This window comes from Marmota monax, unplaced genomic scaffold, assembly GCF_021218885.2.
Source record: "Marmota monax isolate L192 unplaced genomic scaffold, Marmota_monax_Labrador192_F-V1.1 WCK01_AAM20220418_F8-fsc00012, whole genome shotgun sequence".
NCBI classification, from domain to species: Eukaryota; Metazoa; Chordata; class Mammalia; order Rodentia; family Sciuridae; genus Marmota; species Marmota monax.
The window spans coordinates 29,484,671-29,556,759 of NW_026695227.1; the positions used below are offsets into that span (position 1 = coordinate 29,484,671).

General features: G+C 39.0%; 3 protein-coding genes across 3 annotated transcripts in view; 1 reads left to right on the plus strand and 2 right to left on the minus strand.

The window, feature by feature from the left end:
- Positions 1-14,048: 14,048 nt before the first annotated feature.
- On the plus strand, positions 14,049-14,944 carry LOC124087349 (testis-specific H1 histone). The gene has a single exon (XM_046436214.2). The coding sequence runs from the start codon at positions 14,082-14,084 to the stop codon at positions 14,874-14,876; it is 795 nt and encodes a 264-aa protein (XP_046292170.1). The 5' UTR covers positions 14,049-14,081; the 3' UTR covers positions 14,877-14,944.
- A 9,141-nt stretch (positions 14,945-24,085) lies between these two features.
- Positions 24,086-32,191, minus strand: Znf641 (zinc finger protein 641). Its single transcript, XM_046436213.2, has 6 exons — positions 32,069-32,191; positions 29,209-29,417; positions 28,589-28,680; positions 27,337-27,466; positions 26,587-26,700; positions 24,086-25,752 (listed from the first exon to the last, which is right to left on the minus strand). The coding sequence occupies exons 2-6, from the start codon at positions 29,390-29,392 to the stop codon at positions 24,998-25,000; spliced, it is 1,275 nt and encodes a 424-aa protein (XP_046292169.1). The 5' UTR covers positions 29,393-29,417; positions 32,069-32,191; the 3' UTR covers positions 24,086-24,997.
- A 39,128-nt stretch (positions 32,192-71,319) lies between these two features.
- Positions 71,320-72,089, minus strand: part of LOC124087446 (olfactory receptor 8S1-like) — a 930-nt gene continuing 160 nt past the window's right edge. The window contains exon 1 of the mRNA XM_046436344.1: positions 71,320-72,089. This exon is cut by the window's right edge and continues 160 nt beyond it. Within this exon, the coding sequence (XP_046292300.1) occupies positions 71,320-72,089 (770 nt within the window).

The window sequence follows — 72,089 nt, forward strand, 5'->3', positions numbered from 1 at the left end:
TCTAAAGATACCAGGAAACACTCCTGTAGGCAGGGTTACAGTCTGTTGCTTTTTGCAACAAGAATCTACTGGAGCTAAACTATAATTGGCAAAACAGCAACAGGTCCTCACGTTAACTGGGAAAGGGGATGTTTGGTCATTTTTGTCATTTGTCCAGTGTTCCTCTCTATGCTCAGACATAATTTCAGAGTGTTTATTATGTAGTTTTGCAATAATTCCAAACATTAGCTTCTCATATGATGTTTTTGTTTTAGAGCATATTCCACTATCCCTTTGAGATTATGACATATTATCATATTTCATATGCGGGAATTTGGAATGGATTCTCCTTTCCCTTAGGAACATTACATCAAAGCTTTTCAGAGTCCCAATAGGTAAGTTTCTGTCTTCAACTACTGTACTTCAAAATATGTATAAATTCAAGTTTGATTGCCACTTTGAGAACTTAGGTTGCAACAGGCTACACTCCTCTGCTGCTTCTCTGAAGACCCAATATAGGCTGGGAAAGTCTGCAATCTGTCAGCAGCATTGCAGAAAGCCAGGAGCTCAGGCTGCAACAGGTTGATACCATATTAGTCTTGAAGCTTTGAAATCTCACCTGCCAACACCAGCCCCCACACTCTACCACCAGGGGACCTCATGTTATGTCATGGATCTTGGCCATACTGGTCAAATAGCTTCTCCCAAGAATGACTTGTATAAAAATATGCCTCAAACTTTAATTAAACTTTACTTTCACAGAGGCCTGATTCCATACTTACTGAGCAATTTGGCTTCAATAATTTTTGGAACTCCCTTGCTCTATGGCTAATGTACTTTGTCACCTGAGTGTATTCCTAGTGAGATTTGGTCACATCATTCTCCTTCTCTTTGTGCATTGCCACTCTCTGCATGGCAATAAGCCACAGAAGTTATGAAGTTATATTTTGGTCATCTCCTTATTTCTACCACACAACATGTTCATATTTTTGTCTTACTTCATCACAGTCACAGAATAACCTTGTCTGATGTTGGTGATTTGTGAAATGGTTTATATAAAGTAGGACACAATTTGACTTAGGTACTAGTTATAAGCTAGTTACCCTCTGAGCTAGTTTCACCTGTCATTTTTCTTTCTCATCAAATATATAAAGAACAACAAACAACCCAGTGAAAAATTAGGGAAGGGTAGCAACAACAATTGACAAAAAGGAAAGAAATGAATAGTTGTGTGTTAGTCCATTTATCATAATTACAATGAAATATCTAAAGCAAGGTAACTTTATAAAGAAAGGTTTAGTTAGCTCACATTTCTGGAGGTTCATGTAAATGGTAACCCCTTCTACTCAGAAATTAAAACAATAAAATTTGATTTACTAGTATTTTGTTGAGGGTTTCTGCATCTTTGTGGGATGTTGGCCTGTAGTTTTCCTATTAGGTACATATATATTTACAATTGTAATATCCCATTTGCAAATAGATTCTTTTAACATGACCTTTTTGTCTCTTTTTACAGCTTTTGAATTACAATCTGTTTGTCTGACATAAATATAACTACCTGTTTTTTTGTGGTTCCCTTTTGGGTGGACTCTTTTTTCGTCCTTTCTCTTTTATCCTATGCGTGTCCTTAAAGTTGAGATGAGTCTCTTGTAGGCAGCACATAGTTGGGTCTTCATAAAATCAATTCTATGGTTTTATGTCTTTTAACTGGAGAATTTAATCCATTTATATTCAAAGTAATTAATGATAAGTATTGACTTACTATTGCCATTTTGGTAACAATTGTTTTCTGGAAAATTGTAGATTTTTTTTTGTTTGTTTCTCTCTTCTCTTGCATCTTTCTTTGTGGCTTCTGTGGTGGTTTTATTTGAATCCTTTCTTCATTTCTTTTGTGCATCTACAAGGACTTCTGCTTTGTGATTACCATGAGGCTTACATAAAACACTTTACACTGATAACAGTGTATTGTAAGCTGATAATAACTTTGATCACTTGCACAAGCCCTCCCCCCAAATTTGTTTTTGTTTATATGTTTTGTGTCTTATGATTTTGTTGCTGCATTAGTCAGTTTTCTATTGCTATAACAAAATAGCAGACGCTGTGTACTTTATTAAGATAGCCAGTTATTCCTGCATTTCTGGATATTTATGGGCATGGTGCCAGTATCTGCTTAGTTCCAGTGAGGGCCTTCTGGCTACATCACAGCATGGCAGATGGTATCATGATAGGAGCATGAGTGAGAGAGAAAGAGATCTCATGTTGGTACAGGTAACTAGAGAGCTTCAAGCTAACTCTTTATAAAAAAAAATAATAATAATTGGGCTGGGGATGTGGCTCAAGCGGTAGCAAGCTCGCCTGGCATGCATGTGGCCCGGGTTCGATCCTCAGCACCACATACAAACAAAGATGTTGTGTCCGCCGAAAACTAAAAAAATAAATAAATAAATAAATAAAAAATTCTCTCTCTCTTTAAAACAAAATCATTGACGTGGGAACTACATGGATCCCTCAAGAACCACATTAATACCTTCTGAAGACAGCACCCCCCCAGTGACCTAACCACTTTCAACTAGGCCCCACCTCTTAAAGATTCCATCACCTTGGAATGAGATGGACATGATCACCCTAAGTACATGTATGAAGACATGAACACGGATGGTGTGAATATACTTTGTATACAACCAGAGAGATGAAAAAATGAGCTCTATGAATTGTAATGCATTCTGCTGTCATATATAACAAATTTAAAAAGTTAAAAAAAAACCTACAAAGTCAACATAAAAATAATTAATTAAAAAAAAAAGATTCCACCACCTTAACCTGTCATACTGGGATCAAACTTCCAGCACATGATCCTTGGAGGGATACACTCTAACTATATCCAAACTTAACAGTCCCTGAACAAATTATCCTTAGCTGTAGTTGTGTTTTAATAGTTTTGTCATTTGATCTTCAAAATAGATTTTCACACCACCATCACAGGTGTTTTAGTCGGCTTCTCTGCTGTTGTGATCAAAAGACCTGACAAGAACAATTTGAGAGGAGGAAATGTTTATTTGGCACTCATGGTTTCATCTCAGTCCATAGATCTCCAACTCCATAGCTCTGTGCCTAAGGTGAAGTAGAACATCACGGCAGAAGAGTATGGTGGAGAAAAGCAACTCAGGACATGTCAATCAGGAAGCAGAGAAAGAGTTTTCCTTTCAGGGAACAAAATATAAATCCCCAAAGCACACCCCCAGTTATCCATCTCTTCCAACTGCATCCTACCTGCCTACAGTTACTGCCCAGTTAATTCATATCAGCGAATAATGCACTTATTAGGTTAAAGCTGCCATAACCCAATCATTTTACCACTAAAATTTGTAGCATTGACTCACATGTGAACTTTTGGGGGACACCTCATAGCTAAACCATAACAATAGTATAAGAATATTTTAAGTTGAATATTCATTTACTTAGAGTGAATGTTATATTTTAATATATTTTCATGTTGCTACTTAATGATCCTTCAAATTGAAAGGTGCTTTCGGAATTTTTATAAGGCAGGTCTAATGGTGATAAATTCCCTCAGCTTTTGTCAAAGAGTTTTTTTTTTGATCTCCCCTTTATTTTTGGAAGACAGAATTGCTGGGTATAGTTATTTGGTTGGCAGTTATTTTCTTTTAGCTTTTTAATCATATCATCCCATTCCCTTTTGGCCTGCAGGGTTTCTTTTGAACAATCTACAGATAGTCTTATGATAGCCTCTTGTACACAACAATTTATTTTCCCTTGAAACTTTCAATATTCTTTGTCTTTTAACTTTTCATAGTTTGGTTATAATATGTCTTGTTGTGTGTCTCTTTAGTTTCATTCTACTAAATATGCAATGGGTTTCTGAGCTCTGGCTTTTTATTACCTTCCCCAGACTTGGAATGTTTTCTGCTGTTTTTTTGTTTAAATATGTTTTCTGTCCTTTCTCTGTTTCTTCTCTTCTTGGTACAGTGATAGTATATATATATTATTTGGCTTGATAGTGACTTGTAAGTCCCTTAGGCTTGCTTCACTCTTTTTCATTCTTTTTCTTTTTGCTTTTCAGGCTGATTTCCAATGCCCTGAGTTCAAGTTCAATAATTCTTTCTCTTGCTTGGTGTAGTCTAATGTTGAATCTCTCTATTGAATATTTTAGTTCATTTGTTGTATTCCTCAGCTTGAAGATTTATATTTGGCAATGTCTTATATTTTCTTTTTCTTTTTTTTCTTGAAATTCTTACTTTGTTTATACATTGCTCTCTTTATGTCAGTGAGCATCTTTATGAAGTACCCTTTTGAATTCCCTATCAGGTAAATCACACATCTTCATTTCATTAGGGCTGGCTTCTGCAGATTTATCTTGTTCTTTTAGTTGGAACATATGTCCATGCTTCTTAAATTTCCTTGATGTTCTGTATTGGATTTTGTGCATTAAATAAAGGAACCATCTCTCCAATTGTTAGTAGCCTGGTCTTGTGTAGGAGATGTGTTTCCCTAATCAGCCCAGCCAGAGATTACAAACTTTTTGTGTTTATGTAACCTGTTGTCTTTGTTCTTAGTGGCCTCCAAGAAATTAGAGTGTCAAGTTGTGGTATTACCTTGAGAGAGGTGGGACAGAAGCCAGTCCTTTGTGATGCAGCCGGAGAGGTTGAGGTGTTAGATATGTGCACCCGTTCCTTTTTTCCATGCAGAGAATCTGAGTTTATTTCCCACTCTTCCTGCTCTACACCAAGGATAGGGTCTGAGGATGGTATCTGTAGTCTTAATCAAAGTGTTTACTTTGTACTTGGGAAGAAAGATTATGAATGTTTGCAATTTTAAAAGTTACCTTTTTGTTTTCTGTGGTCTAGGATACTTAGAGTACAGAGCTCCATCAATTCCCAGACCTACATGATTCAGGAAGTAATCTCAGGTGAAGGTATAAAATCTGGAATGCTCTATATATGTAGAAACTACTTCCAGGGATGGTCTTCAAATCTAGATTTATTGCTGGATCAAGCCAGGGAAGAAGGTGGGGTAGGCCCATTCTCTTGTTCAAGCAAGCAGAAGTCTCAAATACTTCTAGCAAGGATAGACTTCTGGTCTGGAGTTTTTGCTAATGCAAGCCAGGGAGGAAGTGCATGAAATGATAGTATTCTCTATTAGGCATGAGATATTCCCCCTCCTTCCAATGAGAGATTGCGGGATTTTAACCTCTAGAACAAGTTAAGGAAGAAGGTACAGGAAGTGCCATTCTTCCTGGCAAAGAACTCCAACCCCTTTCCATGTAGATATTGCAGGGCTGGAATTATCACTAGAGCAAGCCAGGGAAGAAGGCACAGGGCGTGTGAAAGAAGTTTAGTTTTGATTTGCTGCACGTGCTTCCGAATACTTGCTTGTTTGAGGCCAGAATCACAGGGAACTGTGGAAAAACATGCAGCTAAAGGCCAAACTCTTTTCAGGGAAAAGTTGGAAGCTGGACTGATCCCGGGGGCTATAGCTATTGGGAGTGCTTCTCTTTGTGCTTTGGGCTTGAAGGAAATCTTCCAATGAATGTCCTGTTTCTGTCATTTCTTGAGGTTGGTGATTTAAGAACCAAGGTCTCTGGCAGAGACTGTAAGAGTTGAACTTTATATGTGTGATACAAGCTCCTTACACCTCAGAAAGAAGCTGGGTACTGGGATTTTTTTTTTTCTAATTAGAAAGTGTGTTAAAGGTGGTTTTATTAAGGAAGTATATCTTTTGCTTTTCCTGCCCATTTTGATGGTGGATCTTTTTTTTTTTTCAGTCATCCAGTGTTAGTCTTTCAAGTGGATACTGGCTTTCTCTGGAGAGAACATATCTGTGTGTAGGTGCTGGCTTGAAGTATTCGTGGGAGAAGGGATGGCCAGAAGCCTCCAGTTCCTCCATTGTGCTGACATCACTCTTGGTCTTGTAATTTTTAGGAAGCTATTTAATTCTTCTTTTCCTCAAGTTTCCTTATGTATAAAATAGGTTTACTAATACCTATGAGACATCACTGGAAGGATTATTATAATAACCCATGAAATCTACCTTTTCATATGCCCAATCAGAGCAGCAATTAAAGTCTGACTTGGGAAATACCTTATTCTCAACTAGAACAGTGCCCATCAGCAAATACTAGGCTCAATAGATATTGGTTAAGTAAATGAATGTAAAGCACATAAATTTATTAAGTGTTCAAAAATTTGGTTCAGTGTTATACACTGAACCCTACAGTAGGCATAACTTTGAGACGTGTAAATCCTTCTCTACCTCTTCTTCACCATGTGGGCCTCCTTAGACTAGTTTTTTTGGGGTTACAACCTAACCTCTTCTTCTTTAATCACTAAATGAACCAATCATTAGAGATTCACTCTTTAGCTAGTCTTATGACATATGACAACTCTCTGTTGTGCAAAAACTGTACTGCATTTAGTCAGTAAAAGACATCATGGTTATCCAGCGGTACGGTTGGAAAATTCACTCCAATTCCTTTTCTTTTCTTTAAATAGTAAAGGTGTATTATTAAATTATTATTAACTGATGTTGAGATACGCATTAGGTACCAAGCCCAGTGACAACCCTGCCAGGTTGATATTAGCAGCTCAGTTTTATAGATGAGAGCTGTGGGTGACTTGTCTGAGGTTGCATAGGTAATACATATGACATTTCTTCATCATATATTTACTATATTCCTGGCACTAGACTAAACCTTTAACACACATTATCTCATCTAATGTCACAACAACTTTAGAGGTATCAATTAGTTACACATGTCCTCCAACTTTTCATCTTTAAAGATCTTCTGAATGATAGACAGTGTTCTTGTGACCAAGCATCAGTTGAAGCCAAGGTCAAGGAACATCTATGTCTTAGTCTATTTTGTGTTACCATCACAGAATACTGAAGACTGAGTAATTTATAAAGAAAAACGATTTGGTTTTTCTGGCTCATGGTTTTGGAGGCTGGGAAGTCCAAGATCACCAGGCTGCATCTGGTGAGGCCTTCTTGCTGCATCATCACATGGCAGAAGGCAGAAAGACAAGACAGAACAAGTAAGCAACAAGGGCCAAATTCACTTTTATAATAAGCCCACTCTTGTGATAACTAACCTACTGCTGCAATAATGTCACTGATCCATTTATCCACAGCCAAACAAAGAGGCAAATAAAGAGGCAATCTCAGGAAATGACTAATGTAGTCATTGAGTGGTAAGATATAATCTATTTAGAATAGAAGGAATTCCAGAAAATTAGCTAGAGTTTCAGGGGGAGTGATTAAGGAGAGTGTGGTTTCAAAGCACAAGGAACAGAAGAGGGAACCGGGAAAAGGTTAAAATCAAGGTCAGCTGGGATTTTCAAGGTAAATCAAGTAAGCATATTAAAACTTCTACCAATAATACCAACCTTGTCACTCCCTATCCATTATACAACCTATGTGGATCTGGCTGTTAATGTTTTGCTGATAATTAAGATTTCGTTTTGTTTGTAAAGGTATTTGTATTTAGTTTATAAAAATAACAGCCACCTGTCAAAGCACCAGTCCTTTACATAATAGTTTCCCAAGAAGATATGAGGTCCTTGTCTCAATAATTTTTTCCATATCATCTGGCAGTGGTATTGTACAAAGACTCTGTTTTTTGTGGCATTATTATTATTATTTATTATTATTATTATTATATCTGTACATTAATCAAAAGAAGATGGTCTACTTGATCAATGGCTAGAATTGAAATTTTCTGACAGTGGGATGCCTGTATTCAGAGTTCTCACCAAGCACTTTGGGGTTGGTAAGCAACCAAAGTAGACCATCTATGGTCTGATTCAAAGAAGAGCCAATGAGAAATTTCATAAACAGTCCCTAATTAGGACCTAGTTAAAGGGTTGAAATTAGTGATGTGGTGTTCAGAATTCTCTGGGGTAGAGTCCTCAATCTGTGAATAATGAGACGGAAAACAACTCGTAAGAGTTCAAAGACATGAAGTGATATTACCTATCATTAGTAATCTACTAGTGTTTTAAAATCTCGGGGCAAAAGAAATCAAAGTGAAGGTCCTTGCCCATGACTAGTTTATAATAGCTTAACACAGTTTTCCTGTTTAGTGTAGCAAATGGCCATTTCAGATATATGATATGTACTATGCTCAATTTCTTCCTTAAAAATGTGACTCATCTCTCATCTCCTCTTACTCAGGATGGTGTAAGCATTATTTTACACAGAAAAGCATTCCCAGTTACTCTGGAGGCTGAAACAGGAGGATTGCAAATTCAAGGTCAGTCAGCCTGACTGTAAAGGTCAGATCCTCTGTAAAATAAATAAATAAATTTAATTTAATTTAATTTAAAAAAATTAGCATGGATTCGCTTCACTACCTAACCTCGAAATGGGTCCCACTATTAATGTTAATAATGTCAGGCAATGTTCTAATGGGCAAACAGAGTGTTATTTATCCTAAAAGTGAGAAGAAAATCAAATCTACCCATAGAGAAATGTTTAAAAATATTAAAACATACATATAATTAATAGACATTAACATACAATTAATAGACATAAAACTGAACTTCATTTTTCTGAACTCCATTTCTACTTCTCATTCTTATTTCATCTCTGGGCATTAGATGTGGTATCAGAGGCATTAGGAATATTATCCTACAGAAAGAAGCCCTGGTTGAGCCAATTATGGTTTATGCAGCATAAGTTTCCACACCTTACATCAGCACTGAGACTATAGGAAGCTTCTGAGATTCATATCAAATAAAATTTGTTTGTTTCTTGCTGAAATATCCACTCAGGGTGGCAACCATGGTTATCTTTTGCTAATCGGTAGAAAAGACAACTTTGGTTACTTAAAAATAAAAGGCACAGTTTCTTAGTAAAGAATCCTATACAGGGCAAAATCTTTCCAGACATGGGATACAAGGAGGAAAAACAGTGTGAGTTTAGGGATGCTGATGTCTGTCTAACTCCTGTAGGCCAACTTGCTCATTTTGAGGATACCTAGGCTTGAAGAGGAAAAATGATTTGTCCAGAATCACTCCCTTAGGGAACACCCGGTTTAGCAAAGGTATTTCTTAACCATAGCATAAAACTGTTCTATGCCTCCTTATATCAAAGAAAAATGTGAAGCTGGTGGCCAGCCTGATGGTGGAGAGGTGTGTTTTTGGCCAGCTTCACTTGAGAATAAGCTCAGTCACTATACTCAGCCAAATTTCCCTCTCTGTAAGATGAAATATTAATCCTTATTTGTTACAGTTTTGCATGTAAGAATTGCATATAAAGTAAGTCATATGCCAGACCAGTAGTTTTCAAAATGTGGTCCCCAGAATAGCAGCAGCGACAGAATCGCCTGGGAATTCCTTAAAATTCTTCAGCCTCACCCTAAACCTACTAAATCTGAAACTCCTTGGTAGGGCCAATCTGTTTTGTTTTGTTTTCACAAACCTTTCAAGTACTTTTGATGCACAAAGTTTTAAGAGTTAGGTCACAGTGTGGTAAAAATAAAAATTGAAATCCCCCCGAGGACATTTATACTTACAAGCATCTTGGAATGTCTATCATTTACACATTTAAAAGGCATAAATTAGCAGTAACATTGGGAGTTCATTTTAATAAAAACCTGCTGATGGGCAGAAGCAGGAAGAGAAAACCTAAGTGCTCAAGACCACCCTGTAGGCCCACAAAACAGAACCTGCAATAGGAATCGTCACCAGATCAGGGAGGAAAAATCTTTGCTTAACAAATTCCCCTCAACTCCAAGAGTATCCTCAGGCATCCACTTGGCCAAGCATGTTCCCAGACTCTCAGAAGTAACTCTCTGGTCTTATCTTAGTATACACACTTTGCCTGTTGACTATTATTTGCCTTCTTTTGCTCTGCTTCTTCCTTGGGAAAGATGCTCTATGGGGCAAGTACCAGTGGTCTTTTTTATCAACTTCCTGGGTTCTGAGCAGCCACTTCCCCTCTGATTCTAGAAAAAGGGCAGGTTGCTGTGTGGGCAGGGCCAGGGAATAGCTCTCATTGCCACCATGTGCTCCCCTCCACCCCCAACAACAAGGAGACTCCTGGGAGGGGAGCTTGAGATCCACCTCCTCCTTGAGTTGTAGCTCTGCTCTAATTGTTGGGTTTTGTGACTGTTAGACCTATGGCTTCTTGGACATCAAGACTAACCTGTGTTACCCTCCTGTGTGGACCTTCCCAGAGTGTGAAGGTGTGCCTCATTTCTTCTCCACCTTCTCTTAAAAAGAGACTCCCCAGTCCTACGACCCTCACTTTAATTTGGGACTTCGCTGACCTCCCGGGTGCCCCACCACCTCCCAGAAAGGCCTTCTGCCCACTTCAAGCCGAGATCTTCCTGTTGTGAGTCCTGGTTCTGGAGTTGGGAAAGGATGGGAAAGATTTGAAAGTTTTGAAAATAACTGCTTTCAGAAGAACTGGGGAAGGAGGTTTTCTGATGACAAATGATTCTAGGAATGGAAAAGGCAGAGGAGTCATGTGATCAGTTTAGGTAAAATGAACCAGAGGAAGATAGAAAAAGCCAAGGAAATACCGCTCCCTCCATTTTCTTTGAGAAAATTTCCTTCTTTTAAGCGTTTAAAAGCTCCTCCTTTTTTTGGTGACTAACGGAAGAGCAATCTTTCCTTGAAGTCAACTTATTTGGGGGTTCTTGTCCTCCCCTCAGTTTTCTATTTCTTCTTCCTTAATTTCTTCAGAGCAAATTTAAGGCCTTTGTTCCTTTAGGAATGCTCACATTTTGTTTTCTTTGCAGCACTTTGTATATTTTTTCCACATGCTATGCAATCCACTTATATTAATAAGTTTGAAAAATAGGACACAAATATTATTTTAAAAGAAAAATAACTGTTAAAGTTCAGGAGCTGCAGACAGGGAAGAATTAGTTTACCATAGTATGTCTTTTTTTTAATATACTTTTATTTATTTATTTATTTATTTTTATGTGGTGCTGAGGCTCCAACGCACCTCACACATGCTAGGCGAGAGCTCTACTGCTGAGCTACAACCCCAGCCCCTACCATACTATGTCTTAGTCCATTTTCTCTTGATATAACAAAATACCCAATGCTGAATAATTTATAAAGAATGGATTTGTTTATTTTGTTAGTTCTGAACTCTGGGAAGTTCAAGAACATGGCACTGCTGAGGGGCTCATGGTGGAAAGTGAAAGAGTAAGCTGCTACATGTGAAAGAGAAAGAAAACCTGCTGTCTCAATTAATTAATTAATCCAGCACTCAGGAAGAGTAAGAATTCACTCATGTGAAAAAGGCATTAATCCACTCATGAGGGTTTTGTCCCTGTGAACACCTTTTAAAGTTTTCCCCCAACTCCGAATACCATTACATTAACAATCAAACTTCAACATGAGTCTTTAGGGAGCAAATCACATTCAAACCAGAACATATTCTTTTAATATTGTAAGATTTAGGGTGCCTTCTTCAACCTTATCAAACTACAGACACTGGTGTTATTTTTGACATATGAAAACAGACGTGGTACTTGTATCTTAAGGATTTTAAAGAAAACTGGCTCATGGAGAAAGGACTCATTTAGGAAAGAAACATATGAAGATGACCATATATAAGCAACTAGAGAAAGTAGCAGTTGTATCTAAAAGCTTATAAACTGCCAAAATAATAATTTTCAACAAAAGGCAAACTTGTAGTCTGGTCCTTGTTTTCTGGAAAATCCTATTTTAAGATTCTAAAACATTAGATGAAGAGGATTTTACCCTCTTCTAGATTGCAGCCTTTATATACTAAACCCCAAATCCAGGGTTTTTCTGTGAAAAAAATAACTTTAAATAAAAAAATAGTTTGCAAAAAATAAGTGTAAACAGCAATTTTTATTTATTGTTTTGAGGGTTGAAGGAAGCAACATATAACAAAGTGGGAGAGGGAAATATTTCCTAATCATCCAATAAGGGAAATTGGAAAGAAGAATTTTACATAGTGAAACTTTGGGTTGATTTAAGTTGGAGTTATCTGTCACGAGCCAGTCATGGACTGTGGGCATGAACTATGTGCATTTGAACGTATGAGGGGACTGGACTGATGTTATTGTCTGATTGGGCTGTGCAATGTAAGTGTGCCTTTTCTCTCACTCTGCCTTTGATCCTACACAGCACTTGAGATGGGTGTGGCTTTCCAAGATGTAAGTCAATCTGCTGACCACAAGACATCACCAAGCAAGACTCCACTCTTTGAAATCCAATTCCTTGCCTTATTTGGGTGGAATTTTCTCGAATGTCTTTTCCCCAGTAAAGAGAAGGTTTTGGGTGTGCTCACTCTCTCTCTTGCTCCTTCCAGCACTGGAGCTGACCATTGGGGTCACTGAGCCAAGCCATCCTGCCTTAGAAATTTATGTTAGAAACTTATGTTTATGTGCCATGTGGTTTCTTCGTCATTTTCTTAGTTACTGATACAGCCAGCTGCTTTGAACCCAACTCATATTGCCAGCCTGGCCAGCTGGTGATAGTTATCATTTAAGGTACTGGACCATTGCATCTTCTATTTTAGAAGAGTAATCTGGTTTTTGAGGGACAGAGCTGCCTAAGGTGGTGATGAGAGTGAGAGTCGAAATATGTGGGATTTTTTTCAGGTCTTGCCATCATTTTACAAAAAGAGGTCAGATCCAAAGATATAAGGAATTTAACAATGTCATTTGGCTGCTAAAGAGCTAGGATAAATATCCAAGTTTTCCACCTCCATGTCCAAATTTTTTTTCTTTTTTAAAAATATACACACAACAAGGGAGGAGAGGGAAGAATAGAAGTTCATTGGACTAGACACAGGGGAATAAAGTTAAAGGAGAGGATGAGAATAGGAAAGACAGTGGAATGCATCAGACAGAACTCTCCTATGTACTAGATGAATACGCCACCAGTGAAATGCCACATCATGTACAACCACAAAATGGGATCCTGATTAGAATAAGTTATACTCCATGTATGTATGACATGTCAAAACACACCTAATGTATATCTAAAAAATAAATAAACAATAAATAAAAATATTATGCTACATATTACCCTGAAATAGCAAATTAACTTTCAGAAAAAATCTATATAAAATTGCAAAAGTTAACTGTGAAGATTATGGTAATTAAGGAGCAGTGAATCATTTGACTAAAAGAGTTTGGGAAATTTTCAGGTCAAGCTCAGCTTAGCAGAAACTTGAACAAACAACAGGGCTTCTCTGGGCAGAAAAAAGGGCAGGGGTAACCTAAGAAGAAGGATGAGAGGCAGAAAAGTATAAAGTATTGTTCATTAGACCAGTAATCTCAGTTGACTTGAAATCTGGATTATTCCATTTCAACTGAATGAGGCATCAGGCATTTAAGCTTCCCTGATGTGGGAATCAAGTGTTCATTGTAGAAAGACTACAGTGTTGTGAGGGTTTTGTTTGTTTTTGTTTTTATTTTACTTCAAGCTTTTGTGCAGATTTCTTGGAAGAGTCAGCGAGCCATGACTGTAGAATCTAAATGGTGGACCTAAAAGTGTGATTTCTAGGCCAAATTGTGGGTCACCACATTTATTCTTTACAGTCATTGAATTGCTTTTTTTTTGGATGTGGGTAGATGGTGTTCAGTGCCTCAGAAATACAAATGGACTTCAGAAAGCAGTGGAGAGCAATAAGAATGAACCCAGAGACTATATGGGGACTGTTTAGGGGTAGACAGATGCTATTAAGATGTGGGTTGGTTTGGACCTTGAAGAAAGTGGCGTCTGGTTGTGGGTGTTTTTTCGTTTGAACCCAGGGGCGCTTTACCACATCCCCAGCTCTTTTTAAAAAATACTTTATTTAGAGAAAGGGTCTCACTAAGTTGCTTAGGGCTTCACTAAACTGCTGAGGCTGGCTTTGAACATGTGATCCTCCTGCCTCAGCCTCCCAAACCACCTCTCTGGTCGGTGATTGTTAAAAGGCTCCTACCTGGGTGGGATGTGCCAGCCTTCTGATTAGGACCTGAAAAGCTGGGCCCGGCCTGCCTTTGTGACGTGGTCCACTCAGCCCCAGCCCGTAGGTCATGTCTTGGCAGATGTGGTCCAAAGCCTGCTCAAAGCCAGCGGCCCCGCGGAGGGGCAAGCGGGGCCATGGCCGAGGCGGCCCAGCCCAGTGGAGAGTCCCAAGGCTCTGAAGTCAAAGCTCAGCAGCCCAAGGAAAGGGTCACATCTGGACCTACGAGGCGGGGCCCGCGCTCCGTGCTCAAAGTGTCCCAGCTGCTGCTCCGGGCCATCACGTCGCACAAGGGGCTGACTCTGGCTGTTCTCAAGAAGGAGCTCGGAAACGCTGGCTACGAAGTGCGCAGGAAGATTGGCCGCCCCTCCAGAAAAACCTCCAATTCTGAGGTTAAGGGCACGCTCCTGCGGGTCAGTGGCAGCGACGCCGCCGGCTACTTCAGGGTCTGGAAGATTCCGAAGCCCAAGAGAAAGTTGGGGCGCCCTAGGATGGAGGAGTACGGCCATTCCCCCAGGAGGATCCCACCCGGGTCCCGGAACTCGCGGAGGCGCCCCACGCGTCGCAAACAGGCGAGGAAAACCAGGGAAGCCTGGAGACCCAGGAGGGTAACGGCGAAAGCGAGAAGGGGGAGGCAAAAGACCAAGGAGCCGGTGCGTGCCAGATCCAAGGAAGAAGCGGGGGTCAAGGTGATGGACGAGGGGAGAGGGCGGACCCTGAAGGAGGACATCAGGCCTAGGTCACGAGAAGAGAAGAGGCCAAGCTCTAAGGTCAGAGTAGAGAGGCAGCAGGAATCCGAGAAACCGGGAAAACGGACCATCCAGAAGCCAACCGCGGTTAAAACCGACCGTACTTTTACCGGGCAGGGGAAGACGGGCATGAAGACCTGTAGTAAATCCAAAGGCCTTCGGGTTGTAACCGGGAATCCTTAATGTAGGGACGCCCTCATTTCCTACAGGCTCTAATGCCTTTCCCCATAGGCTCCAAGGAGAGCACCTCGCACTCTTAATGAACCTATTTACAAGACCTTCCCGCCTCTTTGTGTCTGTTTGCTCTTAGCCGCACCTGAAAGGGTGGATGTTAAGGTGAGACCTCTAGTGGGCACGTGAGATAAAGAGAGAGAAATTAGAGAGACTCTGACCTGTTGCAGGACCCAGAGAAGTCTGTTTTAGAAGGAAAGAAAAGAAGTAGAGGAAAGCCACCAGCTTAAAAGGGGTTAGTTAGGAGTGCTGAGTTAATGATAGACACACTAGCAAATCCAAAATGAGTTTGGGGAAGGAGGGCATGTTGCCAGAAGTGTAGACAACCTTGATCCAAAGTGTTCTTACCTGAAAAAGTATTTTAAGACAAAATCCCTTCTGCCAAAATCGATTGCAATGAGTTTGTAGTTGTTGCCCTGAATTGATATCCTATTTGAATTTGAAAGTATGTCTTACATGCGAATCTTCAATTAAATGAGATGGTCTGTGAAAGCATCCTGCATAGGGCTTGGCAAGGGCAGGGTGCTCATGGCTGAGGATTTAATATGTTTATAAGTAATTCCTGATGAGATTGTAATGTGCTATAGCCGAAAACTACACTGAATCAGTACTTAGTGAGACCAGGATTCTAGTCATAGTTCTCCCATTCAGACCTTAACTGCATTATTACATAAGCATTTGTGTGGTTTTACACCCCTCTGCAAAATGTTGGGATTATGCTAGGATGATTTGAGGTGATTTAAAGTGTCAGTAAAATGATAAAGGGAACTTGATCATCATTATATATGCTTTGCTTGACAAAATTCAACAATAAGGGAGGTATCAAGTGGGCAAGTGCTAACTGCTAGAGAAGAAACCATTAAGATTTATAGAATGCATATCAGAAGTACAGGAGATAGGGAAGGCTAGATAGTGAATATCTAGTCCTTTTGCTTTTCATAAACTACATAGATGTTTTGAGCACTATGTACCAAGTGTGGAGCAAATGTATGATTTCTTTGAGTTCTAAGGCAGGGGTAAAGAACAGCAGGGGAGTAATTCTCATGTCATAAGCTGTGACAGGTCACAGAAGTGGTTTCTAGGGAAGTAAAACATACTGATTTAGGGAAAGGACTAGCTGTTTCCAAGTGAAGCCAAAGCAGTATGGAAAATGAACACTCCTGAGAAGTGCTTTCTTTTTATTCTTGAAAAGAGGTGGGTGGAGATATTTGAACCACCTAGAAGTTTTCCCCAGGACAATGTAGTATCTTCTATAAGGGGTGATGTGTGTTTCAAACAAAGAAAGTGATGCTACTCTTAGCCCTCTCACACCCTTGAGAATCACAGCCTTAAGCCTGTGCAAAGCCAAATAACAGCAAACTGTTTGAAATGTATCTCATCTAGAGATGTTCTGAACCTGGAAATTTCCGGATGCTCAAATTAAGGTTACTATGCACTTGACTGTCTATGAGTGGCAGAATGAAACAAACAGAATCAGAAAATGAAGAGCCATCTGGGAAGAGGCAGTGAGAAAATCAAACATTGTCTATTGAACACAATTAGAACAAAGTTAATCAATGCCCTTATAGTAGGATGAATTGCCCCCTTTGAGTCCAGGGATGTTTTTACCTAAAGAACAAGGTGGTCTACAATTAGCTTTTCCTATTAAGATGAATGGGAGTGACACTGGGAACACCTTGTTTTCTAGATTTTCTAGGAATCATCACATTTGTCTTTGTATTATGTCTTCGTATTATTTGTATTATGGTTTCTTCATTTAAGCAGACTTCCATTCATTTAGTAGAACTTATCAAATTAATGAAAATAGTTACCTTATATAGGACCAGAGCTCCCAGACCCTGATCTTATGTTGCTAACAATGGTCATTTTAGTTTATTTTTCATTGACCAACTCTAGAATGGCTATATTCCAACAAAATATGAAAAAACACCTTACCTCAATAGCAAGCTATCCAGATTATCTAGATCCTGATGAGAGCTGGGTACTGTGTGAATGAATCCCTAGAATAGCTAATTCTATTCCTAGTGTTCAGTCATGAATCCAAGATTCTGGAACCAGTGCTGGGAATACTAAAATGGATAAAACATATTCCCCACTTTTCTTTTTTTTTCTTTTTTACAATTTTTCTAATATTTATTTTTTAGTTTTCGGCAGACATAACATCTTTGTTTGTATGTGGTGCTGAGGATCGAACCCAGGCCGCACGCATGCCAGGCGAGCGCGCTACCGCTTGAGCCATATCCCCAGCCCCCCCACTTTTCTTTGTGCATATATTTGAATGGAGTATTTGGATGTTTTAATTAGAGCAAATGGAATGTCCCTGACTGCAATTCTTTGTTTTCCTTTAACCTCAACTGCCTAGTGCTGTACCAGATAACTGTTGGACTTCAGAGCTGTAACAAATCTTAGATACTCTTAAGCATCAGATATTCAATGGTTGTTCAAAAACAGTTAACAGAAATATATATGCCCTTTAAAAATACAAAAAAATCCAAGTTAACTCATAAGAAAAGTGCAAATTAATAAGATAGTGTTTTTAATCATATGGACAAAAATCCGAATGTTTGAGAATAGAGTCCATTGGTGACTGGGAAAACATATTCATTACTGGTGGATGTACAAATTGTTGCAACCCCTAATGGAAGGAAATGTCTACTGAACTACAAATGCAAATGGAATTTACCTTTTATGTTTATACTCTTGTGGAATGACTTATGTCCAGGGTATTTAGTGCAGCATTGCATTTAAAAAAAGAACAAAAGTATAATTAGGAGATAGGTTAAACTGCAAAGCTTCCATATAGTGAAATAACATGTAGCTCTAAAAAGGCAAGTATTCTTTATTATGATAAGCTCCTCAAGATACATTTAATGAAAAAGAAAAAGTTCAAGACACTGAGTATATACTAACTCTTGAGCAAAATAAAGGGAAATCTAAATATCTCTTTGTAGATGCATAAAGAAACTATGGGAGAATATGCTGAGAAACCTAAGTGGCTCTCTATCATGAGGGGAAGGTGATAGGAATTGTAGGGAATAGATTTAAATGAGATTCTCCACTGTATCTTTTCTGTGTTTGTTTTCAGAACCATATAAATTGTAATTTGTTAAAAATTAAGGTAGAAATTTCCTTGTAATTGTCAATTATAGCTTTTTCATTTATAAGATGGTTTGTTCTACTGTATGCTTTAGTTCATCTCATTTTTCTAAGATAGGTCTTAGGTGAAAAAGTGAATGTTTAAAAAGTGTAAAGCTTAGAAATTGACTCTTAACTGCAAATCCAGCATTATCTCAAGTTCCAGATGTTGAATGGGGCTTCACCATCCATTCATTAGCTCCACAAGCCATCTTTTTGAATGTAGGTAAAGGTCAGAAGTTCAGAATTTATTTCTACATGTTGCAGAGATTTCATGGAGATGGGGAAGATATCTCAAATTTTCAACCTGTTTTACAGAACATGCAAACATCTCCATTTATCAGTGGTCTTCAAACTATAGATTTCTTCTGTTCTTCTCTGGGGAACTTCTTACATGACAAGGGCATCTGGTCATGTTCAGCCAAAACCTATATACCTAATAAGGACAGGAATACAGAGTTAGGATATTAACATAAGAGCACTGTGTCAAGAACGGACACAAACAGACCCCCTAAACCAGAGAATTAAAGAATTGAAGAGGGAGAGGGTGTTAACACCAGGGCTTGAATGAGAGTGAGAGAGCAGGTTGGGGGCTAGATAGAAGGAAGTCAGGATTTCAGTAGACCTGGTTGAGAAAACATCCCCCCCCCCCCCACCATCCAATGAAGGAACAATCACAGCTGCTGTGTTTTCTCCTTTCCCTTTTCTCAGTTCCCTTTCCTCTTACCCTTTTTAGTGATGGAAAAGATCAGGAAGTATTACTCCAAGTGGCTGGGGGGAAAGAGTGAACACCAGAAAATAAGAAAATATGTGAACCCCAGGCAGCAAAACAGCTTGGTAGGTGTAAGGAAAACTGCAGAGGCATCTGAGGCTCAGCACCCAGTAAGCAACAGGCTTGAAGCTCTTTACAGCCACTCCCACGGAGGAAGAGCTGCACCTTTGGATTATGCCCATCCCCGGAAAAGGGGGTCTTTGTTTGCCCGCCCCAGAGGATTGGTCAGTGAGTTAATGACCACACCCCACCCCGCCCCATCACCACAAGCCTTTCCTAGTTTTCTCCCATAACCATTTCCTACCTAACCTCTCTGTACCTCGGCGCTGAGTGCGTCTGGATGACCCTGTTCTGTCCTAACCCCATCGGTGACCGCCTCATCTGGCTCTGGGAAATACCCAGTTATTTCGAACTTACCTAAGGGGGTAAATTCGCAGAACTTACCTAAGGGAGTGCTCCGTGCGGCAGCACTCCCTGTGAGCTGACCACTCACCCAATCCCAGGGCGTGTCTCAGGTTGGGTTGCGGTAACTGAGTGGGGAGCGATATTTGGGGACCTGATGCCAGGGAGGAGGCGGCGCAGCCCAGCCTGTTGCATCTTGAAGCTATGTTTCCATAGGGCGACAGGGGCTAGTGCGGGACTCTCGTGACACCCCGCCTCCCTCTCTCCCTCAACGCTCCCACCAATCGCCCCCTCCCCCAGTCTTTTTTTTTTGGGGGGGGGGGGGTTCGGGAAAGAAGAGTGGGGAATGGAGGGAAAATTGGAGAGGACCAAGAGGAAATCGGTGATCCAGCCTCACCTCCTTTTTCAACTGCCAGGAACCATACAGAGCATATTATAGATCCCCAAGGATACATACTAAACTTGTAGGAAGTTCAGCCGTTGGAGACAGCTAGCAGCCTAACAGGCGCAGCCCTAGTTGGGCATACCCTGAACCTCCCCGGAAGAGGGAGCAGGTGAGACGTGGCAGGAAAGCTTGGTCGAATAACTCTCTGAGGACAGGGGCAGGGTCGCCAGGTCTGGAACCACTAGAGCCTTGTGCATAGTAAGCACACAAAACGCTGCTTGTAGAATTAAGACAGTTTGATTCTCAGGAGCTATAGGAGACAAGTAGGAAGTAAAATAAACTGGCAAAAAACAGAAAGTGACCGGAAGCTACTTCAAGGGTTGAAGAGTCACTGGTCAAAGGAATAAGGGCCTCCATCTGTCAGTACTAGGCAGAGAGTTTGGGTGTGGTTTATGGCAGGAGTGGGAATGTGAATGGGAGAGAAAGACTGGTAAGGTGGCAGCTCAGTTGCTCTAGACAAGAATAGGGGAAGGGAGTGGAAAGTCTGAGTGTGATCCCTGCTTAGTAGGTTTAACGCTGATAGAAAATAAATTGGCAGGGACTACTTATATAGAAGGACCGCTTGATGGATGAGCAGTGAGCCCATGATGAAACGAAACTAGAGAAGAGAGAAGCCTGAAGCTGGAAAGATGGGAGTTGGGGCAAACAAAGACCCTTGGGAAGGTGCAGCATTGCTCAGGCAAAACAGAACAAAAATCAAACCAAAGAAAGCTGAGAAGTGAGAAGGAAGAGTGGAAGAGTGCTGCCTGTTGTGAGAAGGGAAATAGCAGACAACAAAAACAGGGAGAGCCTGAAGCCTGCAGTTAAAGAAAGCTGCAGCTCTCTCTAACCTTCTATCTTAGAGAGCCTCATAGGTAGGTTTGCAACTGTCAATTCAGTCTGTTTTCATGGGTGTGTCTGGGAGAGGAACTGGAGCAGGTAGCAGGGCCAGGGCCTACAAGATGGAGCCTTTTCCACAGTCTGAATTGCACAGAATTTTCAAAGCAGGAGAATGCATTTTAGGTACCATGGCTTAACTGATTACAATCTCTACGTAGTAAATAGAGTCTAGGATTGAACCTCACTTGTGTCACATCTCATTACAGAAGTCTAGTTCCCCTGTGTGCCCTGGGAACTATCTGATGTTCCCGATGCTCTTGCCTATGTGGTACACCAAATCATGGTTAGAAATCCTCTGTGTGGCTCTTATTGGTCCCTAATCCAATTGTGAGTTTGGAAAACCTGGGTCCTTACATGCTTAGCATCACAAGTCTCACTGTCTTGTGCTTACCTTTGTGCTGAATGCTGGATTCACCTGCCTTCAGGGCTACTTGTTAGAAGGCCTAGGGAAAAGATCAGATGACTAACAATGGAGGACTGTTTACTTGATTGTCCATTTCTCAGTTTTATGTTGGATTTTCTTTCTTTGAGTTGTTTATTCCCTCTATCCTGATGTTTCTGGACTCAAGTTACACTGTGCTCCCAGTTTGGTGGTTGATAGTTGAGTTAGGTAGTTGTCCCTTCAGTTCCTGGAATTGGTGAATAACCCCAGTTCTTCAACTGAGGTAAGCATGGGGAAGACCCTAGAACTAAGGGGAACTGAATTGAGGACTAGCCTAGTGAGGTTGACAACAGGAGTGTGAAGATGGTGAAGTACAATTGCTTGACATGGAATTTGAATCACCTAGCTAAAACTTAGCTTATAGTCTGGAGGGCATGCTAAAAAAACTGATTGTTGGGCTATAACCCCAGAGTTTCTGATTTAGGGATCTGAAAATTTGCAGCTGGTCTAAAGACCACATTTTAAGAACCATGGTCTGGTATACCATACAAAGAATAGAGGGAAATTTTGCCAGCTAAGGCCCTCCAAGGGATCTAAGGGAGATTTTACTTTTCTTGTATTGTTCAGCCCTACTCACCCCACTCCAACCCCATTCAGTGCACCTATCTGAAAAGAGATGGAAGGGATCTGACTTCTAACTCTCCTGGTTCTGAGTCAGGATTGACCTTGCCATGCTGGAAATAGCAAACAGTGGTTTGGTTTTATCCCCAATTATTAGCCCATTTAGCTCCTCTGAAGGCATAACATTTCTCTAACAAGGGAAAAGCATTTCTTTCCACAGTTAAAATTAGAGCTTAAAAATATAAATAGCTTCAGGAAAAGCTAGCCCTTTGGGTTACATTCTCCTATTCAAGGGATCCTTTATTCCTTGGGGGGGGGGGTGCAAAGGGAAGGATACCTGAATTAGGGCATAGTCACCACAGATGGAAAACTGTGACAGGATCCTGAAGATACACTTCCCTGTTTTACATTTTGCCCAGAGAGAAGACAGAGACACTTTTTATTTAAAGGGAACCCGGTGGCCATGTGGCAGATGGGAGTTAGGTGGAAGATGAATGTTTGAGGCTGATTCCCTGTGGGAAAAATAATTCAAATCTATTCACTCATCTGATGGCTGTTGCTTATTTTATTTTTCGTCCAAGGGAGGTGATGTTGGACAGAGGTAGAGAAGACAATAGTACACCAGAGATGACCCAAAGGATCGCCCCTTCTGTGGAAGGCCCTTAGACTCCATGATGCCTTTCAGCTGCACCTACATTTTGGGGGCTTCACTTTCTATCCCTACAATTACTAAAACAGATAAAAGGCTGGAGGTTAACATGTAGATATTAAGAGGTCTCACCTGATAGTAAGGAATATCACTTACTACAAGTGCTTAAGACCAGGTTTGTGAGGAGTTGGATTTGCCAGCATGTCAGATATTTCTTGAAAACAGAATAGAACTAAGCAATATTCTTATAGTCATTAAAGACCAGATTCTGTCCTCATACCCTGATGCTTCTAGTATCTTAGTCCTTAAAATATTTAGTGACCTTTGCCTTATAATTCTTGACACAAATATAGAATAACCATATTGAATCATGATCAATCCCTTTCTTTGACCACAGTTTAGGGATTCCACGGGTGGGCTCTGTATCTGCTAAATGTATATGCAAAACTATGTAAACTGTAATATGTCTATTTTTTCACAAAAGTGGGCATCTGGTTTTTACCAGAATATCAAACATAGCTGTGATCCAAAATAGGTTCTATTATAGAAAGCTTTATATTTGTATTAAATATTTGTATTTAAAGTATGAGGGGAAAAGAAATGGTATAGTCCAGTTTTAACACTGGAACCTAATATTTTCTTATTTCCTTGGGCATCTCCTAATATTGATTCTAAAATGCTTCTGTCCCTGAGGACCTAGGGTAAGGCCTGCTTACAAAGGGCTGGTTGGCCATTTTACTTTATTCATAAGAACAGAAGCAAGAGAAGTGCATTCCAGGCAAAGATGGAAGGGTGCTCTCAGTAGCAAAAGAGAGATGGGGCTGAGCTACTCTTGTTTGTAGTCTTAAGAAGCCCAGTCAGCAAAATGACCCTATTTTCAATTCCACTTGAGCCCAGGACTCTGAGGAGCTGTGATTCATCCAGTTTTTCCTAAATTAGATTCTTGCAGCTCACTTCCTCTTGTGTCTCTGGTTAATTCCATCAACTGTGGTTAAGAAATAATTGTCTTAGGGAGAATCCAGAATCTAAGAATTAAAGAAAAAATGTCACAATTTCACCCTCTTTGCTTTTTTTCCTTCCTAACTCAAACTGCTCTAACAAGATAAAATTTAAATTATAAGATTGGCATTAACACAACCATTAATAATGAGAAACAATGACCAACTTATCAACTAACAGATGTTAGAATATTTATAAAAATCCTAGTGTGGATACCTTAGAATTCTAAGATTCACAGTATGGACACTTTTCCAGAATTGGAAGAAAAACCAGCCAGAAAGCTCACTACCCTGCATCAGCTGAAAAGTTAAGCCACAGCCTTTTCCCATAAAGTTCTGTTTCTGGGAGAATGAGATCCTCAAGGTAACTCTTCCCCCTTGATGAGGAAATCAAAGTCAAGATTAATAACAACAACTTGCAAACACTGTGATTCCTGTCCTAATTTTCCAGCACTCATAAAAGACAAGACAAAAACCCCACTCAGCACAAATCTTCTAAATGTGCCTTGCCTGAAATCAACAAGAAACAGCTCTCTGCTCTGAAGACTTCTTTCTGTCTTCTCCTGGGTAAAAACAATTTGCAACTCAGAGATTCAGACCTAGACATACAAACCCACAAATGTCTTGATCTCAGTGATACTGGGGAAAACTTTGTACACAACTTAATCCATCATTGAACCCTTTCCACTAGGGCTCCCTTTATCACGCAGATTACTTTCTATCTTGAAACAAAACAAAACAAAAATCCCCATACAATCCCCACTACCCTCATCCCCAGAACACAACCCCTAGAAAACCTAGCTTGTACAATTTGCACTTAGCATGCTCTCTTCAAGGATCCTGCACACATGTACACATAGACACACATAAAGACACAGTCAATGGGAGAGGGGATCTATTTGAGGGGATAGTTTTTTCTTCTGTGTGGGCCTGGATTACTTGGGGAGGTAACATCCATCTTTTAGCATTATAGCGTGATCTCTCAGCTGGAATATGTTTGTGCAAGATGAAGGAAATAGGAATAGGAGGTGGAAAAGTCCTTTGTTTTTTCAGCAGGTGGCATTGAGAGGTGTAGATGTGTATATGGATGACTAAGTAAGGGTGACAGACCCACACAGGAACAACATCTGGCCCCCTGGCTTTCACAGGGATAAAAAGGGGGACTCTGGGTGCCTGATCACAATCTCATTTCTGTTTCCTCATTACTTTCAAATTCATTGTTTACCAGAGTACATTTCATGGAGTCACCAGTTCTGTGGGATATGAAATAAAGAGGATATTGAGGTCAAGTAAGTTTAGGAAACACTGCATTAACAGAAACACTGCATTAACAGTTTACTGCAGAAGCTTTCAGACCCTTTAATATGCAAAAATAGTCTCTCTCTACATATATTCATAAATATATGTGTATATGTAGAGAAAGAATATAATCAATACACAAGGGTGATACTCAAAAATATTTAACAATGGTATGGTACAGACTCCAACCAATGAGAATGGACCTCAGCCATAACTGCTGGTACCACTGTACCTTTGAGAATGGGCTTAGGCTGAATATCAGCCCACATTGTATGCATTGTTTCCCAAAATTTTGCCCAAAGAACCCTGTTTTCATGTGTTCTCACAGAACTGGTGAGAAATACTCTGGCCAATGCTGGAGCATCATTCTCTAGGGATAGGGCCAGGGCTCATGATTCTGGCCATTGGGGTGCAGGATAGAGGCAGCCCTGGCAGTGACTACTGGTAGCACCGGCTGATAGACCTGACCATAACTGCAGCAGAGACAGATTTCAAAAGACAGATGTCCCTCGGTCCCAGCTACTTCGGGGACTTTGCCCCTGATGGGTCAGCAGATGCCTGTCCAGGTGATGTTTGCGGCCAAAGCTCTTCTCACACCGAGGGCACTGGAAGGGCTTCTCCCCAGTATGGGTCAGCCAGTGTCTCACTAGGTGGTGCCTTCGGCCAAAGCTCTTCCCACATTCAGTGCACACATGGCATTTTGGCACTGGTGGGGCACGCTGCCGTTTCCTAGCCCCAGGACTCTCTCCAACCTCTTGGCCCTTGCAGGACTTGCCATCTGCATGCACTCTCTGGTGGCTGGCCAGATGGGAATTGCATCGGAAATTCTTGCCACACTCAGAACACCTGCTGGGCTTGTCATGTAGGTGGGTTTTCTGGTGCCTGATTAGGTGGTGTCTTCGTCCAAAGCTTTTCTCACACTTGAGGCAGCTATAGGGCCTCTCTCCAGTGTGTGTTTGCTGGTGCCTGGCAAGGTGGGAGCCCCACACAAACTGTTTCCCACATTGGGGGCATGTATGGGGTCTTAAGAGAGAATCCATCTCTGTGCCACATAGAAGGTTTGAGAAGCTATCTTCCTGAAGAAAAGGTGGTCCTAGGAGCATTCCTCTGGAGCTCCTGGACATTGAATCCCAGTTCTCATCCTGCTCTGGATTCCAGAGAACAGTATCTTCAGACACACTAGATAACATTCTGGGAGGTTCTGCTTCTAGTTCAGGGGTATCCCCCTCATGTTCACTTCCATCTCCTGTGGAGAAGGAAAAAGAACAACCCCAAAAAGGGAGTCACAAGATAGTACCCTAGGACCTAAGCATGATGTATGATGCCAAACCTCACTCCAGGAGGGTTGAGAGGACATATTCTAATATATAAGATAGGGTGATAGGTGTAGAGGTTCTAAAAGCCTAGGCTTAAGGAGTAGATCAGCCAAGTTTTAATCTCAGCTATCCATTTAAATTCTTAAAGCCTTAATTTCCTCTTCTGCAAAACAGGAGTAAAACACCTCTCTCCCAAGGTTATTATATAATAGCATAATATCTGCACATAGTAAGCACTTAGAAAGTGGTATATGCTATTGTTATTACTTATCAGCATTATTTATCAACTACTATTGATTACTACTAATCAACATCTTCTAACCTAAATATGGATGGAGAGAATGAAGGAAAGTGTTGCAATCATCAGTGTCAGCAATACTAGAGAGACATGGAAGACATTCCTGAAATGGTTAGGAGAATTCAACAACAACAACATCAATAGTAACAGTAACAAACATTTACTGTGTGCTTATTACTTTCTTGGCCTTGTTATATTGTTCTAATATGTTAACATATTTAATACTCAAAATAATTTAGATACGAAGAAACCAAGAAGAAGTCAACTATTTTTCCAAGGTTCCATGGACATGGTCCAGAATTCAAATCCTCAAAGTTTGATGCTGGACTGTCTTATAAACTTTTCTGTTACAACTGATTTGCTTTTGAAGAAAAAGATCTCCAAACCTTTAAATGAGAGTAATATACAATAATGACACCCCAAGAACGGTGAAGGCAGTGGCTGAAAATCTATTCTAGGTCCTCACCTGTATATGTGACCCTCAGGATATCCCTCTCCTCTAAGTCCTGGGGGTCAGGGACCCATTGTTCTTCTCCTCCTTCTAGTTGAGAAAGCATGTCAAGTTTAGGAATTGGAAATCCTGCCCATGGGAAAGAAAAATAGAGATGTAAGTTAGTTTAACAGTTATCCTATATTTGTGAAAAAACCTGTTTCCTAGATGATTTCTTGGAACTCTAGGAAAAAGCAGGCCAGATTCAAGCCTCTCTCTTGACCCCTACCATTTCTGTTAAGTCCCTCTTCTTTATCCTAGGAAATCACATTTTCTTTTCCAATTTAGTCTGTTATTTTCTACTCAAATCCTTCCAGCCCAAGTTCCCTTTCTGATCACAACTTTACTTTAGTCCTACTATAACTTCAGAACTTTACTTTAGTCCTACTGCAAACTGTCCCCACCCCACCCAATTCCCAGTCATGTCCTTGGAAACTGTCTTCCCCTAGATGGTTCCCAAGATTCTGAGGACCCAGTTCCAGATGTCTCTCTCTCTCTCTGCTTTGTAAGAACCACCCAATCCCAACCAAGAAGAACCTCAAGTTCTTTACTGCACAATTCAGCATTATTAGGTTTTTTTTTTTTTTAAAGTGATCCCTCACTTCCATTCTCTTGGGGTTAGCCCTGAGGTTCTTTCTTTGGCAGAAGCCTAGAAAGAGTCCTGAAGCAGATGGCTTTTTCTTCTCAGGGTATGCTCTTTTAATAGGTAGGGAAGATCATGCTTACTCAGAGAGACCACTATTCCACAGTTTTCTTGCATGACATATTCTCCATAAAAGTCTGTTTGAGAGGGGTCCAGGCTCCGCCACTCTTCCTGAGAGAAGCACAGTGACACATCCTTGATGGTTACCAGGCCCTGAAACAAAATATAGCATCTCGGTCAGTAGCTGTCCCTTAAGAAAAATGTGATCTCAGTATAAAAGGCTGAGGTAGTAGAGAAGAGAGAGCAAGAGAATATCTAGGAAAAGAATTGCCTAGAGATCCCTGGGTAGGATATATGGTTTTGGTAAAGGGGAAGTGAGGAGAGGAATAAAGGTTAATGGTCAAGGAGTGAGTGAGGGTAATGTCACCAGAGAAGTTTCCCAAATAGGATCATGAGAAGTTGAGGTATCACAAACTCCTCACTCCCTCTATTTTAATGTCTACTCAATCTTTTATCACTTGCTTTACTCTTTTTATTACAGAAATTCTGTACCATCTTCTCCTTCCTCCGTAATACCCCCCCCCCTTTTATGGCAACACAAAATGATAAAAATTAAACATTCTTTCTTGTTTCCCATCATGCTATACCTTTACCATTTCAGGCAGTACAGTATGATAGTTAAGCCCAGAATATGGAGCCAAATGACTCTTAGTTTTGTTACTTATACTAGCAGTATGACCTTATACAAATACCTTAATTTCTCATTTAAAATGGGATGATTGATTTATTCTCAGAATCAAATGAGATCACACAAAGCACCCAGAGAAGAGCACACATGATAAGCACTCTGGGAGTGTCATTAATACTACTACTATTATCTTTCCTTGGCTCCTCTATTGCTTTCTGAATCTATACCTATTTTATTCTCTAGCTTTGACCCTCTTTACATATTTCTTTTCTTCTTTTCCCTAAGTGCTTCATTATCTACCCAATCCTGTCTATATTCTTCCAAGCTTTACTTAGGTCTTCTCTTCCTAATATTTCCGTATTTATTAATTGAAGAAAGCTAATTAACTATTCTTAAAAATTCCCCTGTGGATAATAACATACCCATCCATTTAAAAACCCTATCTTTAAGAAATCACCTCTCCTTGTTGTGCCTCCATTTAATTTTCCAAGGGTATAATGTGCCCCTTGGAAAAGGATAGACTCTGTTCAGTTATAATATAAACATACCATTAGTATTCATCTGAACTAAAAAAATCAATGGGATAATATTAAAACTATAAAACTGTTTGATGAGACCTTGAGAGAGGCCAACTTTATATATCCCACCTGTGATCCAGCTGCAAGAAGGGCAGCTGCCATTTCCCAATCTCCAGTGCTCCCCTCTTGAGGAATTGCAGGAACCCAGGGAGTAGATTGAGCTGGTAAGGGGAGAGAGGAACCATTAGAGATGAATTATCCATCATTTTCCAATAAGTACTTCATTTTAGAGGAGCATAATGGTCTTATCTTCTCTAATATCTATGACCATTGATAAAATTAAAATGCATAAACGTAGACGAAGAACCCTTCACTCAAAATGTTCTGTAAGGGCATTAGGTAGCTTTTGAATTTGTATTATTTGAATGAAATTTTCATTTAGTGAAGTATTATATTACTGGGTGTGTTCTCTAATGGAAATCAGTGTTGCACTCTCTTCATCTCCCACATTCAATACCACCAATTACATACTTGCATGTGGAAGGAATAATTGTGCAAGCGACAGGAAAAGCCTAATCACATGGTTGAAGAATTCATGAGTCCTGAAAGCAGGGCAAGGAAGAAAGGACTGGTGCTGGTACTGGGTATGCTGTTTAGTCCATGATAATTTGGGGATTTTAAACTCTACTCTTTGAACAGAGATTAGGAGACTACACATTGGGTTTCCCACACATGCTGTGGGCTCTCACCCTTCTCCTGAAATGACTGTGGCTCCTCTTCAAGATCACAGCATAGGTGCTCCAGTGGCCCTGGTGCTGTTCTCCATGGCCCCTCTTCCTGGCTTCCCCTTTCCATCTGGGGCTCTGTTCCATCCAGCTGTACATTCATTGACTCCCATCCTGTCCCCAGGGCTGCTGTCTGTTCTGAAAGCATTTTTGCTCCAAGCCCAAATTGTGACCTGGAACAGATCAATATTAGCTATGCCTAAGGAAGTTATGGGGAACAGCTCCAGGGATTAATGATGAGACTGGATAAAAGGAGCTTAATGGAAGATGAACGTCAAAACTTAATGTGTTCCAATCAACTGAGTCTGAGCCAAGCATCTTGGAGGAACTAAGAAACTGGCAGGTACTGAATAGCAAAGTCACTAACTGTTATTTGGGGGCCTCATGGAATAACCAAAATATCTCTGAAGCCTGAAAGAAGAATATATTTAAAAAGAACAATCCCAGAAATTCATAAGTTATTCATTTTATTTCAACAACTGAAAGTATAGGAGAGTAGGCAATTTGGAAACATGCAGGAAGGAATGTACATAGATCTGTTCTCAACAAAGATGAACGCAATCACACATAAAATTTTCTGCCATAAGTCACATTCTCATCAATTATTTCAGAATGACATGATTACTTCACATAGAAGTCCCAACCAAGTGGTGTATGTGCATTGTGAGTTCACACATCTTTTTTGAGGCTTAACCAAACAGTACCTTACTAAGACATATGATATGTTACTCTCATGTAGTAAATAAGGTAGAAAGACTAATAACTTGGAAAGCAGATTTAAGATTCCAAAACTACCCTACTAGGTAAGAGAAATTGTTGGTCAATAAGAAGCTGAAGTTTAATCAGAAAAAGTAAAAAAGAACAGTAAGTTTGTTGAGGCATAGAAAAAGAGGAAGCAGTGCTTCTACAATGACCTTAGGGTGAATTAATAGCCCTGTGATTTGAGACACAGGGACAAACCTGTTTGTTTGGAAGGTACCAGTCATATCTCTTTAGAAAAATAAATTCAATTTTAAAAAAGGGTATGAAGAAGCCAGTATGTATTCAATGGAACAAACTAAAGTACAGAAAGGGATAGGAAACAGTCATTGGAAAAGGTAGAACCTAGTTTTCTCTTTTTTGGAGAAGGCTGATGAATGGAGCTACTAATGCATAAAAAGAGAGGTGTTTTCTATCCTCTCTGAATCGAACAGAAGAAGTGGGTTTTGATTACAAAAGAAGATTTAGGTTAGATTTTTTTCTTAATTAACAATCTTGTGCACAAGACCAGGTTGTGTACTCTTCCATTCCTTAGTCATCTTAAGAACAGGACAGGCTCCATTTGGGAAATAGTCTATTAGAAGACTTCACTTAAAGCCTTTCTGTTCTTGTGCTTCCTTTCTGCTTGGTAACATATTTTTGTGATACTTATTCAATATCGAAGTAGTAAGAGCCAGAGAAAGACTTCCAAGAACAGATCAGAACCTTGGTAGATATTCTGGCTCACGCACATCCATTCAATAACATTTGCAAGAACCAGAAGGCCAGGATAGGTTATCAACAGATGTCAAGTCATTTTTCTTTTTTCTTTTTTTGCCTATTTGTCTTTAACGAAAGAGGTAGGTGGGAACCTTAAACCCAATGCAAAGGAAGAACAGATTCCCCTTTCATCTCAGAGGTCCAAAGATGGCTCAGGGCCACATGGGAACAGAATCCTGGATAGATTCCCAGTTTAGGAGGTTTCCTTTTCAGAAACTTCCCATAAGGAAAATTCCCAATAAAGAGAAACTTCCATTTTAGCTTTCTTGTATGAATTCCTGTCCCTGTCTTCTCTTTGCTTTCATCAAAGTACCAGTTTTCCCTCTTCACTCTAAGCCTTCCTGTTCTTGTGCTCCTTCAGCAAATCCTCCTCCTAGGGTTCTGCTTCTAGCTAAATATCTGGACACCTGTCTCAAATCCTTTCCTCCTCTCCTCCAGAAGAAAAGTCTCTTGATGAGAAGCTTCTTTCTGCAGAGTACACTGGACCAGTTATGAGTCTCTTGATATCACTGACAGAAAACCTATGGAAGAGCTGGCAAAAATCTCAGCAAAGGAAGGGGTGGGTACCTGTCCCCAGCTTACATTTCCTAAGATGTTCATGGCAGAACCAGCACCTGGGCTGTGAAGGGGCAGCCTTAACTTGGTTTCTCCTGGTTCCAGATAATCCCATGCCTATTGGAGTCTGGGTTCTGGGGCTTTACTTTTCCCTTTTCCTGATATAGCTGGATGACAAGGTATCTGTAGAAAGAAGTTTTTGCACCCACTGCTGTTGTACAGAAAAAGGGCCATGTTATCAAAAAGAGTGGCCCAAGGGCACAGGGAAGAGTTGCGCTGTGGCTGTCAAGAAAATCTTGGCCCCTGCAACGGGTGGGGCATGGGCGGGATGGGAGCCTGTTCGGGAGTAAGGTTGCTTCTTTCCTCCTTCTTGTCACACTGCCCCCGGAGAGGGTCAGATTTCAGAGAATCCGAGCAAGGCAGAATTGGAGCGGGGGAAAGTGAGGTCAGAAAACAGGTTTCCTCTGAGCAGGGGCTTGAGCAAGTGAAGAGAAAGGGTGCCTTGGGGTAACCGGTATGCGAGTGACAGCGACAGGAGCCTGCAGGGGCCTGACAGCGACGATGGGAACTGCGAGACGGGGCGAGGGGCGGGCACAGAATGTCAGCGGTGTCCCTCGGGAAAGACAGCGACCGGGAGGCCGCATCGTTCCTCCTCCCCCCCGCCCCCATGGGTGACCGTGCCCCCCGGCCCCCGGGGAAGCCAGGCGACCCTCCCTCCAGCCGCGGCGCCCTCCGTCCCGGCCCCACTCACCCCGGGTCGGCTTGGCCCGCAGCCCGGTGCCTCCCTCCCGGGCGCCGCCTGCCCCTCCCCTCCGCCCTCTGCTAGCGTTTTCGGAGCCGGCGGCCGGCCCAGCCAGCGACAGGCGGCGACAGCGGCCCGGCGGGCGCGGGCGGGGCAGGCACAGGAAATCCCCGCCCGCTTCCGGGGCTCGGCGGCGGCGCGGGGGGCGGGGCCGCGGCTCCCGAGACCCGAACGGGCCGAGCAGGGACCTCGGCGTCCGCGGCCCGGGGGCGCCGCCGGCCCCGGTGTCTGGCCTGCGGGGCGCGGGACCCGTGCCTGGGTGGCCGCCGGCCCGCGCGGTTCCGCCACTGACCATCTTCTGTCCTGGCCACTGAGCTTCCCACGAGGTTCTCGGCACCTGGCTTCATTGATTACCTTGAATTTATAACCTCCCGTTAGAGGCTGGATGGACCCCGCGCTGTGAGAGCCATTTCTCAAGCCCCGTCTAGAATTTGGCAAGAAACCTACAGCCTCTAGGTGTCAAGACAGTGAGGGGTGAAGGCTGGAGAGGGCACTGGGAGAGTCATTAGTTCTCAGTGAGGGGTGGGTAGTTCCTTCAGGTGGACTTCACCAAGATGGTGCGCTCTGAAGCAGGCCTGTGGCTGCATTGTCCCCCTAGCCACATGTGGCATCTGAGCTCCTGAAATGTGGCTCGTCTGGATGGAGATGTACTGTAAGGTTAACATGCACACCAAAGACGACTTCATTTTAAAACAAGAAAAAAAGAGCTCACAAGTGATATTTCACCTACTTTTAACTTTTTTAAATGTGACAACTGAAAGTTTCTTTTTAAATTTATTTTTTCAGAAAAAAAAGATCCAGGCAGCACTTTTAATTATGTCATTATAATGTGGCCACTAAACGTTTCTAAATGACAAATGTGACTTGTATTAAATCTCTTAGATAGTGTTAACTTGAACTATTAAGATGGCTTGATAGGAAAAGATGAGAAAGGCCTGAAAAAGAGAATAAATACATTACTGTTAGAATCTGTTTGCAACCAGTAAGTCACATTCACGTTCGTTATTTCATTGGTTATTATTTCATTATCACAATAGTTTTGTTGTTATGGGCTGATTTGAAAATTAGCCCAGACTTATCCCATTTTGTTTAGACACCTCATCCTGTGTGAAATTGTCCCCCTTCCCCATGAGCCCACTCTTATAGAAGGCTAAAACCTCCACCCCCAACTACTTGTACCTTGACCACAATATCCTAGCTCTGTGGGACTAATGCAAAGTTGGTTTTCTGATAATGTAATTTCTGAGAGTATGACCACATGATTCTTTTTTTGTAACTTTTCCACCTTATGAAATGTATCTTTTGATTATAATCGCCTCTCCTGCCACCCTTCTTTGTGGTTTTAGTCCTTGTAAGCTTGTTCCTATCCTGGATTGTAGTGGGGGGTTAAAGAACTGCTTGGTCTCTGTACTCTTGACCCCGGGGAATAAGTCCTTTGTCTTTGCTTCAAAAAGCCCCAGAGTTTTATTTTGGGATTTTGGAAATAGCATCTTAACACTGTAAAATTTTACATCCTATTTAAAATAAGTAACTCACTAAGGTCATGTATGACAATCATTCCTTTAATACATATTTATTTTATGCCATAATGCCAGATGATGTAAGAAAATGATGCAAATCAAAGAAAGGACTCAGTCTGTGGAAGCACATGCCACCAAATATTTTGCAATAAAATATAATACATGTTAAAACAGAGCGTATACTCCACACTAAGAGTATATGGGTAGTGGGTGAGGAGTTAATAGGATGATGGACAGTACAGATAATATATGGCAAAGAAAAGTGATAATATATGGGAGGGAGGTCAGGAAAGGTCTCAAAAATCACAGAGGAGTGGGGAGGGCTCTATAATGAGAAAGAGGAGAAAGTGCTAGACATTTAGTTGAGAAAAGATACAGAGCATATTCTAGGAGCAGATCATGAAATGTGTGGGGGTAATAGTACAGCCAGAATTTGTATTCCAGGTCCTAGAACTAAGTTCAGAGGTTCTTTTCAATTATGCTACTACTGGTGATAGATATAAGATGTGTTAAACAGGGTAGGCTAACAATGCTGTATCAGTTGCTTAACTCCATAAAGGCTTGTATTGTACAAGTCACAGTGTGTTGCTGGTTGGTTGGGGCCAGTAGGTGGGGGGTCTTTTCTTGCATTCGCAAAAGGACCCAGCTCCTTTCATCTAGTGGCTCCACATCCCCATGGCCTTAGAATAACACCATCTGTGGGCTTCAGATAAGGGAAGAGAGCTGTGGCTGAACCAACGGCAGTATTAATGACATACATAATTTTCACCACTTTCTCTTAATCAGATTTCATGTGTGTGGTCATATGGCGCCACCTATCTATAGGGTAGCTGGGAAGTAAAATGTGTGTGCCTAGTAGAAAAGGAAATGGGGTTTGATGAACACTTCGGCATTTCCTCTGTCACACAATTTTAAATTGAACATAACCCAACACTTAAATTGACTTTACCTGAAAAGAGTATTTGGAAAGAGCTGGTAAAGATTATTTTAGCCCAGATTTTCCTCTCCTCTTTGGGAAACAAACTAGTGTAAGATGGTATCTTAAACTAGAAAAACAAAATAAAACAGGAGGCAAATAGGCTTTGGCCTGATGAAGAGTTAGTGGGTCATTAATATTTAATAAATATCTACTTTATGCAAGATAATTGTCTTAAACATCACAGGGAATAAATGTAAAATATCCTTATATTAGCTTTGGTGTGTTGTCTTCTTAACCATCAAGCAACATACTCTGTGAAGCATAGACATTATTTCTGCATATGTTCAGGAGCATTAAGTGAGCAAGGAGGCAAAATAGAAAATTGAGCCCTGGTCTGACTTCTAATCTAGTACATCTGTTGCAGAGTGTTACCTTACCTTTCACAGTAACTTCTTTGTATAGAAGTCCACACCCCTATGCAATATTGCAAAGTGGGGTGATTAAACATGCAAATAAAAGCAGGCTAATGATTATATCTTTTGCAGATTTTCTGGTGGAAGAGTTTCAGGGTCACCTTTGAAGGTGAAATGTAGGAAAGGTATCCTACATAACATCAGAAAGCAGAAATAGACATGCTTTGGCATGAAGAATTCACAGATGTGGAGTATTAGTCTAGAGTAGGGAAGAAATGAAATGCAGTAGATAAAGTAGCATGTCAAGGGTTTTTTATTTTTCCATGTTAGGTGAAAAGAGCCACTATTTTTGTATTTGTAAGGAAGTAATTTACTTGATAGTATTAATCATATCACCACAAGGAAACTTGGTGGTTCTGGGCTGCCCTGTTGATGAAGTGCTGCTAACAACAAAATGGAATGAGTTGGGCCCACAGCTGAATGTGGAATATAGGCTTTCTTTGGACAATAACAGTATTCTTTCTGGACATCAGAGAGAGGTCTCAGACCTGCAGGGTTCCAAGTTCTTTATTAGACTTCTAAATATCTTAAGAGACAGCCTTTTATATATCAGGCTTGGTTCCATTGTTTCTAAACTCTTGTTCTGCTGTGGTTTAGATAAGAAAGCACAAGGCAGGTGTTTGCCTATTTAGTTATCAAAGTTCTTTTATTTGGCAGTTGATTGAAATGAATTATAGTCTAGCTTATAAACGTCAGTTCAGCCATAATGAAACCAGGCTCCCAATAGCTAGTTAGAACCTAACCATCATTTATTTATTTTATTTTATTTTTTTTGTTTTTTTTTTTAATTTTTTATTGTTGGCTGTTCAAAACATTACATAGTTCTTGATATATCATATTTCACAATTTGATTCAAGTGGGTTATGAGCTCCCATTTTTACCCCATATACAGATTGCAGAATCACATCAGTTACACATCCATTGATTTACATATTGCCATACTAGTGTCTGTTGTATTCTGCTGCCTTTCCTATCCTCTACTATCCCCCCTCCCCTCCCCTCCCCTCCCCTCCCCTCCCCTCTTCTCTCTCTGCCCCCTCTACTGACATTCGTTTGTCCCCCTTATATTATTTTTCCCCTTCCCCTCACTTCCTCTTGTATGTACTTTTGTATAACTCTCAGTGTCTCCTTCCATTTCCATGCATTTTCCCTTCTCTCTCCCTTTCCCTCCCACCTCTCATCCCTGTTTAATGTTAATCTTCTTCTCATGCTCTTCGACCCTACTCTGTTCTTAGTTACTCTCCTTATATCAAAGAAGACATTTGGCATTTGTTTTTTAGGGATTGGCTAGCTTCACTTAGCATAATCTGCTCTAATGCCATCCATTTCCCTGTAAATTCTATGATTTTGTCATTTTTTAATGCAGAGTAATACTCCATTGTGTATAAATGCCACATTTTTTTTTATCCATTCATCCATTGAAGGGCATCTAGGTTGGTTCCACAGTCTAGCTATTGTGAATTGTGCTGCTATGAACATCGATGTAGCAGTGTCCCTGTAGCATGCTCTTTTTAGGTCTTTAGGGAATAGACCGAGAAGGGGAATAGCTGGGTCAAATGGTGGCTCCATTCCCAGCTTTCCAAGAAATCTCCATACTGCTTTCCAAATTGGCTGCACCAATTTGCAGTCCCACCAGCAATGTACAAGTGTACCCTTTTCCCCACATCCTTGCCAGCACTTGTTGTTGTTTGACTTCATAATGGCTGCCAATCTAACTGGAGTGAGATGGTATCTTAGGGTGGTTTTGATTTGCATTTCTGTGACTGCTAGAGATGGTGAGCATTTTTTCATGTACTTGTTGATTGATTGTATGTCCTCCTCTGAGAAGTGTCTGTTCAGGTCCTTGGCCCATTTGTTGATTGGGTTGTTTGTTCTCTTATTGTCTAATTTTTTGAGTTCTTTGTATACTCTGGATATTAGGGCTCTATCTGAAGTGTGAGGAGTAAAGATTTGTTCCCAGGATGTAGGCTCTCTATTTACCTCTCTTATTGTATCTTTTGCTGAGAAAAAACTTTTTAGTTTGAGTAAGTCCCATTTGTTGATTCTAGTTATTAACTTTTGTGCTATGGGTGTCCTATTGAGGAATTTGGAGCCCGACCCCACAGTATGTAGATCATAGCCAACTTTTTCTTCTATCAGACGGCGTGTCTCTGATTTGATATCAAGCTCCTTGATCCATTTTGAATTAACTTTTGTGCATGGCGAGAGAAAGGGATTCAGTTTCATTTTGTTGCATATGGATTTCCAGTTTTCCCAGCACCATTTGTTGAAGATGCTATCCTTCCTCCATTGCATGCTTTTAGCCCCTTTATCAAATATAAGGTAGTTGTAGTTTTGTGGATTGGTTTCTGTGTCCTCTATTCTGTACCATTGGTCCACCTGCCTGTTTTGGTACCAGTACCATGCTGTTTTTGTTACTATTGCTCTGTAGTATAGTTTGAAGTCTGGTATCGCTATACCGCCTGATTCACACTTCCTGCTTAGCATTGTTTTTGCTATTCTGGGTCTTTTATTTTTCCATATGAATTTCATGATTGCTTTCTCTATTTCTACAAGAAATGCCGTTGGGATTTTGATTGGCATTGCATTAAACCTATAGAGAAATTTTGGTAATATCGCCATTTTGATGATGTTAGTTCTGCCTATCCATGAACAGGGTATATTTTTCCATCTTCTAAGATCTTCTTCTATTTCTCTCTTTAGGGTTCTGTAGTTTTCATTGTATAAGTCTTTCACCTCTTTTGTTAGGTTGATTCCCAAGTATTTTATTTTTTTTTGAAGATATTGTGAATGGAGTGGTTGTCCTCATTTCCATTTCAGAGGATTTGTCGCTGATATACAGGAATGCCTTTGATTTATGCGTGTTGATTTTATATCCTGCCACTTTGCTGAATTCATTTATTAGCTCTAATAGTTTCTTTGTAGACCCTTTTGGGTCTGCTAGGTATAGAATCATGTCATCTGCAAATAGTGATAATTTAAGTTCTTCTTTTCCTATTTTTATGCCTTTAATTTCTTTCGTCTGTCTAATTGCTCTGGCCAGTGTTTCGAGAACTATGTTGAACAGAAGTGGTGAGAGAGGGCATCCCTGTCTTGTTCCAGATTTTAGAGGGAATGCCTTCAATTGTTCTCCATTCAGAATGATGCTAGCCTGAGGCTTAGCATAGATTGCTTTTACAATATTGAGGTATGTTCCTGTTATCCCTAGTTTTTCTAGAGTTTTGAACATAAAGGGATGCTGTACTTTGTCGAATGCTTTTTCCGCATCTATCGAGATGATTGTATGATTCTTATTTTTAAGTCTATTGATGTGGTGAATAACATTTATTGATTTCCGTATATTGAACCAGCCTTGCATCCCAGGGATGAATCCTACTTGATCATGGTGCACAATTTTTTTGATAAGTTTTTGTATCCGAGTGGCCAGAATTTTATTGAGGATTTTTGCATCTAGGTTCATTAGAGATATTGGTCTGTAGTTTTCTTTCTTTGAAGTGTCTTTGTCTGGTTTAGGTATCAGGGTGATGTTGGCCTCGTAGAATGAATTTGGAAGTTCTCCCTCTTTTTCTATTTCCCGAAGTAGCTTGAAAAGTATTGCTAACCATCATTTATGATGCTGCTTTTTCTCCAAAGTTTTGAAGCTTCTCACCAAAGATGAATTTTCTACCAACAGGGTAGTAAAAACAGTTGCTTCCTCGATGACCACAATTATGAAGGAGAAGGGGAAGGCTGAGTTAAGTCTTGGGTTAGGACTCCTGATGAGGAAGGGTAAGAGCTCTCTCTAGTCATTAGCATATAATTATAGTTGATATTTGTAAGATACTTTACAGTTCACAGAATGCTTTTGTATACATGTGATAATCATAACTCAGCAGGATAAATTATTTTTATGCCTAGTTTAGTGTCAAAAAAGTGGTGATTGAGATATTTAAAATTCTAGACCCACCACTTTTTATTTCTGTAATTCTAGGCAGGTTTACCTATAAAAATTTCAGTTTCTTGTACAGTGAATATCATTATACCTAAATCTTAGAGTAGAATTGCAGGATAAAAGAGATGATAAAAATGGTTAATACATAGGAAAAAATCAACAAGTGATAAGACCTAGGAATTGAAGTTGGACAATGGGTGAGGAGTTAGTAGGATGATGAACAGTACAAAGATAGAATGAAAAGATAAAATTTATTTCTGAGTCTCAGAAGATTGATTGGAATAGAGTTAGCTGGAGGAGTGGAGGACAGAGTGGGATGCTTAAATTGGAGATATGGATGGGTAGCATTTATTGATAATAACTAAGTACAGAGTCTGACTATGAGAGTAAGTGACTGAGGTGGTGGGCAAGATCATTCAAGACAGGAGAAAATCCAGAAACTAAAAAGCTAGGGTGCTATAGTGTCCTTCAAAAGTTCATGGAATGGATAATCCCCAAGTGAATATATTAATGGTATTTAGGGGTGAGGCCTTTGGGAGATAATTAGGATTAGATGAGCTCATGAAAATAAAGTCCCCATGATTGCAGTAGTGGCTTTATAAGGAGAGGAGAAGCAACCTAAACTAGCATGTTTGCTCTGTCTCGCCATGTGATACCCCTGCCATATTATTATGTATCAAGAACACCTTTACCAGATGCTGAGCAGGTGCCAATGCCAGGCTCTTGGACTTGCCATCCTCCAGGACCTTGAGCTGAATAAATTTGTAGTCTTTATAAATTACCCAGTCTAGGGTATTTCATTAAAACAACAGAAAAACAGACTAAGACAGGAATTTGGTACCAAGAATGGAATTGTGCTAGAAAAAGATTGTATTGTTGTGAACAGAATGCTAAGAGAAATTCCAGGAGGACTCAAAATAGACTAGGGGAATATCTGAACTGTCTTAGACATAAGTTGTTACCTGAGTCCTAGACCAGATTACCTGATTCTGGAGATCCCAGTGATAGGTGGCATACAGACATGAGCAGTGGGAACATGAGGTTGGGGGATGGTTCTTTGGGTTGGGTTTACTGTGCTTACCTCTCCCCCAGAAAACATGCTTTTTTTCTGAAGGGCAATCTGTGTGAGGCCATGCTAGTACTGCCTGAATGTAGGATATCAAAAGATACCCTACATTCCCCCAGAAACAATCTGGTTTTTAAAGGAGAAATCAGGACCAAAGGGCTCCTCACAGCAGATAAGAAGAACACAAGTTATCCTAAAAGGGTGCAGGGGTGGGGTGCTTTTGAGATCTTTATACAGATCAGATTCCAGGACTTGAGAAGACAGGACAATTAAAAGCAAAGCCCCCAAGCCATAAAATCTGTAAGAACAAGTTCCAATTAGAACTGGTCAGCACAGACTGAGGTGACTCAAAGTTGCCTTGGGTCTTTAAGGTGTCATTATAATAGCAAAATCTCTCCTCCATGGGGTAAGACCATGAGCAGTGGGACTTGACAACAATCCTGCTGCGAGTCACCAGTCAAAAGGTAGACCTGGGTGGAACTCTCTGGAAACTTTCCTGGTATCCCCAATAAACTGTAGGGCAGGAGGATTGTGCCATCCTTCTCCTCTCTGAGAGGACCCTCTCTTTCTCTTGAGTGTCCTCTTTCCTTCTTTTCTACCCCTCCTCGTAAAATCAAGCCTGCTACTCTGAGTGACTTGTCTGAAATCTTTCAGGCAGGTCCCAAGAACCAGTGACTGAGGATATCCATGATCACTTCAGTTCTGTAGATCCTCTTGGTCTGCAACACCAACAAATCTGGTCCAGCTATTTACCACCAAAACCAAAAGGATAAAGTAATGGTGAAAATCAGGGTGGGGGGAGGCTTTAACCAATGGAGTATATTGGGAAGGCAAGTGAGAATAACTGTCTCAGCTCAGTCTTCAGGGTACTGACATGAACTTTAGGTTTTAAACAGAGGAATAATTGGGGCTTGGGGCAAGAGATAGGCGTAATTAAATCTTCCTGGTCAAACAGTGGTCTGGTTGATCATTACCTTGGTTCTGATTCTACTAGTCAGCTCCACAGAAATCCTTATCACTTGGGAGGGCAATTTCCACTTGTTGTTTGGGATATTATCTATCAGACCTGTAGTCCTAGAAGAGGCCAATTCAGTTCTCATGAGATGATGGCTCCTGATTTTTCTTTTTGTTTTGGAGGGGGGCAGTCTCATTTTGGGGCGATCTGCCTACAAGGTTTTGTGTTCCTGGAAGTATAGGGCAATGACTGAAGTCATCCAAGAGCCACCCCAGAGGTCTGAAACAGGATACTGTAAAAGCGAGCAGTTGTATGTCCCTTCAAAACTTGAAAATACCTTAGTTACTCTTATCTTGGTGTCCTCAGTCTTGAAGGTGAACAAGATAGGTTAGATAAACTTAAGGCTAGTAACCCTTGTATTAGCATGCGTACATGCAGGGCTGAGCAGGAATCTGACCCAAAGTTTAAAGTAAGGAAGGAGGCAAATATAAAAATGAAGGCAGAGATGTCAGGCCTTTATCCTACTTTTAGTTACCTTTGGGCATCTGCAAGCACAATTGAATAGTGAATGCTTTTATTAAAAGCAGCTTCTAATTCTCTGTTATATATCTAAGTGGTTTTAACCAGAATGTTGATGAAAATGACCATAAAGGCCAATGTGACAAGGTCTCAAGTGGAACGGAGAAAGAAAGTATTGGAAACTGGAATAAAAACAATCTTTGTTATAAAGTGACAAAGAACTTGGCTGCATGTGTTCATGACCTAGTACTGTATGAAATGCAGAACTCAAGAGAGATGAACTAGGATATCTGACAAAAGAAATTTTTAAGCAGCAAAGAATTCAGGCTGCTGCATGGCTTATTTTAAAAGTGTACAGTGAAATGAGAGACCAGAGGGATCACTTACAGACAGAATTTATAATTAAAAGGGAAGCAGGGCAGGAAGAGTTGGAAAATTCTCAACCTGGCCATGTGGTAGACAATGAGAGAGCATTTTCAGGAGAGGAAATCAAGGGTGTAGCTGAGCAACCAATTGCTAAAGAAATTAGTACGGATAGAAGGGATCTTTAATAAAACGGGAGAAAGAATCTGAAGGCATTCAGATTGTGAAGGCTGTACCTTCCATCACAGACCCAGGAGCTCTAGGAGGGCAGAATGGCTTGAGGGGATTGACCTCCATGGGCTTGCTACCCAAGACCACCCCAAGTCTCTGTTTCTCACCTTTCTTCCTCACTCTAGCTGTGGCTCAAGTGTGACTCAACCTGCTACTCTGGAAGACACAAACCATGAACCTTGGTGGCATCTATGTGATATTAATTCTGCAAGCACACAGAATTAGCTGTAGGAGTGAGGCTTCCTCTTACTTGGATTTCAAAGGCTAACATGGATGGTTTGGGAACCTAGGCAGAGACATAAATTTCAAGTTTATACCTTACTCAGTCTTAGGCATCTTGTTGTAGCAACAGAAAACAGACTAAGAAACAGGAATAGTGTTCAAAATATTTAACTACCAGTTCTAGTCTGGACATGGATTCATCCAACAGATGTAGCCTGTAGCACTGGTGTAGGGTCCTGGAGACAACATGTTATACAAGGCAATTCCCTTTGGTTTGGGTTTCTGAATGTGGAATTAATCCTAGTAGAAAGACCAGAGCATTGGGGATTGACACTTAAGTGTCATGAAGCTATAAAAGCATTTCAGTATTTTAGCAAGCAATGAAATTGTACTTGTGCATATTTATATGCTATAGATGAATTGTCCACATGGATGTTGAAGTCACCAGGAATGATGATGGGGTTATGGAGAGTGGGATAGTAAGCCAGTTGATGGAATTTCTAGTGAAAGGAGAATGATCAGGAATATGGTAGGTGACAATAACAAGGAGGGGTAATGTGTGAAATGGTTTGAATGGCATGTGCTTCAACCTAGCTAAACATTTAGGAAGAAGGAGAGAAACGGTACTTAATGTGGCAATAAGAAGCAAAGTGAATATGTTCTCTACTTCTAACCTTAAGTGGAATAAAGCAGTAGCTTTATAAACCCTCTCCCCCTCCACACACACACATCATGTTTTTTTTTTTTTTTTTTTTTGGTACTAGGGATTGAATCCAGGGCCTCATGCATGCTAGGCAAGTGCTTTACCCCTTAGCTATGCCCAAATTCTTAATTATGATTTTTAAAGTCTGTGTCCATGGTACAAAAGTAAGTTTTTCTCCAATACCTATTCCACAATCACTTAATTCTTTTTTTTAGTACTTTCTTCCATTTGACTTGTATAAACTTTAGAGATTGTTTACCAATACAGTCACATACAATTATATAATACTTTCACACAAATGATAACATAGACTACACTCCATTTTGAAATTTATCTTTTTTTACTTATCTATCTCAAAGATAATTCCATATTATTATTATAAAATTGCACAATTTATTCATTTATTTGTAGTGCTAGGGATAAAACCCAGGACCTCACAATCTACCACTGAGTTACAGCACCAGCCCAGCTAAAGTTGCCTGATTTTAAAAGGATGTCTAGTAGTCTATTATATGGAAATATTATAATTTACTTAATTTGTTCTTTAGAGATGGCTGTATCCAACATTCCAGCATTTCTGCATTCAACAAATACCTATGGAATGTCTATTATGGGCCAGGAATTCTTGTGGGTGCTTAGGAAGACATTAGCAAAAGAACAGAGTTTCTGCTAGCATAGAAAAATGTAACAATCATTCTTGTACATGACTTCTTTTCTAAACTTACAAGAATATATGTTAGATAAATTCCTAAAGAATAAATATACTTGATCACAGCAAGTGTGTGTGTGTGTGTGTGTGTGTGTGTGTGTGTGTTGGGATTGAACCCAGGGTTTCACACTTACTAAACACACACTCTATCACCATGTTACACAACCCCAGATCCATCCATTTATTTATTTATTTATTTATTTATTTATTTATACCAGGGATAGAACTCAGGGGCACTTGATCACTGAGCCACATCCCTAGCCCTATTTTGTATTTTATTTAGAGACAGGGTCTCATTGAGTTGCTTAATGCCTCACTTTTGCTGTAAAGCTAGCTTTGAACTCACAGTCCTCCTGCCTCAGCCTCCCGGGCCTCTGGGATTACAGACATGTGTCACCAGGCCAGCCAGATCCTTTTTTAATGCTTAATTTTTATTATTTATTTATTTATTGCAGTGCTAGGGATTGAATTTAGGGCCTCATCTATGGTGGGCAAGGGTTCTACTACTGAGCTATTATCCCACCCCAAACACAGCATTTTTGATGGAAGTTGCCAGATTTTTCTTTATGGAAATTCCTCTTTATGGTTTCAATGTGTCCTCAAAAAGTTCATGCATTAGATAATCCCCAAATTCATATATTAATTGTGTTTAGGGGTGGGGCGTTTGGGAGGGATGGTAATGAAAGCAGTGATATGAGTTAGAAGGTCATCGTCTTATTACAACGGGGCTAGCATTCAGTTAGCATTCATGCCAGATGAGATATCCAGTGTTCATTTTTATCTGTTGGAAACCTAATTTGATTGGCCTGTACTTATGTCCTGAGTCCTGTACTCATGCCCTAAGTCCAGGTTGGAAAAATGATGGTTTAAACTAGTTGGTAGAGGAAAGGTCATGATGTCCAGGAATCATGTGAAGATAGAACCAATGGAATTTGCTTATGTATTGAATATGTACTAAGAGAAAGGGGAAAAAAGAGAAAATCAAAGATGACTCTCAGGTTTTGGATGGTTATGGTGCAATTAACTTAAATCATGAGTTCAATTTGGAAACGTTGAGCTTAAGATACCAACTAGACATTCAAGAAGTGTCAACTCACTAAACATATGGGTTTGGAGAGATCCTGGCTAGAGATATAAATTTGGAATTCATGGGAATAGAGGCAATATTTAATGTCAAATATATACTGGATGGAATAACCAGTATAAGGAGGTAAATAGAGTAGAGAAAAAGTACTGGGAAAATTTAGGTAGAATTGGCTATTGGTATTAGATGAGTGTTTCTCAGATGAAAGACTTCAAGTGAAGTTATAGCTCTTGGGAATTGTAAGTTTATAGTTTATAATTTCCTTCCTATCCATAATAAGTCAGGGGACTCATTTGGAGATCATGTTTCAGACCCTCTTTACATAGTTTTAGTCTAGTTGCAAAACTACTGTTGATAAAAAGAAACCTTAGAAGATGGAAAGATCTCCTATGTTCTTGGATAAGCTGAATTAATATTGTCAAAATGGTCATATTACCAAAAGCATTATACACATTTAATGGAATTCCTATTAATGTTCTGATCATTTCCTTCATAGAAATAGAAAAAGCAGTCATGAAATTCATTTGGAAAAATAAGAGGCCCAGAATAGCCAAAGCAATCCTCAGCAAGAAAAGTGAAGTAGGAGGCATCATAATACCAGACCTATACTACAGAGCTATAGTAACAAAAAATGGCATGATATTGGTGCTGAAATAGACATGTAGACCAATGGTACAGAATAGAGGACACAGAGACAAACCCACATAAATACAGTTATCTCATACTAGACAAAGGGACCATAAATATACATTGGAGAAAAGATAGCCTCTTCAACAAATGGTGCTGGCAAAACGGGAAATCCATATGTAATAAAATTAAATTAGACCCTACCACTCATCCTGCACAAAACTCAATTCAAAGTGGATCAAGGACCTAGGTATTAAACCAGAGACCCTTTTCTTACTGGAAGAAAATGTAGGACCAATCTCTATCATGTTGGCTTAAGAACTGAATTCCTCAATAAGACTCCTAAAGTGCAAGAAGTAAAAGAAGTAAAATCAAGAATCAATAAGTGGGATTGTATCAAACTAAAAAGCTTCTTCTCAGCAAAAGAACAATCAAGAACATGAAGAGAGAGTCTACAGAATGGGAGAAAAATCTTTGCCACCTGAACCTCCGATAGAGCATTAATCTCCAGGATATATAAAGAACTCAAAAAACTCTCTCTCTCTCTCTCTCTCTCTCTCTCTCTCTCTCTCTCTCTCTCTCTCTCTCTCACACACACACACACACACACACACACACACACACACACACACACAGCCAAATCAATAAATGGGCAAAGGAATTGAAGAGACACTTCACAGAAGAGGAAATATTATATTAATGGTCAACAAATATATGAAAAAATATTCAACATCACTAGCAATTAGAGAAATGCAAATTAAAACTACACTGAGATTTCATCTTACTCCAGTCTGAATGATAATTATCAATAATACAAGAAAAAATAAATGTTGGCAAGGATGTGGGATAAAAGGTACACTCATAAATTGCTGATAGGACTGCAAATTGGTGTAACACCTCTGGAAAGCATTACAGAGATTCCTCAGAAAAATTGGAATAGAACCACCATTTGATCCAGTATCCCACTCCTCAGCATATAACCAAAGGACTTAAAATTAGCATACTAGAGTGACACAGCCACATCAATGTTCGTAGCAGCTTAATCCACAATAGCTAAGCTATGGAACCAACCCTGGTGCCCTTTGATAAATGAATGGTTAAAGAAAATGTGGCAATACACACAATGGAATATTACTCAGTCATAAAGAAGAATGAAATTATGGCAATTGCTGGTAAATGGATGGAACTGGAGACTATCATGCTAATGGAAATAGGCAAATCCCAAAAAACCCCAAAGGCTGAATATTTTCTCTGATACTTGGATTCTGACTCACAATGGTGGGGGTAGGGGATGGAGGTTGACTGGATTATACAGAGGGTAGTGAGGGGAAGGTAAGCAGGATGGGAACGGGAAAGACAGTAGAATGAGTGAGATATAACTTTCCTGTGTTTGTATATGAATACATGACCAGTGTAACTCCACATCTTGTACAACCACAAGAATGGGAAGTTATACTCAATATATTTATGATATGTCAAAATACATTCTACTGTCATGCAAAACTAAAAAGATAAAAAATTAAATATAATTAAAAACTACTGTTGAAAACCATCCCGAAAGTTTATTTGGCTCTTGACATTATTTTACTTTTGGGTGTGTTTTCTTGACTCTTCATTCAATTCTGTGGCGGCCCTGCCTCCCTGAACTGAACAAGGGTCCTGTGCATATGGACAATGCAAATCAAGATGATCCAATACTTATATCCGAGGGTCAGGAAGGAGAACAGGAACTTGATAAGGGGTTGCATTTTGAGTGTAAGCCCTGCTTTCACCAGCAGAATTCACACATCTCGGCTATGTGTGGAGTAGCCTGCCAGGGCTCTTACTGCATGTGGCTCTGCAGTAGGTGGCAGGCAAGCAGGAAAGCTTATGGCAATAATTTCTTTAGTCTCCTAAGTGATGGGAGATTGAGTGTGAATTGGTCTTTGGATCAGTCTCTCAGAGATGCAGATAATGAAAGGAGTGGTTGTAAGAGTCAGACAAAATACTGTTCACAGTTTCTATGTCTTTATTTGTATCCCAGCCCTTAACTATAATTAAATAAGGCCACTTTAGGAAATTTCTCTTAGGAACACAAAAAAGGGGACAAAAACAAGGGTGTTTTTATTCATTCTTACCTTATTTAAAAAGCCACCAAATACTGTGAATTCCGCCTTCTAACTATCTCTTAAATTTCAGCCACTTGAGGGAGAACCAGGTGCTCCACATGAGGTTCAAGACTGACTGCACTCTATACTAGAATCCTCTTTTTCTTTGACAAAAATCAGATGACTTTTTGTTAATGCTCTTTGTCCCAGAGGTAATTTCTATTTGATATATAAACACTACCCATATTTTAGAAATGCACTTCAAAATAAAGTATGCTTTTTCTGGAAAATAAATTTTTATACTCACATCTTTAAAAATTAAAAATCTTTAAAATATTTCTCTCTCATCCACTTCCATTCCCCTATTTATTTTATAGAATTTATCATATATTTAAAATTGAAAGTTCATAATACTAATACAAGACAAATGAACCATGTTTTTTGTTTCAATTTTTTAAAATAATTTTTTAGTTTATTTATTTATTTGTTTATTTTTATGTGGTGCTGGGGATAGAACCCAGTACCTCATGCATGCTAGGTAAATGCTCTACCACGCAGCTACAAACCATCCATGTTGTTTCAACTTTTAATAAATTTGAATTAAAAATTTTTAATTTACTTATTTTAAATATAAAATTTAAATTTAACTTAAAAAGCGCCATATAAAAAGAAAATCTTACCATTGTTTAGGCTTAAGGGTAGAAACACAATGGTGTTGCTAAGTGTTTCATTAAAAGTATCATCTGGGTCAGTTCACACACTAAGTCATGAGCTTATTATCAAACCCCCCCCCCAGGAATCTCTTTTAATCAGAAATTAATTTATTTAATTGAATGTGTATAAATATCACTCTTGGACAAAAGAGGCCAACACATAGTTCCAGCACACAAAAGAGAATTGGAACTACTCAAACAGTATATATGTCAAGAGAGCTAGAGCTGTAGGCTCAGGAGGAGTCTGGCCAACTGGGACTGGCAGATACTGAGTATATTAATTGACTTAGTATCCTCTGGGTTGAATGAAAACATTGTTTTGATACTGCAGAGACATTCATCACCATGGGTCACAAGGAGGTCTCTATTCTACTCATCAAGCAGCCTATCCCATCCCAGTCACCAGGATGTCTTTGCTTGCATACCTGAAAAGTTTTTCCTGTGAGTAGGTTAGGACAGGTTCTTGACAATCTTTATCTTTGCTTTCTAGCAACCAAGAAGTCAGCTCCAACCAGGCTTATCAATTTTTTTATGTGCCCCCCAGGTTAAGTGGATGAAGCACTCTTCTTCCATCAGTAACCAGTTCACACTTTGAAGTGCATTTCAGACTCTCATGTTTCCTCCTTTTATTTATTTATTTTTAAACCACGAGAACTCTACACTTTCAAAACTTTTAAACCAGACAAACAGGCTTGTACTTTATCTGCTTAAACTACTCCATCTCAGGACCTATTTCTCAATTTTCACTTTATTTTCTTGCCAGAAACAATAAAATAAGCAATCTCACATTTGAATCTTCTGTTACTCAGATCCAAGAATTTATTTTCAAGTGGTAATTTTCTTAGATGATTGAGTTGGCCATTAATGTACTTCCAACCCTATTTTTTTTCTCATTGTCTTCAGACCAAACACAACACCAATCTTCCATGGGAGGCACACTTACTGCTTCAGCATTTTATGCAGGGCTGCCTCACTCCTGATTCTTGAGGCCATAGATGAGGGGGCCCAGCAGGATAGTGGTCACCCTGCACTATGTGGAGATCACTTGCTACAATATGGATATTCAGAGAAGGCTCATGAATCAAAAAATGGCTGTTCCACAGTACAAAATCACCTCAGCCAGGTGGAAGGAACAGAGAATGTTTTGCCTTGATCCTTGGAAAAATGGATGTCCGAAATGGCAGAGATGGTTCTAGAGTAAGAAAAGAGATTCAGGATAATCACAAATCCTAGAAATACACATGACCCAGAAGAAGGGCCTTATTGACAGTAGCATCAGATCAGGGCAAGAGAAAACGAAAGAAGAAGAATGGAAAGCAGCTCACAGCAGGAAAGAGAGAGAAACTCATAGCAGAAGGCAGGGATGACATTGGGGAAACTGAAATATAAGTCATAAGTGAATACATTGTTTTGGCAAAGGGTTCAGGGAACCCATTGTCCATACAGCAATCCCCATCCTGACCCAGAGAGGACTATTCATAACCACCTGTAGAGTAGAGGGTACAGATGGGAGCATAGCAGTCACCACCATGGCAGGGAGTAAGCAGGTCTCAGTGCTTCCAGAGACACTGAGAAAGAAGCTCTGGGTCACACAGCCCCACATAGAGATTTTTTTCCTTAGAGTTAATAAATTCAGCAACATTGGGCCTGGTGACTCTAGAAAGATGGGGATCTAGAAATGAAAGGTGACCCAGGAAGAAGTCCATGGGTGTTTCCAGGTGAGAATCAGTCCTGAACAACAGGGTCATCATCAAGTTCCCCATTCACATCAAGGAGTAAATCACCAGGAGCAGCACAAAGAGCACAGTCTAAATCTGGTGATTTCTATGCTATTTATGAGGACAAATTCAGTAGTGATGGTGAGATTTTCCATGATTAGAGATACTTACTCAGAAAACAAATATAACTTAGATGAGTCATTTCAGATGAATAGGACTGCTTCTCCTATGAAAAATGTCACTTTCCTCTTAAGGTATAAATGAGCCAGGCGTTTTCATCTGGGTCACTTACCACCTCCATCATAACTTCATCTCTGGAGGAATGCAGCATTCCAAAGTCCCTCTTCCCTGATTGCTTCCTTAATACCCATTTTTTTCAGCAAATATTCAATAAACATCCAAGTGTTGGGCTCTGTGCCAAGCACTGATGATACAAAGTTGAATGAAACATGATTCCCAAAAGACTTAGAATTTCACAGGAGCAGAATGAAATGTAAAGAAACAAAATAAAGGCTAGAATAACCTAAAGCACTGGATATAGCGGTGGCACAGATGTGAACGGGTTATGTGAACTGGTCTCTAGAGGACCTGGTAAACCTTCAGAAAAGAAGTAAAGCTTAATCTTGTTTTGACTGATATTTATCCCATTATGTAGACAATGTGGACGACAGTGCAAATGGTGTGATTTTACATAGGGGAGCATAAAATAATTGTTCTCAGAGAAGCTTCATCAGTTTGGTGTGGATGGATGTGGAGTGACACAAGAAGGCATGCAAAGCCAAGTATAAGGGTAACATAATGAGAATGGTAGTTTAGCAACATTTTCCTTGGGTATGCAAAGGATGAGCTAGAAACAATGGAGCATCTTAGTGAAGGCAATGAGTTCATTCATTCAGTAAATATTCATTGAGCTACTAACTGTATGTCAGAAACAGTTCTAAACTCTGAATCCACACCACTGAAACAGCAGACTAAAATCTTTGTCCTGACAGAGCTTATATTCAAGTTGGAAAAAACCAAAATAAATAATAGGCATAAAGAATAACTATGATGTGTTAGGAGGTGCTACGTGCTATGTAAAATAACAGATCAGGGAAAGGGAGATTGTTAATGTGGGGGTAGAGGAGGACAGTGAGGTTTGCAATTTAAAACAGAGTGGTCAGGAAAGGACTGAGATGGTATCACTTGAACAAAGATTTGAAGGAGATGAGGTCACAATCCACGAGAACATCTGATCTGTGTGAGGAGAATTCGGGGATTGTAGCAAAACCCTGGCCAGAGACAGGGATGAGTTGACACAGGCTGTAGATGTGAGGGCCAACCAGAGGAGACAAGTTTGAAAGATGTATTCCAATTGAATTTTAAAGGATGTCATCACCAATTAGGTATTTAAAATGACAGGGACGTGAATAAAAAATGATCCTCAGTTTTCTGTCTTTTGAGGGGAAGATGGTAAACTCAGGTTTGCATTCATCATGTTTGTTGAGCCTATGGATAGGGAGGGGATATCCAGGAGGCACTGGGAGGTAGACACTTGAAGTTCAGGAGAGATATTTGGGATGAATATGTGAGTTAGAGAGTCATTAAGAAGCTTATCCAGAGAAAGCCCACTTGTAAGAGAAGATGCTTTAGGATAGAGTTCTATGTGTCAGAAAATTTCAGTGGAAAAGAGGACAGGAAACCCACAGAGGATCCCCACATGCATTCATCATCTCAAACACACACCAAGACTCTCTGATATGAAGGGTGCATTGGAGGTCTTGGAGCCCAAGGCCCTCTGTTTATAGGTGAAGAGACTGACGCCCAAAGGGGGAAGTGGCCAGCGACTCCCCTTACCAGCTCCATCACTCTCTAACCCACCCACCAATCTGCTCCCCTTTTCTGCCTATACTGTCTCATCTCGGGGGCTTCTTGGGGAAGGATTTATCATCCGTCCTCACACTGTGATTTCTGAGTATGTCAGAGAAGACTTCACAGTCTCACTTGACCTGTCTCCCTCCTCTATGGTCAACCGCTGTCTTATTGCCTTGCTTTGTCTTCATAGTACTTACCATCACCTGGCATTTTATGATATATTCATAATCAATTACACTTTGTGTGTAAGCATAAAGATTTATGCTATATCCCTTGCACTTAGAAAAGTGCCTAGAATGTAGAAAGGTCTGGTGTATATTTGTTGGGTGACTAAATGACTGAATGAATTTGCTCCATGTCTGTCCATGTTTTGAGTAAGATTCATAAGGGCAGGGACTATGTCAGTAGTTTTCATCATTTTATCTTTAGAGCTTAGTACAATGCCTGGAATTTAGTAGGTACTTAGTAAAAGTTTATATAGTCAATGAATAAAAACATTACAAAACTAAGTTTTGCAGCTTTAATGCACCACATACAGGCAATTATAAAAATATTTTTTATTATTAAGTAAAAATACTAATGAATGCACAATCTATAGGCAATCCCATTAATCAGACACTAGGCAGTCCTGGTAGTAACACATGTGCTAAAGACCTGTTCCAAGGAGGTTTTGGTGCTCTTTTGAATGGATGGTTGACAAACTACATAAAGAATCAGAGAACCTTGACATGGTTCTTAGCTCTGCTACTGATCAGGCTGTCTGACTTTGGCCAAGGAGGCAAATCTGAATTTGAATCTTCGTTTTCTCTTTTGAGTTCTCTCCCAGGGTTTACATGACATTAGCTTCAAAGTTTTGCATCACTTAGTTCACCCCAGAGAAGATCTTTACATAACTGGAAAAAAGTAGGGATAGTAACATATTCTTAATGGAGTAAAACTGATTGCAGAACACATAATTTATTAGTGTATTAACTCTGTATTTCTGATAAGAACTAGATTAGCTCATGGTTGATTCTTTTGAGTTTCGTCTAAACATGCTGCTGGGTAAACAGTGGTTTCTCCCGTCCTGATTTGTCTCCTCAATGTTTTCATGCCTCCCTCTTTCAATATATTTCTACAGAATTTACCCTTTGGGATCTATCATCCAGCACTAAATGACTCCAGAGGACTAATTAGTGACCTCTTTGTCTATAGGTCCTAGATAATTTATACTTGCTGCAATTCCTGGGGCAAAACTAAAATAGTTGCATGAATAAACTGAGATCTCATGGTATGTACTATCAGCATAATGAAAAATTTCCATTCTACTTTTATCAAAGACTCACAGACTAAAACCAGATGATGATGTTGTTCTACACTTATTTATATGGAAATGAACTATTTTAAATTTAATATCCAGTGCTAGCAAGATTAGCTCTTTTATGTTTTTTTGTAGCATTTTTATCTTGAGACAAAACTCTTGGCAATAGGAAATTATATTAAAATTTTATTTTATGGTTCTTCTTTGTTATACATGATAGTAGAATCCATTTTGATAAAATTATACAAGCATAGGATATATCTTATTCTAATTAGAACCCCATTCTTGTGGTTGGGCATGATGATGGGGTTCACTTAGGTAATTTCATATGTGCACATAGGAAAATTATGTTAGATTTAGTCTTTTGTCTTTCCTATTCCTATCTTTCTTCTTTCCTTTCATTCCCCTTTGTCTAATTTACTGAACTTCTCTTCTTCCCCTCCCCACTTTATTGTGGTTTAGCTTCCACATATCAGTGAAAACATTCAACCTTTGGTTTTGGAGGATTGGTTGGCTTATCTCCTTTAGCATGATATTCTCTTGATCCATCCATTTACTGGCAAATGTCATAAAATCATTCTACTTTATGGCTAAATAATATTCCACAGTGTACATATATCACAATTTCTTTATTCATTCATCAGTTAATAGGCATCTAGGTTAGTTCCATAGCTTAGCTATTGTGAATTGTGCGACTATAAACATTGATGTGGCTATGTCACTGCAGTATGCTGATTTAAAATCTTTTGGATATATGCCAAAAAGTAGGATAACTGGGTCAAATGGTGGTTCCATTTCTAGTTTTTGCTTTCCAAAGGGGTTGCACCAATTTGCAGTTCTACCAGCAATGTCTGAGTGCTCCCTTTTCCCTATATCCATGACAACATTTGTTGTTACTTGTATTCTTGATAAAACAATAGAAAATTTAAAATCTCTTTTAGAAATTTATCCTAAACAAATGATTCAAAATAAGAGAAAAAATCTATATGTGAAAAATGTATATTCAGAATTATTTCAAGGCAGTATCACTAAAAAAACCAAAAAGTCTAGTAACTGGAGAATAACTTCTATACTTTAGTAGAAACACATTATAATATTTTATAATGATTAAAATGATAATTACAAGGAGAGACAGAAACATAAAACATTCTCACTGTACTATCTAGTAAATATATATATAAAACACAATTAGTTTAAGTTGATAAAATTATATAAAAATGTACTCACAATAGGGACCTATATAAGTAAAATAAAAAATAAACAGCTGAGTTGTTAAAAGTGGTAACACAGTGGAGAGCTTTTTAATTTTATGTTTGTTAAAAATCTGGTTTTTATATTTTCAATAAAAATACCTTTCTGGAGGAAGCAATATAAGATTCACATCCTGCATTTATTTATTTATTTATTTATTTATTTATTTATTTATTTATTTATTGCTTCAAACTCAGCAACTAAATAAGCCCAATTCCCCCCCCCCAAAAAAAAAGAATATGAACCTCTTTCTTTAACTCTTCTGTTTCTGCCCTGTATAGCTCACTGATAAAATTGAACTTGATTTGAAGAAGCCCTTTATTCAAGAAGGAGGCTTACTTGCTCAGTTGGAGACTAGAAATGGCTCAAGCATTTCATTTTTCTAATAGTTACTCTGCCTTTTGTCTGCTTCCTGTCTAGAAGCTGTCCTAAATCTGTGGTCTAAGGAACTTGTCTGGAGGAAGAGAGAACTAGGAAAGTTGGAGGCTGGGAAATCTCAGCTTTGAAAGATCCGTGAAAGAGAAGGCAAAAGAGATGCTTTTGAAGAGAAGAGAGTGTCTTGAAGTGAAGCATGCTGTGCTCCTGTGGCGTGGGAAGAAAGGTGTATCAAAGACATCCTTCTCCTTCATCTATTGCTCTAGTTGGAGGTTTTGTGGACTCCCTGAGTAAATCTTTGTAGACAACTAGCATTTGGGCTTTTAGATAAAGAAAACTTTTTTAAATCTTGTTTCATGACAAGAATGTGAATAGAATTTATAAATTTGACTTTATCTCTGAAACATTCTAAATAGTTGCACAACTAGGCTGTGCTTTCTACAGATTTGGGATTGTTTAAAGATGGAACCTTGAACTAAAAGACCCCTCAAATTAATTTCAGCCTCAGAGCTGACATTTAGTTAGGAAATTACCCACCAGAGAAAAATGAGAATACTCCCAACTCACTGTCACCCATAATTCAAGATTGTTCACCCTAAACTCCAGCTGTAGCTGCCCTTTTTATTCAATCCCAAAGGAACCTTAGTCTTGTATCTAGAATCTGATAAATGAAGGAAAAAAAGACAAATTATGCTGATTGATAAAGTGTCAAACTGTCCAACTTCCTAAAATATCCCAGTTTGTCATGACCTACTTTTGTAAATTTGGCAAGCTGCTTCCTGCTTCCTCCTGTTTTTATTTTGTTTTGGTGCTGGGGATCAAACCCAGGGCCTCATGCATGCTAAGCACATAGCATTCTCCCATGAGCTAAACCCCAGCCCTCAGCTTCCACTTTCTGAGCAGTTCTCTCTGCTGTGAATCAGAAGGATACACAAATGTGGGGCAGTTGCCTGTTACAGTTCCTCACATCCAGCACTTGGGAAAGAACTAAAGAGGACTCCGGACACCTGAGTTTCACCTGCTGCCTCCCTTAAAGAGAAAATAATTTAGGATGCTTCAAGAATTCAGTTAGGTCTCAGGAAAAGCTGTTTTCTTTCTTAAACAATTGAAAACTGTATGGTTAATGCAGTTCATCAACAGTCAGCTTGTGTTTAGTTTTGAATAAAGCCTAAAATGTTGCCCTGTGTAGGCTCTACTTTGAGTCAATACCTGTTGAAAGGCTTTGGCTATCTTCGTCTTTTTAAAAAATTTTTTAGTTTTAGATGAACATAGTATCTTTATTTATTTATTTATCTTTATATGATGCTGAGGATTGAACCCAGTGCCTCACATGTGTGGTGCAAGCGCTCTGCCACTGAGCCCCAGCCCCAGCCCCTGGCTATCTTCTTTTTCTTCTTCATCCTTTACCTCTTTTGATTCTGAGGAGCATCTGGCCGGTTTATAGGGTTTTATTATTTTTTCCTAGTCTTTTCCTACTTGGGAAATGTTCCAGGCTGGCCCATGGAGGGCCTTACATAGCTGGGAATTAATCCCTAGGAATTAGCAGTGGAAGTTGTTCTCTGGGTTCTAGGGATGGGCGTCTACTCCTGCTACTGTTGTGATCCAGGGAAAGAGGAGGCTTGCAAACCCTTCTACTAGCCAGAAATCAGTCTTGGAATTTCCTTAGGATTGCCAGGGTCTGATCCTCATTACACACCTGCTCACACTCTTACTCTCTCACATCTCTCACATACATACGAACAGACAAGCCTTAACACGAGAATCACAGGACCCTGTGGAACATAGAGGATTAAATGGACAATTTATTTTGATCTCCAACCTAATACAAAAGCCTGTACAGCCTCTCCCATCAATGTTCCTCCGGTCTTTGAATGTCTTCAACTCTTTTCTAGCAGCTGTTTTGATTTAAAGTTTGTTTGTCCCCATGCTACCTAAAATCCTGATGTTATATTACCTTTGTGACCATTTCCATGAACACCAAAACAGCTTTAATATTTCTCATCTTAAAGGCAAAAAAAAAAAGAACTCCACTTGATTCCATATCCTCTAAACTCACTGCTTTACTTTTCCCAACCTCCTTTATACTAGCACTTCTCAATACAGTTATCTGTGGTTGCTCTTTCTACTTTTTCACCTACCAGTCTCCTCAATTACTCCAGCAAGATGAAATATCTCTCATCAATGTTTTCAGCCACTTCCAGATCCAACAGTAAAAAAAATATCCAATGGTAACTTTTTGGTCTCTTTTTACTTAACACATCTGACCTCCCTAGTCTCCTTGAAGCACTTTTTTTTTGGCTTTTATGATACAGAAATTTCTGACATTCCTCCTTGTTCAGTGACTGTTGCTGTTTCCCTTGCTGGGTCATCTTTAGCTTGGACCAGAAGTGTTGGAGTGTTCTAAGGTTCATTGCCAAGACCTCCACTGCAATTTCCTTAGATGTTCTATGCCATCTTATAGCTCCAAATCCTCCATCTACTCCAAATATTAGCCTTGGTCATTTCTACAGCTTTAAAATAATATATATTGGTGGACATTGCACTTCAGTGTTTAAAAAGCATCTTAAAGCAGTTTTGTCAAAATGTAACAAAGCAGTCAAATAAATAGGAAACAACCCTCAATTTTCACTCTCCTAATGTACATTTCTAATCATCCTGATTTCAGTCAATGATGTATTATCATCTACTCAGTTGCTTATGAAAACCTAAGACTTAGGCTTGAGCTTTCTCTTTCTTTTTCAGTCTATATCTAATGCAGCAGCAAGAACTTTAACTATACTTCCAAAATATATCCCACATTTCTCTATTCTTTTCCTTTTCTCTGAGCAAACTTACAAAAAATACCATCATATTTCACCAGGGGTCCTGCAATATCTCCTAAGTTTTATCCCAATTCTCTTCATATCCTTCTGTGATTACTTCTCCATAGAATGGCAAGTTAATTAATTTATTATTATTATTATTATTTACTGGGGATTTAACCCAGGGGCTCTTTACAACAAACTGAGTCATGTCCCCAGCCCTTTTTATGATTTTGTATTTGTTTTTTGAGACAAGATCTCACTAAGTTGCATAGGACCTCACTAGATTGCTGAGGCTGACTTTGAACTCATAATTTTCCTCCTTTGGGCTAAGTCACTGGGATTATGGCATGCACCACTGGGCCCCGCCAGCAAGTTAATCCTTCAAGACTCTCACATGTCACTGAGAATCAGATACAGAGCCCTTACATGGCCCTTACACCATGATCTGAAGGTTATTGCAGGATCTTGTCCTTAATGACTTTTTTCCACCCATCTCTTATTGAGTTTCAGCTCTTTCTGTCCCTAGTTAATTAAAGTTCCTTCTGCCCTGGACCTCTGTGCTACTCCTTCCTTTAACCACAATGTCCTTCCTTCTAAAAATGCTGGACCTGTTGATTTTAGTTCAAATGAAAACTATCTGGAAAGGTCATCTATGACCACTCAACCTAAATTAAAGGTCAGACAGTATTTACCACATCACCCCATTTTAATTCTCAGCATAGAACTAACTGCTATTTGCTATTTCATTATTCAGTTATTGATTGATTGATTGATGGTCTTACCTTCCTAGGTTGTGAGCTCTGTAAGAGCAGGGGCCCCCCCAGTACGCAGAACAAAGCCTGATTAGTATGAACTTGAGATAGATTCCACACTATCAAAGAGAAAGGGGTGAATTCTGAATGTCATTTTAAACCATATGGATACTAGCAAGCATTTACATGAGAACTCTGATCTCTCACCTGAGATAACTTCTGGAAATGTAGCTGCAAAGGGAATCAAGGCAAGAAATCTTTCATCTCAGGTCCGTCTGCATGAGTCAGCAGTGAATAGAGAGAAAGCTCCATAGGTGGTTTCAGGAACAGCACAAATAACACTTTCCTTCTCCCCCTAGCCTCTAAATGTGACCTTACGCCTACCATTAAATTTAGACTGTGAAAAGATTTCCAACCTCATACAACCTCTCCAAACTGAAAAATAAAAAAATATTGCTAGGTTATTTTCTCACAAACTGTGCCAAGCCCTAATGTCACCAGTTCAGAGACTCAACATCCATGAATAAAACAGGAGACTTTTTAAAAACTAATTTTTATTAGAACATTATATTTATACATAGTATCTGGGTTCCTTTTGACATAATTATATATATATAAGGAATTCAATTTCAATCCCCATTTCCCCTTCTCTTTCCTGTCCTCCTCCCTCCCCCTTTTTTCTCTACTCCACTGATCTTCCTTTCACTCCTGTATTTATTTATTTTTGATTTGTACTTTCTATATATACATAAAAAAGATTCCATTTGATACATTAATATATGTATGTGACATGATTAAGCAAGATTCATTCCACATTTCTTTCCCCTCTCATTCTCCTACTTCTATCTACTCCATTGATCTTCCCAATATCTTTATGATATTGATCCCCTCCCCCACTGTTTTCCTTCCCTTATTTTGCTCTATCTTCCATATATGAAGGAAAACATTTAACCCTTAATTTTATGAGTCTGGTTTATTTCATCAACATGATTTTCTCCATTTCCATCCACTTACCAGCAAATGCCTTTATTTCATTCTTCTTTATGGCTAAGTAAAACTCCATTATGTATACATACCACATTTTCTTGATTCATCATTTTACTGATGGGCATCTGGGTGGATTCTATAATTTGGCTATTGTAAATTGTGCTTCTATAACCATTGTAGTGGTTATATTATTATTGTATACCGATTTAATTCTTTTGGATAAATAGCAAACAGTGGGATAGCTGGATCATATGATGGTTCCATTTCTAGTTTTTTGAGGAATCTTCATATTGCTTTCCAAAGTAGTCCCACCAACAATATATGAGTATACATTTTCCCCACAACCTCACCAGCATTTATTATTATTCACATTCTTGATCATACCATTCTATTTGAAGTGAGATGATATCTTAGTGTAGTTTTGATTTGTATTCCCCTGATTGCTAGAGATGTTGAACATTTTTTTAAATATATTTGTTGGCCCCTTGTATTTTTTTCTTTTAGTTATTTTTCCAATTTATTAGTTGGGTTATTATTATTATTATTATTAGGCATTGAATGTTTTCTTTATATATTCTGAATATTAACCCCCTGTCAGAGGAGTAGCTGGCCAAGATTTTATCCCATTCTGTAGGCTCTCCACTCTCTTAATTGTTTCTTTTGCTGTCAGAAGCTTTTTAATTTAATTTAATTTAATTTAATTTTAATTTAATTTGATGGCTTTATTTCTTGAGCTTTAGGGGTCTTGTTGAGGAAGTCAGTCTCTATACCTATATGATAGAGTGTTGACCCCATGTTTTCTTCTAGCAGTCGCAAGTTTTCTGGACTAATTCCTAAGTCATTGATCAATTTTGATTTGACTTTAGTGCAAGGTGAAAGATAGGGATCTAATTTCATTCTTCTGTACTAGATATCAAGTTTTCCCAGCACCATTTGTTAAAAGGCTATCTTTTTATAACATATATTTTTGGCACCATTGTCAAGTATCAGGCTGTAAGTAATGTGGCTTTGTCTCTATCTTCTCTATTCCACTGGTCTTAATGTCTACTTTGATGCCAATACCATGCTGTTTTGTTACTATAGCTCTATAGTATAATTTGAGATCAGGTATTGTGATGTCTCCTGTGTCACTTTTCTTATTCAAAATTGCTTTTGCTATTTTGAGTCTCCTATTTTTTCAAAATGAATTTAAGGACTACTTTTTCTAATTCTGTGAAGAATGTCATTGGTATTTTGATAGGGATTGCATTGAATTTGCATATTGCCTTTGGTAATATGACCATTTTGACAATATTAATTCTGCCTATCCAAAAACACGAGAGGCCTTTTTATATTCTAAGTTCTTCTTCAATTTATTTCTTCAATGTTCTATAGTTTTCATTGCAGAGATCTTTAACTTCCTTAGATTAATTTTCAGTTATTTTTTTTTTTGGGGGGGGCATTATGAAGGGAATAGTTTTCCTGATTGCTTTCTCAACTGAATCACTGTTGGAGTATAGACAAGCTATTGATTTATGAGTGTTGATCTTGTATCCTGAAACAGCAAGTTTTTATTTTAGGGCTACTAAAAGGATTATGAATAATATCCCCCAAAAAAACCCTTCACTTTCTTTTTCCTGCAGCAGCTGTCTTTAATTTCTTAGTTCAAGTCCTACTTTTTCCGACTGTGCATGCAAAACAAAAATATAAAGAACTCTGGGAAGCAGGGAACATGGTAACAGCAAATCATTCACAGCAACAAACCATAGATTGAATTTATGTTAAAGCCTGCCTAAAATAAGTGATCTTTGAGAACAGCTCCAGATGAGGTATAAAGAAGAAATTGAAATAGAGATTTGATGACCTGGCAGAGATTGAAGTTTCATTGTTCTTGGAAGACACATGAGGTTTCATTGATCACAGTGAGTAACTTAGGGCTTTATACTGGCATGAAATCCCTGGGTTTATGGGAATGTTCTGACTGGTCTGGCAAGAAGTAAAACAAAAGCAGAGATAGGAAGGCATTGGAAACAAAATTTATTTATATAGAATTTTACCCAGAAAATAACTGAATCTTTTTCATTTTTGTTGGGTGCAGAGCAGGCTGAACTGTGTTGTCTGCAGGGCAGGCTGAACAGATGTTGACTGCAAGATAGCCCACGCACTCAAACCCCCCTCTATCTGGTCCTTTATCACCTGTTTGCCTCAAGTCTGAACATTCAACCCTGCTCAAGGCTGAACAGTTAACCCCCCCTTGGGCCAACAAGGCAGCTTGTAGACCAAGAGGCCCCATTAGATTTTGGCTATAAAAACTCCCTCCTGCCAGGCCCCCCTCTCTCTTGCTATCTCTCTTGCTTTCTCTGTCTCTCTCCTGTGTGTGCTTCCTCTCTCTCTCTCTCTCTCTCTCTCTCTCTCTCTCTCTCTCTCTCTCTCTTTCCTTCTTTCCTTTCTCTTTGTTGCACTGCTGCAATAAAGATCTTTTGGTTGCTCCGAGTGTTGTGGTCACTTTTCTTTCAATTTTCATTTTCTGTAACCCACAATCCTGACAGGTGAACAGAATTGGAGGTTATCATAACAGCAGAAAATTAATGCTCTGCAGTTCATAGGAGTGGGATGTTGGTTAATGATCTAGTGAGCTATAGGGAACTCAAAATATCTTTGTGATGTCCTTTCTTCTATCCTTTTCAGACTATGCAGTGCCACAACTCTAATCTTAGCTTCCCTGAAGGTTCACAGCCCTAAAGAATGGAGACTGTTCCAGAGAGGCCAAGGATGAAAGCAGGACATATAAAAATAAAGATGACCTTGAAAACAGACTAGAATCAAGTTATTAATTCTAGGGGTCTCCTATTACCTGAATGATCTTTGGAAAAAAGTTTTTCGTATTTCAATTTTTCTAGTTTTTCAAAAAAGGCATGTAACAACATCTCTCTTGTATGGTTTAAGAATTTATTTAGATAACTGATGTGCAGTGCTCAGCATACTTTCGTCAATTGGTTCTGATTACATTTATATGTTACTAATTTCCTTAATTTTAATGTATAGATATTACTCCCCAAAAAGAAGAATCAATTCTGGGGGCAAATCAGAACATGTTAATGAACAGAGAAATATAAACCAGATCAAGGAGTGAGAAATGGAGTTGCATGGGATGTGAACAGGGTGAATCCCTTACAAGATCAGAGATTTAGAAGAGTTCAAAGACCAAAGCACAGAGCCAGGGAGGCACCAAGAGGAAGGCTTAATGGGAAGTCACAAGCGGCTCAGAAGCTGGCTGGGGATACAAAGGCAGATCTAGCTTTTGTCCTCCCCAGTGGAGAAAGCTTCCAGATGCTCTGACTTGTCAGATGAATGTCTCAACAAACCATCATGCAGGCAGCAAAGAACAACTAAATCTCTGTAGGAAGAGAACTCTTTTGTTCATGGAGATGCCAATAGTAGAAAAAAGAAATATATTAGTTCATACGTAATATGGTTTGAGTGCATACCTCAAAAGTTCATGTTAGAACCTTAATTCCTCAAAGCTGCAATATTGGGAACTAGGGCAAAGGTAGAGGTTGTTTGAGTCAGGGGATGGCGCCCTCATGCATGGATGAATTTCCCTCTCTGGATTAAATAACTGGGTTAATTCTCCCAGTAGTGAGTAAGTTCATGCTCTCACATGATAGGATTAGTTACTACAAGCATGAGTTGTTGTAAAGCAATGCTGTTCCTTATATTTTGTCTCTTTTGCACACACCCACCTGCCCTTCCACTTTCCTCCATGAGTTGAAGCAGCACCAGAAACCAAGCAGATGCCAACACCATGCTATGGATTTCCCAGCCCCCAGAACTGTGCACCTACATATGCTTTCCTTTATGAATTATCAAGTCAAGTCTCAAATATTCTGCCAAAGCAACAGAAAACAGGCCAAGGCATTGTGCCAGGAGCCGTCCAGACCAAGATCTTAAAATCTTTTTCTAGATTCTTCTAAGCTTTGGATGCTGTGAATGCAGAAAGAAAAAAGAAATAAAGAAAGAATACAATTCTGAGTAGTTCTGATTCTCAATATATAAATATGTGAACGATTATTCAGACTATCTCAACTACGGGCCACACCGTTCCTGTCCCCCCATTGTTCTAAATATTTTCCCCACAGGTGTTATACAGATAAAGACTTCTCAGAAACATTCAGGAAAGCAGCTACACTTGGATAGCCATTGGGCAGGAGCTGAGCCTGCAGGCTCAGGAGATAGCTAAGTAAATGCCTTAAATTCCTTAGAGTCCATCTAAATGCTTGTTTTGATCTTATTATCTTAGAAATTTTCTTGTAGGCATGTATTGACCAAGACAGTCTTTACATTCCTCTTAGTTTAACTTAAAAAACCATTGAGTACAGACCATTGGTCACTGTTTTCTTAAAGCATTTACTTAAGAAAACTTGATAAATTACTTCTCTACCTCTTTGAATTGTATGTAAATATTCTTCCAGCCTCTTGTCAATTTTACAACCCAGTAAGTGCCTTTCTCAAGGACCTAGGAACTATCTCTTTGAAATGCAAACATCAAAGGACAAACCATCCCTATCTCTCAGTCTCTGTAGGAGGGTAGGAGCCTAACTTAAATAGATGCCAATTAGCAAGCACAGATGGCCTAATCAGAGAGAGAGAGAGAGAGAGAGAGAGAGAAACATTTGAAAACTCAGAAATAACTCATTGTGCTGGACACATCCCATTGACTGACCTTCCTGATAATGTCTTTCAGTACTTTTCTACTAACCCCAGTGCTTAAAATTCTCATTGTTTCAGTGGATTTGAGTTCAGTCTCTTTCACCTCTCTATTACAATAGTCTTCAAAGTCTTCCTCGCCTGTTTAGTTCAGATGAACATTTGCTGTGACAGTATATACTGATTGGTGGATTTAATTATAACTCATACACAGAGCATTGAGTTTAACATAATGTCTTAGCTAATAGCACACTATCATCATCATTTCTTAAAGGGCCCCATTGGCTCATTTTCTTCTAAACCCACAATCTACTCTTCTTTCTCTCTTCCACTGGGTGTCTCTTCTAATGTGTTTGTTTCTCCTCCTCTTTTTAGAACCAGTTTTAATTGTTATTGTCAATGGTTGAATTTTAAAAATAGGAATAAAAATGAAATTACTGTATGAACACTAGAAAATAAGATAAATTACACATATGTGATATTGATATGTTTATTTGCCTAAAAAATCCAAAAGACTCTAAAAAAAATCATTTGGACCAATAAGAATTTAAAAGAACACCATGATATGGATAGTGAGTCTATCAATGTTCACATACAGACAATAGAATCTACTTTAAGAAAAATCTATTTAAAAGAGTAAATATTTTGTTAAATAATAATTGTGAGATGTGTTAAAAGAAGAGGCTCTGTTTTCAGATTCTAGGGTGAAAATTTTTGCCCTGAGAATATATTTGCCTCTGTCTCAGTTGGGAAAACCCTGCTAATGCATTGCAAGAAGTTGATGAATCAGGAAGCTGCCATTTCTACTACTAATTGCCTGACTCCTGGACACCTATCTTCATCGTAACACTACCTGTTTCATCTAGAAGGCAAAAGATAAATCAGGATATTATTGCTTCTTAAAAATTATCTCTCTCTGCCAAGATTCATAGGAACAAAATACATCTAATTAATTGCACCTAATCATGTCAGGAGGCCATTCTTTTTAAATTTCTAGAATTTGAGATCTAGCAGGGTATTAAAGTGAATCTGGAACAATTTAATATAGTATCTGATAATACTGAGTACTCTACATTCAACAGCTTTTTTGGTACTATAAATTGTTTTTCATATTATAGAAATAGGAAAACATACTCAGAATGGTGACAAAACTCTCAAATTCTTAAAAGATACATTTTACATGAAAACAGTATTTCTTCAAAGGACATTAAACACTACTGAAAAGACTGAGAAACAATTTCTTGTTTGGGTTGAAAAGACTTTAAATGAAAAGATCAATTTTTCTCAAGTATTTGCAACTGATTAAAGTTCATCTGGGATCCTAATTTTTTTCAAAATTTGATAAGAAAATCTTAATATTCAAATATACATGAAAAGGGTGACAAGTTAAACACATGAGAGATCTCTTTTACCAGGTATTAGAACAACTAATATATTTTATAAAAGGGCAAATTCTAAAATAGTAAACCTGGACAGAGCTCCCAATCTAGGTCACACAGATGACAAAAATTATTTCTTTTTTTGAAGAAGGAAAATCTTTTTTAATAAATATATCTGTCAGAGGTGGTATGCATTTACACATGAAACAGTATACTTTCATCTCATACAATTTACCTAAATAATTTATAAATTATTTTATTTTTATATAAAAGATGTTAAAAGAATGCTTGAAGACTATACAATTATGAGGTAAGGGAGACCTTCCTAGCAAAGCTAGGAAATTTAGATGGGAAGATTATAATAAAAAGTGTATCTGGCTTTATACATTTTATTGGGGGGGCATATACCAGGGAGCCACTGGTGTGCACCCGGCTGGCTATATACAATTTTAAATTTTGGATGGTGGAAATATTCCATAAGTATAGAAAACAGTGAAATAATAGAGGTGGAAAAAATATTTTCCATCAAATTGGAAAGAGATAATGTATGAAATATTCCAAGAACTCTTGCATATAGAAAAGGAAAATTCAAATGCTCAAAGAAAACTTAGCAAAAGATAAGGATGGAAAGCCACAAGCACACAATACCAAATGGTTCGGGAAAATGAAAATATGCAAAAAAAAAAAAAGTCACTAGTGTTCAGAGAAATAAAAATTATTGTAACATCAAGAATTTGTTTTTTACCCACCTGAATGCCCCCAAATAAAAAAAGAAGGAAGTTGCCCAGTCTAGACTGGAAAGCACTGTAGCTTCATCTAATAAATTGAATATAATGATCTACTTTGGTTTGTGTGCTAGTATATAGAAATACAATTAAGTTTTCAATATCTTGTGTTTTTTACCTGTGACTTTGCTAAATTGACTTATTAGTTCTACTAGGTTTTTTTTGTAAATTCCTTAAAATTTTTGCATTATTCTATTAGTAAATATAGTTTTTATTTTTTCCATTCCAATTTGTGCCTCCCTCCTCCCACCCCCAGCTACCCTATTTTACTGGCTAAAACCATCCTATGGTCTTGATTAGAAATAGTAAAAGCAGACACCCTTGCCTTCTTTTTCATCTAAGAGGAAGAACACTCAATATTTTCCCCCCTTAGACAGATGGTAATTTGACATTTTTTTTGTATATGCTTACTTAAAAGTTAAGAATGTTCCCTTTTATTCTGAGTTTGATGAGTTATTTTAGTTTTAACTCCACAAGTTGAATATTATCTAAGAATTTTTCTGCATCTGTTGAAATGATCATAAGCTTTTCTTTTGTGATCTAATAATAAAATGAATTATATTGTGTCATTTTAGAATGTTAAAGGAATCTTCCATTCTTGGGGTCAGCACCTGACCCCAAGAATGCAAGATTATTATGCATGAAGTATTACCAATTTAAATATTGCTAGATTTCTCTTGATAAAGTTTGGTTATGAAATTTTGAATGTGTATTCATGAGGATATTTGCCTGGCGTTTTCTTTGATCTTGGTATCAGGACCTTCGACAGTAAATTGGGAAATATTCCTCCTCTTCCATATTTTGGGAGATTCTGTTTACAGTTAGTACTATTTCTTTCTATAAAAATTTGTTACAATTCACCATAAGGGCATCCCATAAGGGATCTAGAGTTTTCTTCAAGAGGTTTCTAAATACAAATTCATTTTTATATGCCCACTCAAGTGTTGCAAACTATACAATTTTAAATGTTTTCAATATCAAATATTGGCAAGAATTGGGAGAGCAAAAGGAATCTTTCTATACTGTTGGTGGGAATAGAATTTTACAGAACCTTTGGAAAGCAGTTAAGCAGTTTCTTATAAAGTTAAACATTTATTTACTACACAATACAGCAATTCTACTCTCAGGGATTTACCCAGATAAGTGGTCATGTACACCCTCACAAAGATTTTAGTTCATATGTGTGCACGGCAGGATGAATCACTGCTTCAGCATCACTATGCTGAGGGAAAGATACTAGACACAAATGACAAGTTTATTATGATTCCATTTATATAAGTTCTATTTATATGTAAGATTCCATTTATATGAAAGGAAAAAACCACAGTCATTCAGAATTAGTCTGTGGTTGCCAAGAGCCCTGGAGTGGGAGGAGATCTATGGCAAAAAGACTTTAGTGCACTTTTTGTTGTAATAGAAATGTTCTGTATTATGATTGTGGTGGTGGTTAGTACTACTACATTTAACTTTGTTAAAAATTATCCATTTGGGGCCTGGGGTTGTGTCTCAGTGGTAGAATGCTTGCCTAACCTGTGTGAGGCACTAGGTTTGATTCTCAGCACCATAAGTAAATAAATAAATAAAGGTCCATCAACAACTAAAAAAAAAAATTTTTAAATCCATTTGTATTCAAAATTGGTGAATTGCATTATATGTAAGTTATACCTCTGTGAAACTTATTTAAAAAAAACAAAAATTAAAAACTAACAGTAGAATCATACAAAATGAAGCTTATAAAATAATCTAAACATAAGAATACATATTTAATATTTATTAGAGTGTTGTTTGTGGTATCAAAACTACAAGAAACATGTATGCCTGTCTATGGGACAATAGTGAATAAATTACTGTACATTCCAACAATAAAAATATTATGCTGGCAACTAAAAAAGAATGAAGTAGAAATATATCACTTGACTTGGAGCAATTTCTTCACGTAATGGTTGCAAAATTTAAAACACTTGTTAATATGCTTTCCTAGAAAAATACAGGTGTCGAGAGCCATCTGTGGGCTGTGTGTGGACTACATTGAGCATCGAAGCCCAATGAATAGGAGAATCTGGTGTCTGGGAACTTCCAGTGGACATTTCCTCTAGTTGACTATCCAGTCACATTGTGAGCCCTATTTAGCTCTGCCCCAGGTCCCATACAGCATTGGGGATGGGAAGTTGGAGATGGGATGACCTGCTATAGCTGTGCAGCCATTCTGGGATGGGTGTGACCTGCCAAGTGCCAATCAACCTGCTGACTGGAAGACATCAGGAAGCAAGGCTTCACCCCTGTAACCTTATCCCTGCCTTTGTCGTACCCCCTTAAATAAACCACTGGAGCCATTTTCTAATTGTCTAGCTCCAGCTCTTATGTGGACTGGGCCTATCAGAGGCTCCACCTTTTTGAAACCATCTTTCCAACTTTGTCTTTTTTTCTTCACTAATTATTCTAGACTTTAATTTCTTAGGTGGTTAACACCCTCATTGGCAGGAAGAACCCCCTAGTGAGGGGCTGATCACCTCTTCATACACAGGCACAGCAAACTCTATATATTTGCATAAATAAATGCACATATATCCACATACATCTATATGTGATTGTATATGATTGAAAGAATTTGATGATATACATTGAAATATTTATTGTACTAGATTGTTAATATGAGTTACTATGATGGGATGATGTGAATAAAGTATATGAGGAGAGAAAGAAAGTGTTGGAAATCCATAATGAAATAAAAAATAGAAGACCTTGCCATTTATATAATTTCCTTTAACATTTAGTTAAATGTGCAAATGTACATATGTATATATTATGTCACAAAATAGTTAAAAATTATAAAAGCACAACACTATGATTACTATCCTTGGACAGAACACTATATTTCAACTATTCCCCAGGTCTTGAAGACCTCCTCCCTTGTGGTCCTAAGTTGGCAGCAGATGTGTGTGACTTCATATTTCTCTGAAAAGCTCTGAGATGTCCATCTGTTCTGGATAGAGCTGGATAGTGACTTCTCTGACCCCCCAATTCATTCTTCCAGAACTTCTCTTTCCTGGCTCATCCCCCAATTATAAGACCTAACTGCTGTTCTGCATCACTTATCCCATGACATTCATTGTGGCTTTGCTTCTCTGAATACTCATAGATGCACGTACAATAATGAATTCAAAACGTGTTGCAAGCCATAGACTCAATAATCTGTATTATTTGGGAATCGTATCAGCCCTATACAATAAATTTTCTCATGTACATGAAAAACCTTGAAGTTTATTCTTATCATTGAGGCTAGAATTTGGAGACAAGTTTGTCTTACTTGAAATTTGCAATGTTATCTATAAAGTGGTCAATAATAGTAATTCTTCCCAGTATGCTCATAACCTCATGTGGTCATAGATGATACAATAAAGGTGTATTTTCTCCATTCCATATGAGAAGATGCTTCTTTCTCATTACAGAACATAATTAGAAGTATTTTTCTTTTTAGTTTGATTCTGGCACAATAATGAATTAAAATTACCCGTACATTTCCATGAAATAGTCACCTATTATGCTTTCTTCCTTAATTTCAAGAATATAATATTTTCTTTTGTTCCAAGCTATAGAAATTGACTCTGACTTCCTTACACAAAATTGAGAAAATAATTTAAGAAAAGAAAGAAAGATAATATAATGGGAGGGAGATAAGATATACTACAGCAGACACAGCAAACTATTTCAATATCAGTTTGGATTTTTATCCCATCAAGATAATCTAATCTTGGTGTTCATCAGGCAAAATTAATATTTTTGCAATGGACAGTTGGCAACTAACAGGCTAAGGGTAACGTAGAGCAAAGAGGTGATTAAGAACCCAGATTCTCAATTTAGAATTCATGGCTTAAAATCCTGGCTTTGAGCTTTATTTTCTTTGTGATCTTGGGCAGATTTTACATCTTGACATCTCTATTTCTCCATCTGGACATCTCTATTTCTCCATCTGAAATATAATACTTTTTAAGTTTGTTGAAATCAGAAATAGGATTATGTATGAACCATTTAGCTGAATTCTTGGCATAAGCATCTTTAAAATGCTTAATTATGGATAAGAAAATGACCACTTCTGATCTCAGTACAGAGATTCATGGACAGTCTCATTAGGGCCCTGTCTTCAGATTGTCTTACTTCCAACCACCTTCTCCTTTTGTTTGTCACTGGTCAATATATAAATTCCCTGAAGGAAAAAACATTGTTTTTTTTTCTAGTTTGGGTTATGATAACTTTTGTATTATTGCATAGGTGATCTACTGCTAAAACAATTCAAAAACTAATTCAAAAATAAGTAACTTCAACTAGTAAACATTTATTATTATTCATGAATCTATAGATTGGTTAGTTCTCATCTTGGCCGAGTTTGCTCATGTTACTACAATCCTCTATGGGTAGAGTAGCCAGCATTACTAACCCTCACTGGACTCTCACATGTTGGGGTTCAAGTGAGTATATATTGGTCTCTCATCTTCTTCTAGGCTAGCTTCAACTTGTTCTCATGACAGAGGCAGGAGCCTAAGACAGAGAGGAAATGTACAAGACCATCTAAGGCTCAAAGCTAGCATTCTTGGGCCCTGGCAAATCATAAGGTCATCCCAGATTTAAGGGGCAAGAAAATAGACCTCTTCATAGGAAGAGCTGAAAAGTCACATTGCAAAGGGTTTGGATACAGACGAAGATAAAGAATTTGAGCCACTTTTGTAATTAATTTACCATACTCCTGGGCCAGTCACAGCATGCGGGGATTGTAATAGAATTAGCAGCCCACCCAGGTTCCATGATCAGTCCCATTGTAGTAGAGGGCAGGACACTTTGACTGTCGGTGCTAATAATGCATATGTAATGCATAGTGGAATTTTGCCAAAAGGAGAGTTGGTCCTGTTATTAAGAGAAAGTAGAAAGCGTTCAGGGCAGCAAACACAAATGTCCACTACAATGTAAATAATAAATCAACACATTTTAAAGTAATTTCACGAGAAAGAGTCAGCGGAGTCAATGCTTTGTCTCTGCGCAGGATTAATCTTAAAGCAACCAAGGAAAATGGCATTGTTGAGAAAAAGGCCCTGTTTTCACACAGCATCAGGCTTTGATGGCATGTGGGTTCAATCTCTCTATATCTTAACTTCAGTTTTCTCAAGTTTCTTCTTCACCCGTGTCTAAGACCAACTACTTACAATGCTGGCAATATTTTCCAAACAATTTTCTTATAGCTGTCTTCACCTCCTTGTTTTTCAGGCTGTAGATGAGGGGATTCAGCATGGGAGTAATTATGCTGTACTGCAAAGAAAAGATTGACTCCAAGGGAGAACCTGAGGCTGGTATGGCATAGCGTAAGCATGCTGAGCCAAAATACAAGAGCACTACAGTGAGATGAGAGGAGCAGGTGGAGAAGGCCTTGCTTCTGCCTGTGGTGGAGCTGATGCTCAGGATGGTGGAGACAATGTAGCCATAGGAGGATAAAATCAGGAGAAAGGTCACAAAGGCAATTATGAGAGAAGAACAGAGCATGACAATGATATTGGTCTGGACATTAGAGCAGGAGAGATGGAAAAGAATAGGGAGCTCACACATATAGTGGTGGATGGTTCTATACTCACAGAAGTCCAAATTCACAGCTATAAGGATATTAATGAGTGCATTCAGGAAGGCCAGGCTCCACGACCCCCATGCAAGCCCCTCACAGAGCTGCTTGCTCATTATCTGTCCATACAGCAGAGGGTGGCAAATGGCAGCATATCGGTCATAGGCCATGACTGCAAGCAGGCAGGCTTCAGTGGCCCCGTTGGCAAACACAAAGAAGGCCTGGGCCAGGCAACCCTCCACAGAGATCGTTTTTGTCTTAGACATGAGGTTTTCCAGCATCTTAGGCACAGAGACTGATGAATACCAAAGATCCAGGAAAGAAAGGTGACCCAGGAAGAAGTACATGGGTGAAT

Bases quoted from the DNA above. Each gene is read 5' to 3' on its own strand.
- LOC124087349 (XM_046436214.2), top strand. From the start codon at position 14,082: ATGGCCGAGGCGGCCCAGCCCAGTGGAGAGTCCCAAGGCTCTGAAGTC.
- Znf641 (XM_046436213.2), bottom strand. From the start codon at position 29,392: ATGCTTTCAGAACAGACAGCAGCCCTGGGGACAGGATGGGAGTCAATG. The intron at 27,467-28,588 runs GTGGGATATATA...ATTTTGTTTCAG, and splicing joins TTCTTGCAGCTGGATCACAG to GGCCTGGTAACCATCAAGGA. The intron at 26,701-27,336 runs GTAAGCATGATC...TCCCATGGGCAG, and splicing joins TGGAATAGTGGTCTCTCTGA to GATTTCCAATTCCTAAACTT.